General features: G+C 41.7%; 1 protein-coding gene across 1 annotated transcript; it reads right to left on the bottom strand.

Annotated features, from left to right (window-relative positions):
* Positions 1-10,876: 10,876 nt before the first annotated feature.
* On the bottom strand, positions 10,877-27,127 carry C9orf72 (C9orf72-SMCR8 complex subunit). The gene is made up of 11 exons (XM_084278681.1): positions 27,115-27,127; positions 25,321-25,806; positions 21,245-21,304; positions 20,272-20,367; positions 19,542-19,606; positions 17,464-17,536; positions 14,626-14,742; positions 13,674-13,909; positions 13,139-13,196; positions 12,528-12,637; positions 10,877-12,430 (listed from the first exon to the last, which is right to left on the bottom strand). The coding sequence occupies exons 2-11, from the start codon at positions 25,780-25,782 to the stop codon at positions 12,244-12,246; spliced, it is 1,464 nt and encodes a 487-aa protein (XP_084134807.1). The 5' UTR covers positions 25,783-25,806; positions 27,115-27,127; the 3' UTR covers positions 10,877-12,243.
* Positions 27,128-72,089: the final 44,962 nt, after the last annotated feature.

The raw sequence follows: 72,089 nt of genomic DNA on the forward strand, positions 1-72,089 counted from the left end.
CACTGTCTAGAAGGGCAGAGTCATTTTTCTTCTGTATGCACTGGGTTTCACTTCATTGCACGTACAGTAATAGCACCTGGGTCCTACAAGTTTTGCAAAGTAATTCCTACCACAGCAGATGAAGGAAGGGCGAGGCCCCAGTCCTGCCTCCAAAAGTACACAAGATACTCCCCTGTAAACCAAAGGAATTAGGTAAATACAGCTCCAAACACAACTAAACCATAAAGCTTACATTTTCCAAGGTGACTGTCTCCTTCAGACAACACCAAGGACTCACTTGATAATAGAAGCAGTATTTGTAGTCTCAAAATCTCATCTTAAAGCACATAACTTCCTTTCTTTAATTGTTGTTACCTTTAATAATAGTCCCATCTCTCAGAGCACTGACTTCATGACCAAAGGTAAAATATGATGTACTTATTCATTAAAGAACAAATAGCAGCACACCTCTTCATCTCTTTGAGATATGGAAATGTGGGCTAATCCATCACCAAGATAAGACACTGCATTCCAGCTGGTGAAAAGGAATAATGGAAGGGAAGGGGGAAATGCATTTCAAAATACAGAGCTAGTTTAAACATCCATGTGGATTATCTGCAGTAGTACAATTTGCCTAGGAAATATAATTTTCCAAGGAAAAGCAGAGGAGTCTGAATAAATTAAATAAAATGTGCCTAAGTGGGCTCTGCCTGCATGCAGAGATCTGCTTGGTGTAACTCCAGGGGGATTCCACAGACCTGAATGTGAAGCCCTGTTGAGGCACTTTAATTTGGTTTCAGGGTGACTAAATTAACAATGTTTATGTAAATGCATTCCCAGACTAGATAAAGTAATCACTGGTTATCCATAGCCAGGTGGCCAAACAACCTTTCACATCAGTCTACTGGGAAGGACTTCAAATCACACTGAACATAAAAGGGAAGTGAAAAACGGAATTCAAGCTGCAGTTCTTTGTGCCTTTTTGCACTGTAGCAGAGAAATCTTCATCCACATTACTCTATCCTTGCTCACTGTGCAGTACATGCAAGGGAAGGTAGAGAGTGTGCTAATGCTTTAATTCCTTCCATCCATAGGCACGTGACACCAAAAAAGATGTTCCTTTTTGAGACTGACAATGCTCAGTGGCCTCTGGGTCAGAGACTTTAGAAAAAAGATTTGAAACTGATGGGAAAAGCAATTAGTGTCAGCCCCAAAGTCTCCTGAATTCCATGTGCAGTTTTAATCACACATATTTGTATTGCCATATATTGCTAAACTGATGCAAGACATTCTGGTTCCTGACACATGGGTTACAGTCTCACAGTTTTAGTTTCTAAGAAGTCTGTATGGTTTTGCTCACCAGATTCTATCATGATTTATAGATTAATTCATAATTCCCAGAGTCTCGCATCTGCTCAGTCCAAAGACAGCTGTCTTTTAACTCCCATCAGACCATGAATTCAGTGAGGCTTTCATTGCCTAATGAAGATCTTGAGGTGGACTATCTCATGACAAAACTTTCTTTACAGGTTCCTCCAAAGTAAAGAGGCAGAAGAGGTATCTGAAACACCCTGAAAGTGGTGCCCATTCACAGTCAGGATCCAGACAGTGAAATCCTAACTCCACATACTACAGAGGAGGAACCAAAGGAGGATCCTGAAAATATTGGAATTCACTCTTGTATTACATCAGAGACAAAGTATTCTTGGTATATTTTTTATTCTGGGGTGTTTCTGATTTCATATTCACAAAATAACTCATTAATTACTTGAAGTGGGAGATGGTTCCATCAGGAATCAGGACTGCTCCAGTCCAACCATTTCTGTGATCACTGTATCTGAATTGGGTCCAGGGGTAGAATAAACTGCATCCAGAAACAGGTAAAGAATCAGACTGCCTGAGATTAAAGAACAGAGAAATTTTGGGTTTTTTTCAGTAAATGACACTGATACTTGTACAAGCCATAACATGCCTTGTAAAAAACAGATAACTGAAGCAGCATTCCCAAAGCGATGTTTTCTGGTTGTGCTGTTTTTGGCTGGGATAATATTCCTTATAGGAGCTGGTGTAGGGCCATAGTTTGGGTTTGTGCTGGAAGCTGTTTCGGTTACACAGTGATGTTTTCATTCTTGCTAAGCAGGGTTTACACAGAGCCAAGACCTTTGCTGCTTCTCACCCCACCCCACCAGCCAGTGGGCTGGGGGTGCACAAGAAGTTGGGTGGGGGCACAGCTGGGACAGCTGACCCCAACTGACCACAGGGATATCCCAGATCATATCATGTCATACTCAGCTTGTTGAGCTCGGGGAAGAAGAAGAAGGGAAGAGGGAACATTCACAGTGATGATGTGTCTTCCCAAGTCACCGTTAGGCACAATGGGGTCCTGCTTTCCTGGGGATGTCTGAACTCCTGCCATGGGACATGGGGAGTGAATTCCTGGGTTTGTTTGTCTTGTGTGTGTGGATTTTGCTTTACCTGCTGAACTGTCATAGACTCACAAATATTCTCTCTTTTACTATTCTGATCCTCTTCCCCATCCCACTGTTGGGGAGGAAGTGAGTGAGTGGCTGTTGGGTGCTTAGCTGTCAGTTGGGGTTAAACCATGACACTGGATTTGTTGAGTTGCACATGCAAGCACTCAAAAAATTGCAATTCTGTCTTTTGTCTTTTTTCTTTTTTTTTCTCTCTCTTTTTTTCACATGCTGTTGTTTGAGTTTGGTTTCTTTCAGGTTGGTTGTTTTTTTTTTTTTTTCTAGTAATGGTTTTACAAAGGCTGTTACAATGCTTTAGTTCTCATCTGACTGTTTGTAACTAAGTGCCCTAATGAAAACTAGTTATACGGCAGATTTCCAGGAAGGCAATTAGTAAGAGCCCTGTTTACTTTCTCCTTTACTTTCTGATTCAACTTCTGCTTCTGTTTTCCCTTCCTCCTGGATACCACCATGGCCAGTAAAGGGAGCAGAGAAGCTGGACATCAGAAATAACACGTCACCTCACATCAGAAAGATTCAAGACCAACTGTGTGAGCACTTCTGCTACGCAGACATCAGGGCTCTGTGCATACAGGAGGAGGTTGACTGCAGCTTAGCTGCAAGGGAGAAGGACAGGGAAGAACTTAGGCTGCCTTTTTGCCCTCACTGACTGAATAAAGAGTAGTGTTATGGAAACACCACAGAGTTTCACTGTTGGTTGTGTGTTTCCATATAAGCAATCCTTTCATTAGCTGATGGTTAATGACGTGTTTGTGTCATCAAAGCTATGAAAAATTGTCCGTAGATAAACCTTCTAGAGCAAAGCCTACTTTCTTACTGGCAAGCCGTGACTTGACTCTCACTGTCTTGGGGACATGTTGGTACTTGGGCAAAATTAAGCGGTGAACTAAAATTTTCTACCTTCAAAAGCATTTTCTGCCACGCTTCAGCCCAGAACACCATTAGGAACAGTTATCATACAATCCCAAGAACAGCAAATGAAATGTGTCTTATAGAAAAATTGCTTATTAAAGAAAACCAGTATTAAAACATATCAGATCTTGAAAAATTCATTTTCTGGACCAGCTTAAGATGGCTTCAAGTGGCTCACCACAATAACTTATCACTGATTAATAAGGTATAAACCTCATCCCCTTTTATCTCTGCAGCTGTCTGCTTGCAGAGTCATCTGTACTCTTTGGACACCAACCTAGACCTGTCTCCAGAGCTGTTTATTCAGATATACCCAACATACCAAGCTAAACCCTTGAGATGCTGCCACAATGTAAACAAAGTCCTTCCAGACTGCGGTGGATGGCATTTAACTCTCTTTTGCGTCGGAAAGCATGGAAACATGTAGCTCTTGCCCTTGGTTCTCTTCCCTCCTCTTCCCTGTCCCAGGCCAAGCAGAATCGCTAAAAATATCCTGGTTCTGAAGTCCAGTCGTAAGTCAGCAAAGCCTGTGCTGCTTAACCTTACAGACATGGTCTCACGCAGTATAAGAACCAGATGGGTCTTGCTTTAGTTGGGGGGGAAAAAAGCCAACAACCCAACAGTGCTGTTTTTAATAACAGCTTTATTTTTCTCCAGCCATTGGCAAGGCTTGACATGCAGAATAGTCCGCATTCCACAATTTCTGCCCACAAGCAAGTGTGAGATGACTCCAGGATGCCTTGCTTCTCTGTACTACAGTTTTCTAATGAGAAGCCAAACTTTTGAAGACTGGAGATGCTGCAGCACACAGAGCCCTTAGAGAGGGACCCTGTAAAACTAAGTGGTATGTGGAATTAAATCAGGCTGCATTGTGAACGCAGGGACCCATAGCAATGAACACAGTAATGAGTTCCTTTCCGTATACCACTGCAAACAAATTGTGAAAACTTAAACATGCGAAGTTTTTCCATGACCTCATCCTATGGCTGGGATCAGTAGAAGTTTTTCAGTCCACTTCAGTGGCCTCTGATCAAGCTGTATGTCTTTACAAGCATTTAGATACATTACAGTTGTTTTAAAAAATCTTCTCGCAATAAAGTGCACACAGAGGTATTTGCTGAGGCATGTTTCTGCCTGCTTTTCTGGTGCATGCTGCATCAATTTTCAGCTAGAAATAAAAATGTTTCCTGCATTCAGACTAGCTCGGAAGGAAGAGAATGGAGAAAGAAATCAGATAAACGCATTTCAACAGTCTTCTTCCACTTGAAAGAAAAGTATAGTAATCCAAACCAGATGTGAGGGAAAAAAAATACAGTCACATAAATGCAATCATTCTAATATCTGTCTGGTTTCTGCCACCCGGCCTTCTTTAATGCTGAAAATTCAGTTCTTCTAACTAGAGGCACAGATCTCAAAAGAGATTCATTGCTGCTCCATGCCACACTACCTTTGATCTTGAAGGCCTGCGGGTATTACTTTCTCCTCTTCCTTTGGAGCTTCCTGGATAACTTACTCTTTTCTTTTCCCCCTTTTCCCATTGTATCTTTCCTGTTATCCTTCTTCCCTTTTGATTTCATTCACACACTTGTACCCCTTCCCTGTGATCAGCTGTCTGGTGAGAGTGTACATCTGCAGCAGTGTTGCAGTTCACACCAGGAATGCTCTCCTAAAATAATTCCCCTGATCACGCATCCCTCCTCACCAGGGTTTGGCTCGCCAGTGGACTGCATAAAATGGACTGCATTCCATGAAATGGAATAGGAGAGGCGCACCAGCAGGTCACTGGGCACTATGAGAGGCACTGACCAGCAGTCAGGTATGGGGTGTAACTGAAGCTTGTCTAGGGGGACACTGCTGAAGCAGGTACAGTGTGGACTTCAGGTACTCAGCACCAGTGGTTTTGCTCTAAGAAACCGCCGTCATGACATTTCACCAAGTGCTGACACAATGCAACCAAGCAACAGGCTTTCATTTGAGCCACCACACTCATGCTAAGGCAGTTTTCTGTGTCCTGTGAATGCATCTGATGGTCTTCATCCCAGTGCCGTGATTGGTACACACAGCTTTGGTGTTCTTAGCCTCCCCTGGCACCTCAAGACCACCACCTTTCATTACTTCACACTCCCCAGCATCCTTTCTTCTTGGCCCTCTGCTTCCAAGAAGGCTTTGGTCCAGTTTCCCTGATATCCATGGATGGATTTGGGGTTTTTTTTTGCCTTCCCACTTCAGAAGAATTTCATGCAGAAAACCCTCCAACTCCTCCTCCTTCCACCCAAATTATTTGTTCGCAGTGTAGAAAATGCTGCCCTTTCAGCACATCCTTAACCACACAGCTTGCTTTTGCTGTGTCATTGTGCTGTTATTCCAGCTTCTTTCTCAAAATATTCTGTGAATTCTCTTTGAAAACAGAGACCATTTGAAATCCCACTGGCTGCTTCTCAGTTGTTTTGGTCACAGGCTCCACCGACTGCAGCAAAGCTGTTTCCAGCAGCTGCTTGCAGATAGACAGGAGGTCTCTGTGCTCTGAGCAGGGCAGAGCATGGCTTTGTGACCTCTGGCACCCAACTTATCTAAAAGCCTCCTTTTCACATCCCGAAGAACTGATCTTTCATTGCGCAGCATAATAACACTGGCTTGTGTTTCAGGAAAGAAATAGCCCTGTTTGTGTTTAAAGGCAAAAATATTTTCAGTCTCTGCACAATCAAACCCTTTGGAGTTCAGACAAATGGCCTCAAGTGAAAAATACTTAATTCTGCCCCATTAAAACCATTGCATGGCCATGGGGATACTTCCCTCCTCCAGAGGGAAACCTCTCCATTTCTCACTGAGCCGTGGAGCCAGAAGTCAGAATTTGAGTAACAGGAGCTCACGGGAGGCAGCCTGGGTTCCCATCCTGTTCCTCTTCCTTGAGTAAGCCTCCTTTGGGCTCAGAGCACCAAATGTGAGTTCTTTCTTCAGACTCCTGCAAAATAACTTAATCCCTCCTCCGTCGTGCTCCAGGCTCCATCATCTTTGTTGTTTTTTTTTTTAAAGGTCATTGTCTCATCTTGCCTGGAACCAAGAGCAGGTGCAGGAAGCTCTGCGAGCAGTTGAGCCCACCAGGAGCACCTGCCTCCTTCTGCACACAGGGACTGCCCTGCAGCTTCCAGAAACAGAGCTTTAGCCCTGTTTCAAAGCTCTTGCTGTCTGGTATCTCCCTGATTGCTATCTGTGGCCTCAGCATCCCTGTGGCAGCTCCTGGCTGCCCAAGGCTAGCCTCAAAATTGCTGCAACTTCCAGATATTATCCTTTGTAGTGCTGCCTAATCCAATGCACACACCTTTTGGCCCTACCTCCCAATATACGTGTGCCATTGCTAAGCATCAAAAACTAACAACGCACTGAGAGTAGGAAAGGAATCCTTTCAGCATCATTAAAAGGCACCTCTAGTATTCAGGTTGTGGCTTTTCACTCTCAGATGAACTTTACAGCAGAGAAACCATAACATAGCCACATAAAATGCTGAAACATTTAATGCAGCCTCCAACAGCACAACCATCCGCTCAAGCACTCTATGATTTTTTATTTGTACATACTACTGATTAATGAAACTCTATTGTTAAAAAACCAGATATACTCCTATGTACTCCTACAGATCAGGCTACTTTTTTCTGTAATAAGCACGTTTACAAGCTTGCAGGTCTCTGAAACCAATCAAAGACATCACGTTATGACCACATCCATGACCAGTCAATTTCTTTCCACATGTGGCAGAGTGGTAGGTTTATTCACAGATGGGCAAAGAAATCTATGGTAATGCAAAGATGGGAATGAAAACTGGGTGAATAGTTTGAAAAGAGACATTTTGAAAGTTAATGGTGTCTATCAGGCACAAATTTGTTTATGTTCCTTTTTTTTTTTAATACATTTTCACAAAGACGACTGGAATGCTTTGTTATGGTTTTGTCCCACCTTCATAATTTGCATTATATTTGTACACTTTTCATATCTATGTGAAAAGTTTGCCTGAAATACAGTTAGCTGTAAATCATAGAATCATAGAATCATAGGGGTGGGAAGGAACCTCGAGAGATCATCGGGTCCAACCCCCTGCCAAAGCAGCTCCCCAGCTCATATTGCACAGATAGGCGTCCAGACAGGTCTTGAATATCTCCAGAGAAGGAGGCTCCACCACCTCCCTGGGTAGCCTGTCCCAGGGCTCTGTCACCCTCACTGTGAAAAGGTTCTTCCACATGTTGGTGCGGAACTTCCTGTGCTCCAACTTGCAGCCATTGCCCCTTGTCCTGTCTCCACAGAACACTGAAAAGGGGCTGGACATTTCCCCCTGCATCCCATACTTAAGATATTTATAAACATTAATAAGGTCCCCCCCTTAGTCTTCTTTTCTCAAGGCTGAACAGTCCGAGCTCACTCAGCCTTTCCTCATAGGGGAGATGCTCCAGGCCCTTAATCATCTTTGTAGCCCTTCTCTGGACTCTCTCCAGGAGATCCCTGTCTTTTTTATACCAGGGATCCCAGAATTGGACACAATACTCCAGGTGGGGCCTGAGCAGGGCAGAGTAGAGGGGGAGGGTCACCTCCTTCAACCTGCTGGCCACACTTCTCCTGATACACCCCAGGATCCCACTGGCTCTCTTAGCCTGTCCAGGTCTCTCTGGATGGCAGTGCAGTGTTCCTGCGTGTCAGCCACTCCTCCCAGCTGTGTATCATCGGTGTACTTGCTGAGGGTGGATGCTATTCCCTCATCAAGGTCATCAATGAAGATATTAAACAGGACTGGACCCAAGACTGAGCCCTGGCAGCTCAGGCAGATGCTACTACAGTCTCATAGGCTGCAACTGCTCTGAAAAGCAGACAGAAATATAGATGCTTTTCTGTAGAGAACTTGAGGGGTGGTTCAAGGGCCTCAAGTACAGCTCACATTTTACAGAGCCACCGTGGCACCTACCAGCTGGCACCAAAGGGCAACTTTACTTGATGGAGTCACAGGAAAGAAACACACAAGTGCACACCATGATTCACAGCATCGTGGATCCCCAAACCACAGCCGCAAGCTTGTTCTGTGGGGTGCACTGCCACTATGCCATGCTCCTGTGACCTGTATGAAGCCTGCTAGTCCCTTCCCATCCTGAAGGTCCTCGCACAAAAAGGTGCCTCACAGCTTCATTCTGATAGCGTCCTCCATACTCTGAAGCTAACAACCCTCTTGGCCTTGGCATAGTGATGGTCTGGTGAGGCACACAGCCCTGTGGCAGCCCATGTCCTACCAGGGACCCACCACAGCCCACAGCAGAAGTGTCAAAATAGAATTACTCTGCTGTCTTGGCACACAAACAGTTGGTGCGTAGGGTAAGAACCTGCTTGTGCCCAGCAGGAGCCAGGCAGGGGAATGGGGGCTAACGTAACTATGTCTGGGAATTCAGTCCAGCTAGGCCGAAGTGAACAGCAGTAGGGGAACTCTGGGGTGCAAAGCCATTTGCACTGAGTGTTATTGTTGATAAAGCCATGTATGCCTGATATGGCCTCAGTATCAGTGTCAGAAGAGCCAGAGTTGTGTACTAGATATTGTACAACTAGGAACAGTGGGGCAAAACATCAGTGAAGGGTGCTGAGAGAAGCTTGGTGTGGAAGGATGGCAAAAATGTGAGCTTAAATGAAGAAACAGGGAGTAAGTTATGAAATCAGGCAGAGAAAAAAGAAGGATGGATCCTCCAGCAGCAGCAGAAAAGCCTGCAGAGAGCCACGATGCTGACTTGTGTGCTCCAGTCTATTGGGATGCTGGAGGGGCCTTCCTGGGACAACCTGCCATCAAGTCTGTGTCCATCAGATTTGGTGTGGAAGGAAACTGATTTGGACCTCCACAGCAACAGAATGGCAATTTCATTGTGATTACATGTTTATGTGTTTCACTGGACTTCAGGACTATAATTAACAGTTTCATAGTCAAGCCTAATACTCTGCATTGTTCTTTAATTACAAGCTGGTGTATCTGGTTGCCTGGATCACTGAGAATGTTGCTGTCCTACCCATTTCCTTCTAGTGTAATCACTAATCAACAGACATGTTAATCAGTTTGCATCAGCTAGCTCTCTGGTCTCCAACCTGAAGGGGAAGTGTCTGACCTTGGCAGAAACAAACCTAAACACGGACTGAACCCAAAACTTTCTCCCACCTGCCAGTGCCCAAGTCTCTGCCAAAACCTGATATGAAGTTAACTCCTCGTTGCGGATTGTCCAGGTCTTTTGTCTTTTGTGTGTTTCTCTGTGCAGCTGCCCTTGGCTACTAAAAACAACAAACCCAAATGCCTGAGGGACCTTCCTCTGGCTCCGAGGCTATCAGTAACGGTTTCCAAACACCGTTTTGCAGAGGCAAGGACAGGCAATGCCAGCGGCAGGAGCCAAGTGGCGCAGGATGAATAAGAGAAAGCCTGAGACGGACAGAAATCTCAGCAAGGACAAGCCACTTTGCATCACGATGCAGAAGGCTGGAACTGCAGTTTCATCACTCAGCTACACTATTGAACATTTTTGGCAGAAATATTGAATTACTGTATGTGTGGGCTGCAATATTAAATTTCAGTATTCCCAGATCTGTAATTTCTTACGTTGCTGCTTCTACTGAAAACCAAAAAGTCTGGCAACCATCAGTCATATTTAACCGAAGCTGGAAAAGACACTGTTGTACTATAATGAGACAATTTTCCAAATGAAGGAGCAGCTGGCATTGAACTTGAATTTCCATAAATTATCTTTTGGCTGTTGTACATTTTGAAACATTTTGGCTTATTGTTAGATACAGGTTAGGGATGAAGCTTCAGACATTTGCCTCTCAGATATCACAGCTTCAGAGCATCAAGCTTTTACTTTCACACTCCACCAAAACTATGTTAAGTGATGTTACCTAGTTACCCTTGCTTCTGTGTCTACTTGCATTTCTTAAGTCTTTGCTTCCTTGCTACAGATGGATGTTTCCACAAGGACTCCGGATTAGTCCTCATTTCAGGAAAAGAGTATGCTGCCATTAATTTTAATTTTAACTTCTGAGGAACTGACCCAAACCCTCATTCCCCCATTCCCTGCCCCTCCCTGTGCCACAATGGGGGGAGAGGTGGGGGCGGGGGAAGAACGGAGCAAATTCATCACTAAAGTGAAGTCTGCTGAAGGGAGGGGTGAGGAGAGGTGCTTTAAGATCTGGTTGTACTTCTCATCTGACTCTGCTGGCACCGGGTGTGAGATAGTTTTCTTTCCTGTATTCTGTGTTGAGTCTGTTTTGCCCGTGACACTGATTATGGAATGATCTCTCCCTGTGCTTATCTCGACTCCAAAGCCTCTCGATACATATTTTCTCCCCTGTCCAACTGAAAACAGGAGTGATAAGAGTGACTTCAGTGGGCATCTGGCCTCCAGCCAGGGTCAAACCACCACACTATCATATGCAGAACAGAAAATACATGGAAAAAAATATTTGGCAATTAAGGTCAAAAACTGTGCATTAAATTTATTGGAATACTTTGTCTCCTGAGCAAGATTTACAACAGAACATGCAGATGCATTTAATAATTTACTTCATAGACATTCTGCACGTGAGAGCTGTGCAACAAAAGAAGCAAGGGAGAAAGTTTCCAGCCTTACTAATTCCAGAAAGTGACAGCGTCTTCAGTAAACAGCTCCACTGTTGCTAGTGTCAATACGAAGTTCCAACGCTTACCAAGCCAACGTTACTAGTTTCAGCAACACATTTAAAACTCATTAGACTGCAACACAACTTCTGTGTTAAAGTGTCAGCAGTGTTCATTACATTTATTTTTCACAATCTTAACAGAAGTGTGAAAACTGAGCACAACTGTTTTCTAGTGGATCAGTTGATGAAAAACACAAAATAAAATAATGATGTTAGGAAGACAATCTAAGCACAAGTAAATTATGTGATGAATTCGGGATTACTAAATTTACTAATGGCATTGGCAAAAATTACTGTTTTGTCTCACAGATAGGCTATCACTTTCGTGTTCTTTGTGAAGCTCTAATACTTTAATCTGAACCTTATTCTAACTGACAATGGAAAAACCAGCCACAGTTTAGCAAAAGAAAGACAAACAACTGCTGCTGAATGACAGGAGTTTTCTGCTTTGTGTTTTGAAAAAGCTCGATTTTGCTGGATCACTGAATGCTTCACTGCAGGAGGGCCCAGCAATCTATGACTGAGTATCCTGGTTGGCAAACTGCTTAAATAATGACCCAGTTCCCACATGCAGAGCCATGCTATTTAAGCTGCTAACAGTCAACAGTTTGTACACAAGAGCAGCAATCTGTAGCAAAAATCCCAAACACCTTTAAGTGCTTTAAATGAAGGAGCCGGTATTGTTAAGAAGGGAGATGAGGGAAGAGGACGTATTTCAGAATTGTACTTCAGAATTGTACGACACAGATAAAACCAAACACTTCTAAACCCTCTTTGCAACTCTTGGAAGGCCCCTTCCAAAGAGGAAGTATGCGTTGTTTTCTGTGGAAACACTTAAAGTACACAGCAGAACAGGCAAAAATGGACACACACCTCAAGATGTCCCTGGGGATAGAAAATTAAACTGGTTCCCTGTATTTTACCCCTAAACATATTACAATTCGTTTATTAAGCCCATCTGGCAAAGGAAACTGGTAAAATTTATTTTTACTGTTAGAAAAGCCACATTTCTTCTAACAAGCCCCACTCCTGCTTCAGAGAGACTGTAGTGTTGCTGTGCTCTTAATGCTCCATCCTCGAGGCATCACGCCAATGATTGTCCCAGCTGTGGCGGTCGCACTGACAGAGTCCTGGACAGAGTCCTGTCCATGCAAGGCTGCAGTACGACAACGAGAGATCTTTAAAACGTCATGAGCATATCACGTTCTTGTACGCTGGTGTAGAACGGCTTCCCAAAAATAAAGGAGTGTAGACCTGGTTTGATCTTCTCAGCCAAAGCCATTATTATGTTAAGATCGCCCTCTGCTGTTAAGTCAAGATCTACCTTCAAGCTACGAAGAGACCGGAACGGCTTTTTTCCCCTTTGCCTGCAAGAAAACAAACAAACAAAACAAACAAAATGTTTGTAAAAGAGAACAGAGGAATTTTCTTTTAGAAACCGCTTTCTATTATCTGTTCACTTACGTGTCATCTTCTATGTATTTTATTAGAGTTAAGGCTTTTCTGTGAAGGACTAGCAGAAACTGTGCGAGGAAAGTACTCCTTAGAGCCAAGCCAGGCTTCAGATGGAATATCTGTTAAAAATTGTACCAGAAAATTAAGTGGATGTGGAAATTCAAGAAACACTTTAAGAACATTGCATACACATGTAACATATTCTTCATTGTTGCAAAGCAGGCACTTTAACAGCAGATTTGTAGATAGACTCAACATTATTCCTTAGTTCTCTGGCTGCTCTGGTGCAGTAAATTAAGCTGTTTCACAATTCGGCTTGGATAAAATGTTACTTTCCTTTTAAAAGTAATCTGAAAATAATCTCAGTCAGGCAGCTTTCTCAATTCTGCAACTGTAGACACTTGCACAGCAACAGAGAATGTGCATTTTTTTCATATGTAAGAAAGACTTTCACTATTATACTAGTACTACAAATAACACAAGTATTTATCTCTCTAGCTGTGCAGAGAAGAAACATAGCACTAGTATGTAAAAGAGCTCCCAAACCAACAAATTACTTATTTACGTTATATTATCTGTTACTAGCGCTCAAAGACTGAACTACAGCTCTCGTTCAATACCTGATCCAGGAAGGCTTTCACTAATGTGTCTCGATGCAGGATATCTTGAAAGACATTTCTGTAGAAAATAAAGCAAACACACATGTGAGGTAATGCCATGAAGGGACACAGCAACAGCCCTACTGTTTATAATCTGGCAGAAATTAAATGTGAATTAAAAATTTTAGTGAATTAAAATCCTACTATTTTTAAAGCTAATACAGAATTTTAGAAGTTAAAACTTTCAGGTGAAAACTCAGGAATGCCCTGTGAAATACACTTAGCTCTGTTATACCCCTAATTAAAACAGGAAGCAAAATTAACATAACATGGTCAGAAGTATCACTGAAAATGAATTTAAACAGTATTTAATGCAAGAAAACTGCTGACAAACTGATAAATTCCTCCAAAATGAATGCAACTGCCAGAGCTGAAGGAACTTTTTCAAAGCAAAACACCTTATGTACTTCATTAGAAATTTGTACTACTTTGTACTACTTTGCTATCTTGTCCCAAATCAACAAGCAGCTCAGAGATGTGAAAGAGAAGTACATACAAATCGGGCGTGAAACTCTCATCTGTGTGGATAATATGATCTTGAGACATTTCTTCGTCTGAATTAGCTCTCCAAAACGCTGTCAGCTCAGATCTCATATATCGCCGTTGGTTATAGATGTGTTCATGACAAGGGGGCATCTGCTTCACCGTATTGACATCTACATCTATATGTGTTGTAGGATATGGGGCATACATTACTTGACGGAAGGGCAACACAAAGCTTCCTGTTGCATCCTGTTTTAGTGGAAAAAAATTATTATTCAAGTTACTTCTTTTAAAGAAACAAAGGTATATTGGAAAAAAACAATGTTAAAGCATCTTGCCTGAATTTTAAACCTCATTTTTTTAAAACTTTTTTTTTTTTTTGAGACAACTGGTGGTTGTAGATCATTCTAGATAATGTCCATAAGACAACAGTGAAAAGAGGTACTGAGGTAACCTGTGTATTACAGTATTGCATCATCTCATTCATGTGCCCATTGGTATTACAGTACTGTACTTACTGGCTGAGCTTAGACTGCTCATTACAGCAGAAACATAATTATTCTATTCATCCTGACCCACTGCTACAGCCCTGTTAAAATTGTTGGAAACTGTAGGACTGTTGGATTGTTCTTTTTTTTTTTGGTTTGGTACAACTCAAAAACTGAATGGCTTTTGGGATCCTAGCCCCAGGTAGGCAAAAGAGTATTATTGTTGTAGCTCAAAGTATAGAAGCAACTCTGGACAATACTCAAGAAATAGATGTGTCAGAGGAAAGACTGGCTTGGAATTTTTTACATGCAAATAGTTACAAGGAAAGCTTTAATGCCAGAAAGGAATCTAGGGAGGACAACATACTCCTTTGAGAATGAATGTGTGTATGCATGTTCATATCACATGCATGCACATACACATACAGGGAAGGGTGTTCTTAAACTACAGAACAGAACTGACCTAAGCATACTTACTTTGAGTAAGCCTTGAACAAAAAGTCCTGACTCGTATTTGAAAGAAGACTCATTCCTGCAGAGCCTGGAACACTTACGTTCTGACGGCGTGAGGAACAGGCACAGTGTTCTCACAATCTGCATTAAAAGGAACAGTTTTGAAAAAATGTGAAAACGTAAGGGATGAACTGATCTTTAAATGCAGTATCTGACTAGAATGTACTAGGCATTTCAAATTATGAACAAGTAGTTAATTTTGCTAATTAGGAAAGACAAAACTGCCAAGGTCACAGAACTGCAGCATGCTATTATTATGCTTTAAGCCATTTTACTCCAACTTCTTGCCAAGTGAAGAAAAAATCCAACACTTTTTTGGCAAAGTTTGTTTTTTAGCCAACTATGCAGAACAAATCACTTCTGCCTTCAACTACATCTTTCTATTACATAAACATGAGTTACTGTGATTACTTTCCTATCCTTTTAAGCCTCTTATTTTATTCAATCCATAGTGAAACACCAGCTATTGTGTCCAATCAGGCACAGTCAATTTCCTAAATAAGCATCCATGCTTGTTTCCTCAGTAATTTCCACGAACTCTCCATTAAAAGCAACAAAGGTACTTCATTTTCCATTTTCAAACTCCTTTGCTGCAACAGCTAGAAGCAATTATCTCCAAATACAAACACCTACTCCATTCTGCTAATCTTCTAATCACAACCTGTGGTATCCTACCTGTGCCCATAAGGTGTCTGAGAAGGTTTTATCCTTGCACAATGTGTTTATGCAGTACATAAAACAGTGACAACTTACTTCCTGACTAGTGTTTTTTGCCACTTCAGCAAAATGCAATAGCTGGGTTTGGGGTTTTTTTTTCAACTTTAAGGAAAGCTAAATTATGCCATAAAGCAAGCAATTACTTCAGAACAGTTGCACTGTGACACAAAAAGCACATTGCTGGTAAGATTCTCTGTAGAATTTATAAAGTTTACTCTGAGCGTTAACCTGAGACCACATTCTTCTAGATTTTTTGCTATAGCATCTAGCTTACCAATACATTAGTGATACATACTTATAATCATTTAGACCCTAAAGCCTTTTAATTATTTTATGAACTAGAAACTTTAAGCTTTTTATAAGCACTTAAGCCTTTAATATTACCTCTATTACGCTAACTTAATCATATGCAAACCTTCCATCCCTGAAACAATACACATTTACTGTGGTTAGCTGATTTCAGCTAAGAACAGGGCATTTTCTCTTCTCTGGGACATGGGACTACTGTTAGCACATGGCTGAGAGCCCCCTCTATAGACTAAAAACTTGTACTGCTATGTAACTACACAGCACCTCACCCCCACAAACTGTGTTACTACTCATTAAGTGCAGTGGCACATAACACCCGAAGGCTCTAGGGTTGCACAGTTCTGTGAAACTCTTCATTCCCAATTGCAGCAATGTTCTGAATCAAAGAGGTTTACTAAAGGACTCAGACATGAATATTGAGAGGCAACTGATTAAGTCAAATACATTTTCTCACAAAGAAAACAACATTTTTCTCTGAATACCTTGACTGAAAATTAACGTCAATGTTTTTATTAGAAGGGATGCAGTACTGCTGCCCTAGTTAAACACAAGTCAAAGCGAAATGTATTTGAACAAAACACTGATACATTGCACTCTGCTAAAAAGAAATATGCTCTAAGAAGTATTTCAATGGATAGTAAACACAAGTGTATCTTTTCCAGAAATGGCTTTCCATTTAACTGAAACTAGCATTTTGGTATAATTAAAAAGCTGTATACAAAAATTGTACTTGTAGAATTCTGAAAAAGGAAAACACCTTCATTTGATTTTTCTTTCACATACTGGGCAATACTTAATAAGCACCAAGCAACTCTCCATTTAGACAAAAATATTAGAAGAAAAGCAGTGCAGGTCATAGTTTTATCTCAGTTCAAATGAAGTATTTCATAACAAGTTTACAAGAGTTAAAAGCAGTAACAGCATGAGGAAAAATTGTCTACTGCAAAAATGTAATTGTTTTCTTGTTCTGAAATGACAGCTGACAAGAGTGACCTCTCTTCCTCCCAATTAGATGGCAATGATGCATATACTTTTGCTTGTGTAGAGATACAGTTACTGTTTCCAGACATGAAAGCTCCTCAGTATCACCCCTACTAATGCACTCCAGCAAGTCTGATGCACTGAGTGTTTTGTTGTTACAGGACTCAGTTTTAGGGGTTTATATCTGTATGTTGCCTCCTTCTGGTTCTTCTGGAAGCCTGAGTGAAACCTAATTTAAGATCTAGCAGTTAAACTGTACACTTGTTTACCAATTTAAATTTTAAACAGACTGATGATGAAGTCAAGACAAAGACAGCTATGCAGTAAAAATGCTGCAATTGTTGGAATGGTTCAAGGTGTCAGTAAGCTTGTCTGTTTCAATGTGCCTGTGTGACTACAGACTCAATAGCTTTGAGGTCTGTGAAACACAAGCAGTTCATGATGCAGAAATGCATTTATTCCAGAGCATCTGAGAAATTACATAAAAACTTGTTTCTTAAGAATGCCCATTGACATAGCTGAACTGGGCAAGCCAGTTCGGACCTCATCTGCGCATTTTAACTGATATTAGAAGCTCAGACTCATTTTCTTACAGATGCCAGAATACAACAGATAAAGCAATTTTCAGACAGAATTATCAACTGCTAGACCAGTCAGCTTAAGTAACATAACCAGACAATAGAATTCCTTCCTTCTTCAACCTCAAGTATATTTATAGATAAACACTGTTCCATGTAACATGCTAACACTCCTAATAATCAGCATTTAAGTCTGTTGTATTAGAAAGTTCATTACCTTATTAACTTTTTCTGCACTGCTTCCTACAACTACAGAACAACCACAGGTCTGTAGGTGTGAACTAATTGCACTGCAAATAAAACCAAACACAGGTTAATACATTTAATCAGGCTTTTCAAGTAAAACAGTTCTCAACTTCACAAGAAGAATAAAGTGCTTCTACTATAAATACAGGTCTCACACAGCTATGTAGGTTACTGCTGAAATCCAGAAGCATGTACATTTTCATTTTGATGAACAAAAACTGTCACTGAGATCCTCCTAACACCAGTTACAAAGCAAACAAAACCTAATTGCTGCTACTACTGTCTAACCATATCGCAGTATTACACAGTAACGAAGGATTTGAAAGCACTTTGAAAGAAGATCTCTTAGGCAGTTGTTCTCCTTTTCTGAAGCTGTGGATCAGAATCCTGTTTTGGAAGACTTGCCAAGTAAACTGTTCTAATCTTGGTAACTACATGGGCAAGAGCACATCACAAGTTTGAGCCCATCACAATACATACAGGCATGCTGGAAGCTGAGTGTCCTTGTCACATGAGCTGCCACCAGCACAGACCTGAAGCGTGCAGTAAAAACACCTAGAGTACCCCTAGCGACTCTCAATTTGCCCTCATGAAACTCCTGTTGAGGTTTCTTATCCTTCCCTCCCTGTACTTTCTTAGACCAACACCTGTCCCACAGCTTCAAAAACTCTAGATACCCCAGAAAGTCTAGATTTTACTAATTTTTTCCTTCTGTATCTGTGCATATACAGAATTACATTTTTGCTATCCTACTGAAGGATGCATTGTATGTGATTAACCAGTTCTCATGAACACCTCTAATTGATGAGGACTATAAAAGTCACACGAAATCCTACAGGTGGACTCTATAGTGGACCTGTTACCAGTTATCCTGCCATGTATATTCTAAGAGATAAATTTAAGGCCATCTGAATACTTATGAATTCTTTCTTTGGGGAAGAAATAGATGTCCAATTTCATTTAGGTGTTACTAAGAAAGTATAACTGCTTGTTTTAAAGGTTGGTATTATTGATATGACTGTTTACTTAATGACATTTTTATTCAGTGACATGTATAAATCCATTAACCCTGTATTTAAGACTTGAAATCTGAACCCAGATGAGATCACAAACTTTGCAGATAAACTAAAAAGCAGACATTTGGACCCTTCCCACAAATGGCCAAGGTACTCTTTTCAGGACAAAATTTCCATGAAGAACTAGTAGCAAGCAGGTAACTGATGCCCTACAATCTACTACTACCTGGCAAATAAATCTCCACCTGGTATGAGAATAGCTCATCACTGTAGGACCAATGGCTCTAGCTGTTCACAGTAATTAAGCAAATAGCATGGAATGGATTATTTCCAAAATTGTCTACGGAAGTAAGTGCTACATTGTTGTGAAGAATTAGTTAATTTAGCAAATTAATTTCTGTAGTACTGAAAGCGTATGTGATGCAACATAAATAGATGGCACTAAGCACTACATAAATGAACACAGTTATACCAGCAATGTTCTAAAAGGTAATAAAACATCAATTAAAGTATATGAAATATGCTTTCCCACAGGAAGAGACCAAGTTGCTCTCCAGTGCAACTATATCCACATATACACTAAAAACTCGGGTAACAAGAGAAATACATCATTTAATAATGTACATTCTATATGCCAAACTGTTAATGACTCATATTCATAGTTAATGCAGTAAACACAACCAGGTTTTTAGTATTTCATAAAAGTCTGACTTTGACTTCTATCCTCATAAACTTAAATGTAAGTATCAAAGAAAAATTGTATTTGATAGGAATTCTATTATCAAGCAAATGACTCTGTGATGACACAGGCTACAGATACACAGCTATTAGCCCAGAGCCATTCTTCTACAAAGACAGCAACTTCTACAGCATTTTAATCGACAAGAATCTAAAAGCCAAATACATGTCATGCTCCCTCCTTCTGTAAATAAAACTAATCTAACACGTGTTCACATGCACATACAGATACATATAAATGGACATAAAGTTTAAACCACTTTACTACTGAATAAATCAAAACTGAAATTCATACTTGAGAAGAAAGCCTTCGTGGCAACTATCTCCAATGTCATCATCATTTAGCACTGTTTCACTTATCTGAAATGCAAGTAATATAAACAAAGGTTAGACAAGGATCCGCAATGCCTCACAATTAATTGATTAGTGTTTTTAATAAGTGGGAACTATTTGGGAGTTATTTAGGTTCAGTTGTAAGACTGCCCAAAAAAGCACAACCTTAAAAAGACCGTCTGATTTCAGCCAAAGCATTCTCAAAATGAGAAATTCACTCAATTATTAAACGTTTTTCATCAGTTGAAAGTCAGATTCCTCCTAGGGATTTTTTCCCTATAAACCTATTCAAAATACTTTAAACTAGTGCATGTGAGATCATTTCTGCTTCTTCCACAAGAACACTAAACCCCACCAAAAGAAGTATCAACATTTGGTAAAAGCCATTTACCTCCCCATTCGTTTTGTTTTGTATCAAATAGCTTTTCCATTCCGCTCTTAAAAAAGAGTATCCTCCTACACAGTCAATTTTGCTAAGTGCTGACCATAAAAACCACTGCTAGTACTGTTATATTTACTGAGATAAAACAGTTATGTTAAACCCTTCTCTACACCACTTAGAACTTAATGTGGAACAGCTGAAGTGTGTAAGAATTTTTGACAACTGTGAGGTTTTTGTCTGCCAACGGGAGTACCAAACTCAAGTGCCAAAGCCACTTTTTATTCATAATGCAAAGAACAAAAGGACTTACATCTATTTCTTCCGGAACACTGTGTGATTTCATAGATGAAAGGAGTTCCATTACAGGAATGACTTCTCCTGTCAGCATTGGAATGATGCTCTGGCCCTGCACAATAAATTAAACGCTTGAAGTTACTACTAACATGAACCTGCAATATTACATGTACAACATCTTTAACTTCCTACTGTTTGAAGTGTGGTATCAGCAGAAAATTGATGCACAGACTTCTTGAGCTTTGCTCATCAGTAATTATGAATGGGAAACGTGTATTTTGTTTCTCAGTATCATACCTATTTCCATGGTCTTGCACTAATTTTCACAGTCAGTTTGATTGACCAAGAGAATAAGTATTTGGAGTGAGATGATTTGATTGTATCATATTACATGCAATTACTGTTAAGCATGTTAGGTCCAGGGTTTTAACAATGACAGGAAAATAAAAACCAGGTATATTAGTCATTAACATATAAAAAGTCTTATCTGATTTATCTATCACAAGAAAGTGAAGCCACAATTTCATACTGACAGTTTGACAGTTTCAAAGAGCAAATTCTTTTCAGTCTTATCCATTAGGTCTCCAACCACATTCCAACATGACAGACTCCATACATGTCTGTAACTTGCAAAGGTAATGACCTAGAGAAAAAACATCCCTGATAGGAGGCGAGCATCAATCTATAGAAGATACTACCTTTACAGAGCTTCAAGTTCAAGTAAATGCCTTTCCTTTTCTGGAAGGTAATATTCTTCATAGATTTCCACTTTACCCATAAAGTGATGAAATACATTTTCCTTCATTTTGTTCACAGCTTCCATCATCCTGTCTTTAGTAACTTCGCCTTCTGTGCATGACAGGTCATCAACCAGTCCAAAGTATCTTCCTGGATCCCAAAAAGAAGCAGCCCCAACTTCCAGCGTCACCAGATGCAGTCAAGCAGTTTTGTGATGGGTGTGCCTTACGCATCAACCAGAGGGTCCTTACCTGATCCTCCATTCTCTCTGTGCCTTCCAAGACAATCTTCTGGAAATGTTCTTGCCTCTCCTGAGCAAGAGAAGCAGTTAGATATAAACGCTCTGGTATTGGTTTGCACATGTATGCACACAACAGTGAAATGGTACAGGTTCTTCCCTGTGGAGTCACGCTTCTTAGGTTCAAATTCTGATGTTTGAGTCTTTTTTTCTTTTACAGAGTTCACATTAGCAGGCAGTGATGACATTTTAAACAGATCAATGCTCCCTGCTCTGCCCCTCACCAAACCTCTCATATGCTTGGGACGAGTAGCAAGAAAGGGTGGGTGTGATGACAATGGCAAAACATCACTTTTCTTCATTGCAGATCAAGAAAATGCCAAATGACCACACCATGCTGCAGAATTCCACTTTATATGGGGTTTTATTTTCAAACAGCAACGGTACAAACTGATGGTTCCTGATGCAGCAATGGAAAAAATGATCTCTAGAATGAGGAAAATTATTTGTTTGGTGAGACCCATGCAGCCAAGAAGGCCAATGGCATCCTGGCTTGTGTCAAAAACAGTGTGGCCAGTAGGTCTAGGGAGGTAACTGTGCCCCTGCACTCGGCACTGGTGAGGCCACACCTTGAGTACTGTGTGCAGTTCTGGGCTCCCCACCATAATAAGGACATTGAGGTCCTTGAGCAAGTACAGAGAAGGGCAACCAGGCTGGTGAAGGGGCTGAAGGGCAAATCATATGAGGAGTGGCTGAGGGAGCTTGGGATGTTTAGCCTGAAGAAGAGGAGGCTGAGGGGAGACCTTATCACCACCTACAACTACCTGAAGGGAGGTTGTAGAGAGGTGGGTGATGGTCCTTTCAGCCAGGTGACAGGAGACAGGACAAGGGGAAAGGGCATGAAGCTGTGCCAGGGCAGGTTTAGATTGGATATTAGGAAAAAATTTTTTACTGAAAGAGGTGTTAGGGCCTGGAACAGGCTGCCCAGGGAGGTGGTTGAGTCACCATCCCTGGATGTGTTCAAAAAAAAAGGGTTGATGAGGTACTTAGGGATATGGTTTAGCATAGGATGGGAATGGTTGGACTCGATGATTTTCAAAGGTCTCTTCCAACCTTGTGATTGTGTGATTAGGAAAAAAAAAAGGCTTTTTTTTTTTCCTACACTTTGAGACATTGACAAGTCATCAAGATACAGTTTTACAACCATGTACATGAGACATGACACTTCAAAATACACAAAACATACATACAAGAGACTGGACAAAGTTCTCAACAGACTTATCAGAAACTGCGTAGCAAACTGCATTCAAAATGCAATATACAAAGGAATTAAGTTATTATTCACAAAGAGAATTCAGTATTAATCAATGGAACAATCAATACAATATGCAAGAAATGGAAGGTGTTGCGAGAACTACTGTCTTTTGCTAGATGCTGATGGTTTATTGCTTTTTATTTCATTACTTATTAGTTTTGTGTAACCAAAATACTCAATGTTGATAAACTTCAAGTGGGGAAGGAGTTTACATTAACTTTTTTTGAGCAGGTGAGTAGGGAACAAGCTACAGTGACTTGTCCTGCACAAGTAATAAAACCCGTCTAACCACTAGAAGAAGCATCTGAGAAAAACAATGCTGTAATGAGATCCCTTTGGGGCACATTCCATCCTTGAGTTTCAGTGTCAATGAGGTAAGACATCCTCGACAATGAAGATCCTTTGCTTTAAAAGAAGTTTTGGGAGCCACAGTACAAGAGGGACATGCAACTACTGGAGTGTCCAGAGGAGGGAAACAAGGAGGATGGTCTGGAGGGGAAGACTTACGAGGAGAGGCTGAAGTCCCTTGGTTTGTACAGCCTGGAGAAGAGGAGGCTGAGGGCAGACCTCATCGCGGTCTGTGGCTTCCTGACGAGGGGGAGCAAAGGGGCAGGTGCCGATCCTTTGGTGTCCAGTGACAGATCCTGAGGGAATGGCATGGAGCTGCGACGGGGAGGGGTTAGGTTGGAGATTAGGAAGAGGTTCTTTACTGAGAGGGTGTTTGGGCACTGGAATAGGCTCCCCAGGGAAGCGGTCACAGCACTGAGCTTGACTGAGTTCAATAAGCGTCTGCATGATGCACTCAGTGCCATGCTCTGACTTGGTTGGCCCTGTGTGGAGCCAGGAGTTGGATTTGAGGATCATTGTAGTTCTCTCCCAACTCAGGAGATTCTATAGGTTGGTCTTCATGAAGAGAATGGTGTAAGTCGCTTCTTTTTAGAAATGTAACTGCTCAAATTTGTTAGACAAACATCTGGAACATAAAATCGAAGCTGATAAAAGGGATTTCTAATCCCATATAGAAGACTTGTTTGGAGTTGCTTGTCTTTATTTGCCAGTGTGAATACTCTTTCTCCTAATCCTTGAGTTCAGGCTTCTTCTCTTCAAAAGCCTAGCTGGAACTGCTGCCCAGCTCTACACAGAACTCATGAGAGCTGTTAGCCACAACTGTTAGAAATTCCAGAAGAGATAGGTAGTTAATTTCAGATATTTGTTCTCTTGTCGCCATAGCTGCTGACCTGCCTCAAATAATAAACTTGAAAACGAGCCTGTTTCAATTAAATATGAAACTTATGTGTAAATTTTAGTCTACATTTTCAAAACCATTTTCTCTCTCCTAGGCAAGGCTGCAGAACTGCAGATATATGCAGAGATCTTTGATCTTCCTCTAAAAACCAAAACCCAACTATATATGTCTTATTTCAGAATGTGTCACTGTCACAGCTAACCCAGCTGGCCTATCCGCTTCAAGAACATTTGAAAAGGAACAAAGAACTTCGTGGCAAATTTCTGAGTAAACTAGTAAAAAACATATTTTTGTCATTTTCAATGCCACCTGAAGGCTACTCTGTGGAAACATACTGATACAGATCAAGGTCCAAAAAGAGGTAAGACATACTATAGCTATGAATGGTGAACAATTCTTATTTGACCCTTAACAGTCGGTACAGAGAACACTAAATGACAGAGAAGCAATGCAATCAAGCATATGAGATAGCATTCACTTACGGCAAAAGCACTAATGTGAAGTAGCTTTCAGAAGACTAGATTAGGAATGAAGTATTTTTGTTTCTAGTATATAGAAAATGAAGGTTCATGTCCTACCCTTCCTTTGAAAAAATAAAACCCAGAAGTATCAATAGCCAATGTGATGGAAAACACTGCCAATCATCATCACGCAATATAGCAAAAAAATTAATGGAGTTTGTTCATGTAACAACAAGGAAACACCACAAAAATTTTCTGTAATCTTCATTAGCTCAGATAAAAAGACTCGCAAAGGAATTTTCAAGTATGTTGACCTGAGGTCTCAAAACAGAACGGGAACAAAAACTTTATCAGACAAACATGCATCACTATATTACATCTGACATGCAATCTGCTCCTCCAAGACAATTTGTACTCCATGATGACGACAGATACATTGTTTTACTATTAGAATGTTATTTCAAATAAAAACATATAACAATTTTCACTTAGCAAGGAAATAACCATAATATACTGACAGGTAAGAGTACCATTTCTTCAAAACAATTTAGTAAGTTTTCCTTTCTGAATTTCAAAAGTTGAAATATTTGGACTGACGTAGATCTACTTGTGTGGTTCTCTCGTTAATTTTACACAATTTAACACCAGGCAACTGCTTGTTGATATACTTTTGAAAAAAAAAACCAAAACTGTGAGAACAATGACAACTTTAACTGGATCAGCTCTCTTTTCTGGACCTCAACAGTAAGCAATGGTTTGAAACAGTAAATTTACAATTCTATCTAGTTTGAATACAGTACAGAGTTAAAAGCAAAATTTTTTATCATATTCAGAGCTGAAAAATGTTTGTTACAGATTATGTAAATCACGTGGCTAAAAACTCCAGCCTTGAATTTGCTGACATATTGATATTTTTTACCTTCAAAACGGTACACCTGTAGAGAGGTCAGCCTCCTCTTATGTTTTTGTGTCTGGATTGCTACGTAACAGGTGACCATTGAATTTTAATCCTTATTTTTGCTCAAGACAACCCAGACAACTGTGTTAATAACAAACAACAAACCTACCTTGTGCATCCATATTCTTCCTTTCCTTATAATATGCGTCAGCCTATCCACACACACTCTGTGAAGCGGCAGGTAGAAGCCAAGTTCTCTTTGTGGAAGTATAATTGATAGTCCGTATGTGCTTCTGTCTCCATTCCAGTTTCCATCAAAAATTAATGACACAATGATTACTCTTTTTTCTGCCAAGACGAAGAACTTCACATCTATGGCACCGCTTTCTGCATTCCGAAGTATTTCTCCATTCAGGGTATGGTTAGCAAGAAAAGTTATTTCACCGTCACTCAGCAGTACCTGTTCTGTCTTTGGGGCCCAGATGTGCCGCACGCGGGGGCCAAGAATATTGTCCCAGTAAGCAAAAGTGGCAGCTAATAAAGGTGATTCGCCACTTAAAGAGATCTCTGTTTTGGCAACTGCAGGGGATGGTGGGGGACAAAGAGCTGACATCTCTGCTTCCTCTCTCATGTAAAACTGAAATGATCACGCTACCTAAAAAAGAAAAAAAAAAGTTTTCACAGAAAAGAAAACCGAAAAGAAACCCCCAACTTTGGAGCAGCATTATTATCTCATCTTCCGCTTTTTCCCAACAAGACTTTAAAAGACAACCTGACCTCTACACATGACATTTCATTGTAGGCTTCATCCGAGGAGGCAGCGCGCACACACGCCGTGCACATAACGAAGCGGCTTTATAAACGCTGGTCAGTCACACCACAAATGCCCTTTACTCACTACACGAGTATGAGATGAGCCTGCACAACATTCAGCTTGTGTAAGAAAACTGACAGACCATAAATACACCCTTCAAATCGTGAGGCTGCAATAGAAGACAGACGCTCAGCACTTCACAGAAGGTACTGACGGAAAGGTCTTCATGTGTTGCAGGCACAAATGCTTAACCATTTGTCCCAGCAGCTCCCAACAACCGCCCCACTTCCCCGTTCTGACAGGGCTTCAGAAGACAAGAAGTTTCACCTTCCCTAAAAGCCACGCTGGAGACACAGAACACGAACAAACTCAACTCAGGATGGGAACTTCCAAAAACGAAAGCGCCTGTGTCCTGATGACACCTCGCGTCGCCAGAATTCGGCTCTCCTCTCCTCTACTTTCCTCTCTTCTCCGCCCGCAGCCCCGCGCAGGACAGCGGCGGGGAAGCCCCAGCACAGCAGCATCACCGGCACCCACCCCTCCGACGCAGCCGTAACCCGCACGGCCTCTGGCACCGCCTCACCTATCTCAACCCAGCGGGTTTTTTCACCCTTGTGAGGGTTCCGAACACGACCGTCCGGGTACGCGTCCTCAGCCCTGGCGGGTAACGCACCGTCCTCTGCAGCTACTTATCGGGCTCGACCGAGCAATCCGAGGCCGTGCCTTGCCAGCCGGGTGACCGGCCCGCCGAGCGGCAGCAGGGAGGCGAGGCCGCCCGAGCCTCTAAATGTGACTTTCACGGGTTTCGGGGAAAAGGAAAGGCGGGCGGCAGCCACCCCTGCCGCCGCCTCCTGGCCTCCGCGGGCGGCCGACAGACTTCCCCCCGCCGCGGCCCCCCCAGCAAAGCCAACCGCCGCCGCCACGGCAGCCGGGACACACGCCGACAGCCCGCCGGCTGAACCACTGCGCTCCCAGCCCGGATCAGGCCCGCCTCGCACCCTACGGCTCTGATCTTCGGAAAGGACCCATCTCCCGGGGAGGCCGAGTTACAAGGAGGGACAGCCCCGTCCCTCCGCTACAAGCAGGGGACGACGCCAGCCCCCGGAGCAGAACGTACAACGCCACCCGTACCCCCCTCGCCCGCCTCACCTGCACACCCACCATCCGCCACGCCGCGCATGCGCTCGCCCCCTGCCCACACTTCGTCGGGCCTCAGCAGCGCTTCCACGCAGGCGCGGCACCGCCCTTCGGCGGGATCGGGCGGTGCCGGCGGGCGAGGAACCGAGTGGCCCTAGTGCCCGCCAGCGCCGTGCCGGCGGTGGCAGCGGCAGCAGCCCGGCTGTGTTACGTCACGGCGGCGGGAACATGGGGGCCAGCGGGAGGCTGGGTCTGAAACGCTTGGGCGTCTGCCTCCGCCTCGGCGGTGGGCAGGGCGGCGCTGCGGGGTGGGGTGTGTGTAAGGCGCGTCCCTGTGGAAGCTGCCGGATGGCGTCGGGGCAGCCCCCGCTGTCCTGCCGGGCAGTCGGCGTTTGGTGGGTGTTTGAAGAAGCCCCTCTTACACGAGGCTTTCACTGGCCATAAAGCAGGAAGTTAATGATGACAGAACAAGGTCAGTGGCCAAACACTCGACACGCAGAGCAGTGGGGTTTGGGCTTTGTTCAGTTTCAAGGGTATGTGGTGAAGTACCTTTACCTCCCGCTGCTCCCGTGGTCCAGTCTGGACAGGAATTGCCACAGCCGCTGACCTGAGGCGGCATTTAGCTACCCACAGCCTCAGGTGGGAAAAGGCCCCTCTGCTGTGACCTTAGGGGATGTCTCTCTCAGGTTCAGGAGCCTGTGCAGGGCACACCAGGCCCAAAGTATGATTTTTTAATTTTTTTTTTTTTTCCTTGGGTCACGCCCTCCCCATTTAACCACAAAAATCACCTTCTTCAAAATGCCCTTAATGTTGAGCAATTGAATAGGCCACATCAAAAAATGTGGTCTTCACCCAGATAAAGCTTAACTGTTGAGATTGCATTTATTAATGATTAAAAAAAACCCAAACAACAACCCAACAAACAAAACAACAAAAACCCCCACAAACATTGAACATAAAATAGCTTATTCCTGAGTGCTGGATTGCAGTTTTAGCTTCTGAGAAGCAGAGCTCCAATAAAAGTAAATGGCCGCACAGAATTTATGTAACAATTATACAAGAGCTTAGAAAAGCACTGCATTTAAACTCTAGTTTTAAAAGTTGCTGATATTCTAAGATTAAGCATCAAATTCAATGGAATTTCACTACTTACCTCTTGTCTAAACGTAAATCTGTGCAGTTCATAAAAAAAACCCCAGGTTTTGTTCATTTAGTTTACATTTGAACGGTGAAGATGAATGTAAACTGCTCACATAGCTGTAAATACTAAGATTTATGATAAAAAAAAGTCCACTGATGCTAGATAACTAATGGTGTAGAAAAAGCGGGCTTTAGGGATGTGGAAGTAGGGCTTATCATTATTGTGTCACTGAATTGGCATGTAGCCTTGCATAAGAAACTTAAGTGTTGCTGCATCAGTTTTCCCATTGGAAAATGCTTTGAGAATTCTATGTTTAAGAGCTAATCACCATGTTATATGTGAAGAAACAGTAGCAAGAATTGCAAATCCTTTCTTTTTTACTGAAGTAATGATGAGACTGTAATCGCGACAGTGGTATTACTGTCAGAGTGAATTTTCTGCCTGCTGTAGCAATACTGATTGTTGCCTTTATTTTTTGTTCCCTTCAGTTTTTCATACTTTCTTCAGGCAGAGAGCAGAGAATAGCAGTCCCGTTGCATGTGATTTGAGAAGACTGCCAGTATTTCTGCAGGTGCCTTTTGTGGACACATCAGAAGTGTTGACAGGCTGCAATGTAAGCAGATTTTTTTTTCCCCTGACAAAGAATATATCTGGCTATGAAGCTTCATGCTGCACATCTGCAAAGAAATTAATTAGAGTGTGGGACAGAGAATATTTAAATGAGCTCAGTCTCTGTGCTCAAGCAAAACCACATTTCTGTTTTATTAATTTATCATTTTTCTATGACATCCTGAATCATTGTGAGTAACGTCATGTTTTAAAATAAGGGAGTACATAGGCAATAAAAATAGGGTGGAATACAGCTGCGCACCCCAGTTGAGTAAGGACATGGAAATAAAAGGTGTTGCCTAGCTACTCTGCTGCACTGAAACCATGCATTCACTCGGGCCAATGCAAGCTTGCACCACTGCAAAAATACTGGTTTTGAAGAAAGCTGATATAATAGTAATTAATGTTTTCCAGCTAGATCAGATTGCAGCTAGATTAAATCACAAAGTAAACTGAGAGCAAATGGGAAAGGTTGGGTGAGGCTGCAGGAGCAGGAATCCTCGGCAGTGGTGCAGGGATCAGTGCTGAGATTATGCTTTATGCACATACAAGCAATATAAATCCAGATATAGCTCTAGAAAAAGCTAAAAAAGCAAAGGTTGCACCCCCCTGTCCCAAATGATTCACTCCTAAAACAGGGGAAATGTGGGACTTTCCTACAGTGTCTCGGGTTGATGGTTAAAGCTGTAGTTTCACTTCTGTCTTAAAAACAGTTAGTTATGCTTGTGCTGTCACTGTCCTGTTCATGGAACTACTTGTCACTGGCTCTAACACCTTAGAAATGCTGAGGTATTGTATCCTAAGAGGACTACCATAACTTGCTTTTTTTCCATAATCCTTTTATACATGGAAAAGATGATTTGATATCTTAAAGTATTCTCTCTTTTCAAGCCCATGTGACAATGTTAGCATTACAACAAAGTATCTGTGTAAATGGATGGAGGGAGGTAAAATTTACATGGCTAAAGAGCTTTCCAACAACTGTTGCTTTGGAGCTCAGGCAGCACTGGGGTTCCTCTGTCTGGACTGATGCCCCAGGACCCAGCAGAAGTTCAGCTTTGTACAGGCTGGATAGGCTGTGGATTTAGGCAATAAAGATTGCTTGGCTGCTGAAATTATACTGTCAGATCAGATCCTCTGAAGCTGACACAAATTTAAGAAATTGTCTTTAAATTGTCTTTAAATATGCCTAGCATTGCTTAGAAAGAATAAAAAATTCCAAAGTTGACACTGATTGATGTATCATGGAGTAGTAGTCATGCGAGGTCTGAGTTCTTTGTTGGTTCCAGAGTTGGGATCTGTTACAATGAGCACTAGAGTAGTTTTGGCTTGATACATTGCAGGAATGTGGAGTCCACACCCTATTGCTGCAGGGTCAATTAGAAATAACTAAGCTACAAAACCAGGAAAAGGAGAATCCACCACTGAGGTATATTCAGCTTTGTTGTTTTATTCTAGTGCCACTAAAGAAGGATACTGTTGCCATAAGACAACAGATGATAAGACCAACATACTGTAATCCATGTAGAGTTTGGTGTGGAGATAGATTTCTTGCCTTCAATAAGTAACAGTAACTGTGGATATCTTAGATGTGCTTCGTAAAACCAAATTCCTCCTAACAGTAAGACCTTAACTAAAGCTAGTTTCTATAAGCCAGATTACTATGCTAAATACATGTCTGATGTCTTTCTAAGACCCAAAGGCGTTGTTCAGGTGCAGTTAAGTCAAATCTAAATTCATGCAACTGTTGAAAACATCTGGAATGGTTCCCTTATCTCAGCCCCAGGTGAGTGTTCCCACTTTCCTTTTCATGTTTGTATTAACATTGGTGTGATGATACAACCTAGTTCTACAACAGATTTACCTGTCTGAAAAACCATTTGTTTTTTGTTTGGGCAGGTAAGCACAGAAGCCTAATTTTGGGGATAATGTTGTACAGAAACAGGCATCATCATGTTGTATTAAGCTTTATAACAATAAAACAAAACTGGTCACAACCCAAATCCATATTTTGAAACAGGACATTTATATGTTAGGAAATTTTCAAGTCTGAAAGATGCTGGAAAAACAACTTCAACAGCAAGCTTTCTTTAGTAAATGTTACAGATGAAAAGGCAGGAGAAAATATAGCATCACTTCTTGTTAGGACCATTACATAAACCACTTCTCCCTCAGTTTCACTTCTGCTGAATTATACTTCTCTTGTTGGGAAAGACTCTTGAGATGTATTGATGAAAATCCCTGGTAACAGGTTATTTTTAAAAGCTGTGGATAGTCCTTGCGATTTGCTATGGCCATCCTTGCTGCTGGCAATCAAGACATCTTAAAGGAGCATCAAGCAGAAGAAATCTTGTCCTTTCCCCCAAGTCTAATGAAAATAGCCCAGTACTACTCTATTAGCACAGGCAGGTTTGGGAAATGTTTTAAAATCTTCTGTATGAGATCATCAGCCTTTATCCACTTGCATGCAGCAGAGTGTAAAATCTTCTCATGGACCAGCTGCCAAGAGATGCACTCTTGAACTTTGGATACCACAATGGACCAAGTACTGTCCATCACTGAGCAGACTGTGCTAAGGAATTGTGTTGCCTTTGCAAGCAGGTATGGCTGAACAGGGTTGGTCAGGAAGTGTGATGTCTGATGGATGCTTCTGTACCCTACTGTTTGTTCATCTAGTACTTTCATTCCTTAGAGCAGGGTCATCAGGAAGGCCAGCAAAGACAATTAATAGTGTTGTTGTTTCTTTTTTCTTCTTTTAAGTACAAAGATACTTGTAGTAAGACTAAAAATGGAGACTGTAGTTTGTTCAAATTTTGAACATAAAACTTCACGTACTGCCTAGCTGTTTTCATGGATAAACAGCATTTTCATCATCCATGACATAAAAACTTCTGAGACATGGTATTTCCTAGAACGTATGTATTGTCCTAGAATGTCTTTCTTCTTCCACTTTTAACAGAATATTAAAGTACATACTTTGTAAAATACTGAAATTCTACTTCATTATTTCCAATGTAATTGCCTATTGAAAAAAGGTCACTGGTTTTAAAGGCATCTCATTACTGTTGTCAGAAGTGTTAACAGACCATGCTAGATCTAGGAGGTGATTATTGTTTCTGAAAGACTGTGGTGGGTTGACCCTGGCTGGAGGCCAGCTGACCTCTGAAGCTTCTCTATCATTGCCCTCTGCAGCTGGACAGAGGAGAGAAGATATAATGAAAGGTTCATGGGCCAACATAAGGACAGGGAGAGATCAACTCAACTTAGAAAAGCTAATTTATTACAGTAAAATCAGAACAAGGTATTGAGAAATAAAACAAAATCTGAAAACCTCTTCCCCACCCCTTCCTTCTCCCTTCTTCCCTTCTATCCTTCTGGTTCAGAGGGTTATTCTGATATCCCTGCTGTTTTGATCCAGCCTGAAAAAGTCTGCTTTGTGTCACCAAAGTACATTGCTCCACAAGCAGAAGGGGTTTCTGTGAGGCTTCATGCAAACTAAAGGGATGTGGCAGGAGGCAGATGTAAAACTAAAAGTTGTGAAAGTTAACTAACACAGATGGGTCTCATCCTTACTACAAAAATAATTTTGATGTTTCAGGTATTTCACAATGCTCTATTAAGCATAAGTTGTTGCAGTTGTTTTCTAATCATCTGCTGCTCTGGAAGTGTAGAAATGTTCAAATCCCTATTGTCAAATCAGGATCTAAGTGTTTCATCATATTTAGTGACATGAAATTAATTGGGAATCAATGAACTATGCATTCAGCATCTGTGTCAGCAATATAATAGATAAACTAATACTGAATGCTTGCAGAACATTAATAGCCACTCCCAGATTTTTATATGCCCATCTATAATCCCCCAAACTGATAAAGCCATACAAGTGTGCTGCCTCCCTCTAGTTAAATGATTAGGTACATGGTTCACAAGCTCATATCCCCTCTCCTGAGTGCTGCAGTGTGTGATGGGGTGTTCCAGCTACCCCTGCATCTGTGCCACCCCTGCAGCCCAGACCCAAGTGCTGCTGCAGAAGCCCCCAGCAAAGTCCCATAGGCACATGCCAACAGGCTTTCCTTCTCTCTGTCCTACACTGAGGTGGGATGCAGGAACCTGGCAGTGCCCTGCAGCAAGGCAGTTCTGTCCGCGCCAGCACCAGCAGCTGTCCTCAAATCCTGGGGCTGCCCTGGTTTTGCTGCACCCAACCATCTTCCCCACTTCCTCGCTGCTGCAAATGTTTCTGCTGCTCTTATATTGCTTTTCAGTCTGGCTTTTTAATTTTTTTTCTTTTTTTTTTTCCCCCAAAGTCTCTTAATTGCCTGATTACTATTTAATCCTTCTGATAGTCATCTTCATTTTTAGCATTATCAGTGTTGGACAGATACCCCCTGAGACAGTTTTGGTTGTCCCATTCACATTCCCTGTTACACTGATGTCCCTATCTGATCTGCTCTTGTTATCTGGCTTTTTGAACAAGAAGAGGGGCCTTGCAGGCATCCCAACAATCACTCTCATACTTTAGCTATCAGAAATCTGAGCAGGGAATTAACTATAGGAAGATGGTTGTGGCTGAGAGGAAAGGATGAGGAGTGAGAAGATCCAAATTCTGTCATGTCTGCTTGCACATGTGTAATTTGCCATACATTTAACTCCAAGCACACAAGGCAGCCTAAGAGTAGACACCTGAGCTTGGAACCCTAGAACCAGGGCAGGCGTACACTTCGGATAAAACACACTGTCACTTTGACTTGCAGGTGGAAAAGACTGCCACACATACTTCCAGTGCTGATCAGTCCTCCCATCTAGGTGTATGACACAGCATTCTGTATTTAACATCCCTCAACTGAATGGGGTTAGTTTTACCATTACCTGTACTGAGTGACCAAGTCAGTTTGTCTGTCACAGATCTAATGTGACAGCTCCTAATTCAGGAGGTAAGCAAACTGTAGACAGAAATTCCTGTTCAAAAGGGTAAGGAGGCAATTCTCACAAACCAGATAATCTCATTTTAGTGCCCTGATAGGGTTTCAAACACGTAGGCCTTTGGTTAAAATACTTGAAAATAAATCTAAGTGGCACTGGTGCCTGAAATGGCACCAGCTGAAGGGTGATAATGGGTTTATGGAGCTATGAATGTTGAGCTAGTCTACCAAGCTGTTTAATTGGCCTAATTGTTTCATTACCAACTCATTTTAATCTCCACATTAGAATTTTTTTGCCATTATTAAGGCGTTTACAGGTGCTGAAGAATCTGGGTTTTTTTTTCCTTCTGACAAAATGAAAAGTTTGTGTTTCCCCAAGTTCATGTGTAGTTAGAGCAAGCCAAGCATGTTACCATATGATGATGTGGGTGCTGGCTGCATACGTTTTAGGACAGTTGAAGGTGGCCAGGCTTCCACACAGATGGCTTGCAGTCATGTCAGATGTATTTAGCAAGCCCTCTGAGCTACATGTAAATAATTATGATCAGTATGTGATTTAGGTTTAGAAATAGACATAGGATTTCATGATGCTTAATGTGTATAACAGATACACATTATGAACACAGTTAAGCCAAATGCTGAGTATCAGTGAGATCAGCACGAATAAGTCTGTGCTGAAGATGTTCTTGTTTTGCTGTGTCGTTTTGCTTTCTCTGCAGTTGTTTTTTACTTCCACTGGGATCAGTGGCAAAAGTTTCCTTTAGATTTCTGGGAGAGGAGAACCTAGCCTCAAGGCAGTGCAGGATGTTATTTACTGGAGCCATCAATGACAGCTTTATCTTAGAACAGCAGTGTGGTACAATTCAACACTGCTTCATAATGTGTTTATTATTTTCACTGGAGAAAAGACTTGGTAGCTTTCTGCACCTCCTTCATTGAATCCTGCTCTGAAGTGCTGCATACAAAGCTTGGTTACTGACACAGGTTTCACGTCTGTGGCATCCTTTCTTGACTTCAATATTATATTCTCTGTCCTTATCTTTGAGGCTTGATTATCTTGTTTGGTATGTTCAAATATTAGGGAGTCTTTCAGAGTGATACTGAAAAAATGTGATATGTCAAATATTTGTTTTAGTGGTTGCTTGACTGGCTAAACTTGCAGAGATTTATGTTAGGTTTACATCTTACAGAAGCTTCTGTCTACATAGCCTAGTAATGAATTTTTATTAGATACTTTATTTCTACTTGATTTTCACGTCTTACTGACATGAGCATGACAGAGAAAACATAGTGTGTTTGGATACGGGGATTTTAAGAACTGGTGATGTTGGCACTGTTCTCCTTCATAACTTTACACACTCTCCCACTCATTGCCATTTACTCAGTCTTGACTTCTTCCTCACTAGGGAGATAGCAGTTGGTCCTGGAGAGCGGGAGAGGAAATGTTGATTTTGTGCTTTTCTGATACTTGCAGTTACTGATCTTGGGTGACACTGGCCAAGTTCCCAAGCATCCCCAGGAGTTTAAGATACATTTCTGAGGAAATACCCCATTCCCAGAGACTTGTCCAATGTTAAAAACCTGCTTTTCTCCATCTAAATATTATGTACATAGAAACACATGTGATCTGCTTAATTGAGGCTTTTGTCTCATGTTATGGCACATGTCTCTTTATTCGCTGAAAGATTTGGTGTGTGTCACTTCTGTTCAGTGCAGGTGTTACTACATTCTACAACAAGCCCATACAGGTTGTCACTACCAAATAGCAGACCTGTGCTTGGGAATTCAGATGCACAGTTGTGGACATTCACCCCTTCACCCCTTTGGTTAACTCCTGCCTCTCGATGTTCATGATCTAAGGTATTTTTTGTTCATCCCATTTACTTATATCGACATTTAAAATGCCTAAAGGACACAAACTATTCCATGGTCTGCTTTCAGTTTCTCTTGTCTTGTCACTGAAGAATCTTATCCTTGCTTTCTTATCCATTTTTGTAATGTGTTATTAATTTTCCACATGGGATTAGAATCCTATCAGTCGTTTTAAAGCTACTGTGCTGTGTGGCTTGATTCAGGGTGGGGATAGGCTAATGTGGCCTCATGAGTCACTGCCTCATTGCAAAAGGCAGTTGTACTTTTAGATGTTGCTGAAAATAATCAGCAGCTTCAGGCAAAGTTCTGAGTTTCTGGGGACTGTTTATAGCAGTGAGGTACCACATTCAGTATAACAAATGCTTATAGTTAGGAAATAGCAGAAAATATTCAGACAGATATATAAAGAACATATAATATTCTGTATCTTCTTCATAAGCGCAGATAAACTTGACTCAAAACCAGGGTCCCTCTTTGTTCTTTCTGCTTTGGCAGAACAGTGGTACTTCAAGAGGGAGCTTTGCCTGACTAAGTAATGTGGATTAATATCTAAAAAATAGTGATGTAGCTAGGGAGTAATAAAATTGGTGGCTTAGAAATATGGATGTAAGAGCAGTCTTCTTTGCCACTTTGTGACGAGAATTTATCATTTCTGCAACACTGAACTTCACAGGAAGTTGTCCAGTATGTCTCTGAAATTTTCAAGCAAAGTGTAAGCCCTGTACACCGTCACTGATGAGGTTAATAATTGCTTTCATTCCAAAATGCAGGAAAAAGCAGCTGGTATCCTGGACAGAAATGAGTAATAGAAATATGAAATAATAAAGTTCAGGTGCTGATAAATAATCTTATTCCAGAGAAGTCCTGAGTGAATATGGAGTCATTTTTATTGTCATAATAGCACCTAAGAATACCAAAAGAAGCATTCAATTTGATGAAGAAAAGGCAACACATTTTTTTTTCCCTACTACTGGCTCATTTTTTTCAGGATTTAATAATGGTAGAGGCAGTAAGCTGATGTTCAAAGCAAGGATTAAAAAGCTGTCATTCCGTTTGTTACTTAAAATCAGTCAGCATGTAAGATCAGAAATTCTGCTTAAAAAAAAAAAAGGAATAAAAAAAGAGACCCTGAAAGTTGTTCTCCTGTTCACAGGCAAATGTAAGTAATCTATCAGTCATCGTGGCTACTGAAGCAAGACAGGAGAATTGCCCTGTGGTTTTTACCCTGCTCTAATAATGCACTTTATAAGAAACTTAATACACTGCAAGGCTAGATCTGGAGTCTTCATGCTAGCCAAATACTTGTGAAAGACACCTTTTCATATGTTTACTGTGTTCTATCAGAAAATGTAACAAAAGTGGCAAGGAACAAGCTCATCTCTTATTAAAACAAATATTTGAGATCAGAATCTGTAGCAGGAGTTAACAGTTTTTGCAAATAACATGCCTCTCACTAATGAGTTCAAAGCAGAGCTGCTGCGAAGAGATACCTAAGGGAGATGGGTAAGTGACAGCTCTTTGTGTGAGTTAGTACCTGACACTCAAGGGCGTGTTTCAAGGCTTAGGGAATTTGAGTGCACTCTCTCTTGTGTGGAGTGCAGCTAAAGAAGCAGGAAATGGTATGTTTTGACCTGTTGGTTGCAGCATGCTTTTCACCTAGGAAAGAACAGAAAACCATTCTTTTGGATTATTTTTTTTGCTAACAAGCCCCAGAGCACTTCCAGGACTCCTCACATCTTCCCTGCTCAAATTCCCTGACAGCAGTAAGCAGACACTTTTTAATTGTAGTGCCATTTTTGAATTTACAGAAGTCAAGATACTTATCTGGTCAAAGGTATGTTCAGTAACACTGCCACTATCTGTTGTTTGAATCTGTGTCTGTAATTACTGTTCAGATGCCATGGGAGCTTATATGTGGCAGAACAAAACTCAGCAGAGAACTAGCATCTCTGCCACAGAAGTATGTGAGCCAAGCATTTGGCACACGCTGGTGTCATTATTTAAAGTGCACTTGCACTTTAGCAGCTCTTTTGTGCTTGAAATGTCTATGGCAAGAAGGTCATTTAGAAGAAAGTGGAGGAGGCTGATGCCAGGCTGAACAAGGGTCACAGTAATTTGATGTGAAGATTGCTATTCTCTGTTGGAGGAGGTGGGGTCCTAGTGACCTTCAGGGCTCAGCCAAAAGGGCAGGAGTGTTCCATTTGCTCTCCTTTACTCCCCTGGTGCTGTCTGTGGTGCTGGTTTTTGTGGGCTAGCATGGTTTCCTGATGGGTAGGTGTCATACACCAGCCACTGCGGGAAACAGCGCTAACAACCTAAAGATGCATAACTGTGACCAAATGTTGTGCTTTCAGTCTGAGATGACATTTGAAACAATGTTGAGACATGTGTATTGTTAAACCTCTTCTGAAGATAACGGTTCAGTTTCCAGAGCACCTTTCAGAATGCGTATTCAAAATAAACCAAAAATACCCCCACGGCATTACCTGACTCCCACATATCTGATGGGGAATAGACAGTTATTTTAGTTAATTCAAAAATCCAGGAATTTCTGCAAAGTAGTAACATTTAGAATGTTACTGAATTAAGTGAGGTAGGTCCCTCTTGGCCAGTATTCCAGCGTGTTACAGCTACAGTCTGTTAACAGTGTCTTCAGGGATGGTACAAATTCACCTGTTCTTTGATTGTCATTTACAACTTCAGATGTAATTGAGTTTTGTGTGCTATAGCTCTGAAGATTTCTGTATGTGATATTCCTGGCGAGGGTAGTATATCTGACAATTAGTATCCTTGACCATCCTGACTCTCGTTATCCTTGCTCTGTAAGTTCTACAGCCATATTAATAGGAGGTTATCCAGGTATTTTAATGTAAGGCATTAATGCAATCTTGGTATTTGTATCTGAGTAGATTATCTTGTATGAAGACATGTAAAAGCCAATCAAGTTATTTTGTTGATAGAAGATACAACTTGAAATTGTAAACAATGCTAAAGGTGCAGAACACAAGTGAGTAAGACGGGAAGCCGCACCATGTTGTTATCTATCTTTTGTAATTGTTATGGACTCTCAAAGATTGTGGAGGAGGTCAGCCAAATGGAGCTTAATGTCATCCTGCAGTGATTAATTACGGTCATGTCTAATCTCAGTCAAGAGCCGGTAATGAGCCACTTGCATTTTCCCATTCAAATATTTCTGTTGAGCATTTTGTCAGAGTGTGAATGATGTTAAATATTGTGCTCAACAGATGAAGACACTTCACTCTGCAAAAGCAGCTTCTTTAGTCACCCAGGTGAGAGGAAGAAGTTTTACATGACATCAAGGTGTCAAAAAGTTGCATAATCAGAGAGGAGGTCTTGCAGTCCAATGACAGAACATTTCCATGCCCAAGGAAGTTAATAGAGCTGGGTACCAGAAGAAAGCTTTTCCATCAGGGTGGTTTCTGTCATACATGCAGCCTGAAATAAGAGGAACTAAAGTATGATCATGGTGCATACACATGCAGAATCCACTCTACCAACCACCAACCCCAACTCTACTTGCTTACTTTATTAAGAGCATCTGTAATAAAGCTGTGTTAGAAGTTATGATACTACTTTTCCTTTCACTTCAGGCTGGCTTGCTTTAAGGGTGATTTTAAATGAGCTATATAACAAGTGAAGCATTTTGTCCTGGAGGGTGTGGTGTGGGAAAGCTATAAACTGAAAAAAATGAGACATCTGAGCCATTTGTTAAGGCTCCAGAAAATGTAGTAGGTAACTGAGAAAGCTGGTCTGAGACCTGCTGTCCTTGGCATCATGGAAGGAAGTACCTTGCAGGAACTCAGTTGGCTACCCTGGCATAAGATGAGATATGGAAAGGCATACGTGAATCCTCAGGGATTTAAATGAATTACTGTTGTTGCCTGGGCTTTCTTGCACAGGCTTGTAGAAGAGAGTAGAGAAAGCTTTAATAAGCCAGTGGGGAGGAATCCTAACTCCCACCGGTACTGAGGACCAGAAAAAATGTCATGTGTCTCACAAGGTCATAAGCTTCAGGACCACAAACACCTACCAAGTCTCACAGAAATTATAATTAATGCATAGTCAGAGAAGTTAAGTGTGTTCCTAATGGCATTACATATACTGATATGTATTTTAGGAATTGGAAATTGTCTACACTGTCAGCGGAAGCTGAAGTGGGACTACCAAGGCATTTCAGTCAGAGCAAGGGAGCAGTGTAATTAGCTTATAAACTTGAATGAACTCTCTTTTGCCTGGTATTGCATAGCTGGTTCTATTCACTGCTTCACAGAAACATAATTCTGAGATCTTTTACAATTTTGTTCTCTCTCAGCCTGCAAAGTCACAGGGATTCTTTTAATCAAGATTTGAGTGCATTATTAAATATTTTAAGATATTACAAACTTGCTAATGCCTAGTGGAGTATAATTTTAATATTTTTAAAATTAAAATTACAAAAAAAATCAATTGTAAGCAAGTGTAGAGGCATACTTGAGCAGTGTTTCAGATAAACACAAGAAATTCTAAACCCTGCATCCAGTCAGAGAAGACTTTCAGTTACAGCATCAGCTGTAGAAACATAACGGTGATGGCACGTGATGCAGGCTAGCAAGGTTTTATCTTTCTGATATCAAATTGAAGAAGAGGTGGTATCTAACTAAAGAATATGCAAATCAAATGCTTTGGGCAGGTGAGCAGCACTGCTGATTAAACACAATGCTGCTGTAATCAGTCACTACTATTTCTATTTGAAGTTTCTGAACAGAAGTTGAAAGAAAAAGGTTTTCAGACAAATCAGAGTGGAATGGCTTTTTAAACTGAAGGACAACAACACACATCACCTGTGAAACCATTGGGTTACTATAGAGCATGCTTTTGCAAATACAGAGATGATTAAAATTACGTAGAGCATGTGTTGGTAGCAGTAGTATATTGCACACTAGATACATAAGTGGTGACACCTTAAAAATGATACAGACAAACAGAAGGTTGGTTGTTGAAGTCTTCAGCAAGTACATTTTGCTAGCAAATACTTTGAGGGGTGATAAATTGCAAAGCATTAACATTAGCTTTTACAGGTGGGACCAGTATCTTATTTGGGTCTGGTGGACTGCTGCTTTGGAGAATGTCCAACTTAGACCAGAGAAAGACATGTCCTTCAAAAAACATTTCAGCAGTCAGATTACACTGAAAAGTTATTTGTTTACTTATCTGCAGTAGTTATAGCACAAGCTTCAGCCAGCTTGGCACTTTCTGATCATTAAGGGGGTCACCCTGCTGGATGAATTGCCTCTGTTTAATGCTTTTCACTGAGAAAGAGACAGTTCCTGGTAGGGTTCAGATACAGTACCCTCACAGCAAGGATGAGTTAAACTTTATAATCAAGGACCCTGGCACCCATAAAAGATAATTGTTCACGTTTTTACTCTGTGATCATTAAAGCTAGAAAGAGGGTAATCTTGCAACTAAACATATGTTTACATATAGGGAATTAGAGATCATTATCATTGGAGCTTTTAGCAGGCTGATAAAGCAGGCCAATTTTAAACTCAAAAGGCTTTATTAAATTCATTCATTAACAACTAATTTTGTGCTGTTAGTACTTACACAATATTAATCATCTTCACTATATATGTAAAATTGTTTGTTCTTAACACTGATATTCTGAATAACCTCTGTGTATGTGGTACCATGGAGCTGATGCCATGACATCAGGGCTGATGACTGGGCCCTTGGTGGCCTTGATCATGGAGGTGGAGACACTTAGGAGTTCTTTGACAAGGGAAATCTGATGAGATATGGGCCCGTCCTCTTCCTTCTCCTCATCCCTGCCTGTTGTTTATGTTCTCTTTGCCCTCGTCCTGAAAGAAGGATCTCATCTGCTCCCGTTACTGCTTACCTCCATTCTGGCTTTGTCAGTGATCCTTCACTTACATCCTGCAGGATGCCTTGCCTGTGGCAAAAGAGTGCTGGGCTTGTCTCATCCAAGTTCGGATCAGCAAGCCCCCAAACAGCTTTGAGAATAAAAGGGAAAAATAAAGGAAATGTGATTTATTTTATTTATTTATTTTTAAAGCTATTAGGATTTACTGCAGCTCAGTCATCCTTAGATGTTGTTCTGAAATCCTATTTTGGGTGGGTAGAAGGCTAGCTGAGATCACACTGTAATGCAGTTGCATCACTTGTGTGTTTAATTTTGGCAAGATCTCGATGCTTACGTATTTTTATATTTAGACCAAAGACACCAATACTGGTACCATTTAATACCATCCCTATAGTGCAGGCTATTTTTGGTTCAGACTTGTTTATATTTGTGAAATGCACATCCCTTCCTTTCAGAAAGCTCCAAAGAAGAACTCAGTATTTGTACATCTGGAAACCTGCAGTCACAGAGACTGCGATTCACACTTCTAATGACTTGCAGTGACTTAGACTTTAATTTTAGCTGGTTCTAAAAAATGAGTGTTACTTTTCTGATGCCAGTTGAACGAACTTTAAATGATAAGCCCTCCTGAGTATCTAATTGGGCATAAACACTCTGGATTAGGAACATCTGAGACTAAACATCACCTTAAATGAAATATATAACTTTAATTTTCTTACGTCTTAATATAATTGAGAAGAAACACATGGGCACTTTCCAGAGTGATGTGACTGAAGGCAGTATCACAGCATGATGCAGCGAAATAACCAGTTCCTCAGGATGGCAGTAAAAAAAAATAATTTTGTTTTCTCAAAGACTAAACAAAGGTATTCTTAATAGATCTGACTAGAGGTATAGAAGGAATACAGGAGCTGCTAGTATTATCCATCTCGCAGGTATTGTAAGAGAAAGATATGAGGGTTGTATATATTCTGTGGAAACTCCCTAGAGAAAACAATAATGAAGGGAAACAAAATCCTCTCTGCTATGTCAGCAACCAAAATTAAAACAGATGCCAAAGCATGTCATTAAGGGAGACATTTTCCAAGACAACAGTAGTTCAGTGCCCAAGTTGCTCTGAAAGTCTCCCTTTTAAAGGCTCTTGCAGCTGTTGCAATAACTCTTGTCATCCCCTCACTCAAAGGGGAGAAAAATGTCTGTAGGACAAGTCCCTTAGTAGTCGCACAGATAAACACATGGGTATGAGTCAGAACAATTCTAAGCCATAGCATTAAAAAAATTAGGGTTTGGGTCATAAAATAATACCTGATTTATTCAGGAAAAAATAAAAATCATAACACCCATTTAAGGGAAAGCTACAGGGATGCTAACATCAAAAAATCACAGTGTTGTCTGACCTGTAGAGCATGCACCATCAGGAAGACCTCGTGGTACTGTCAGTGAGAGGTTTCTGGATGGAGCAGGCAACTGCTACCCATGTGCAAAGCAGAGAGTTTGGTGGAGTGAGGGTGGTGCCTGGAGAGCCATGTCACTGCTGACCCAGGGACTGCCCCGCTCTACCTACAGACACCCACGTCAGCCAGCCAGTCTGTCTCTACACGATCAGCACTGCAGTGCTGCTTCTCTCATTCCTGTCTAGCTGCAGTTCGGGTGAATTCAAAGCTTGTTCTTCCTTATTTATAATCCTTATTCCTTAACTGCTTGCACATATAGGTTGTGAGTTAAGAGCTTCTTCAGTTATTTGCTCACTGACCCATTTGACTTTTCCCTTGAATTTGGTAAGCATATGCCTAGCTGTAAGCAGCAGCACCCAGTCACAAAATACAAAGGAAAAACAACTTCCCAAGATTCATTTCTGTGCTTTTCATGCTGTCAGGTGCACAGTATCCACTCTGCTTTCACACATAATCCATACATGTCAGGGTTTTTTACTTTTTTTTCCTGCAGGCCTGTTAAAGATCTGACTTCTTTCTGTTTAAGACTGTTATTTACATTGATTAAAAGTTAAGCAACATCTATGCCAAATCACTCTATGTAAGAGAGGCCAGTGACAGGTGAATTCCAAATAGGCTCGTCAGGATCCTACCAGAGCAGTGCACATAGTACTGTATGGACATCAGGAACACACAATGTTATGATTGCAGTGGGGAGGTGCCAAGATGCAGGCATTCATACACACACAGTGGAACACATAGTTTTCAGAGGACACACATTTGCCTTCACTTAATTTGTTTTTTTCCTGTGTGGTTATAGGATAAGTACGGGTAAGGTCATATAACTTGGGAAGAAAACTGATTCCTGCAATGAAAAAATCTGAAGGGTAGAACGGTGGTGTCACTGAAAGGAGCAGTTTTGTCTGGGTAAGGGCTGTAGGATTAAACCAATATTCACAATTATACTGAGGGTATCAAGTTAGGAAAAAACCCACTCTGATGTGAAATGGATACGCAAGGCCATTGTACATTCTTGAAATCCCAGTTAGCTGGAAACAAGCATTCTAGAATAAGTAGAAGGAATCATGTTGCAACTAAAACATTTTTAGGTTTCTTTAAGAAAAAAGTCTAACTCAGTATCTACTGTATTCATAATTGTGCATTTTCTTTTTAGTTACTTCATTCACATATGACCTTCCTGTTCTTTCAACATCCATCAAATTCTGCAAGATGCAGTAAGTGGCTGTAATGAAACCACAATCACTGAAAAAGAAGCTTAAAAATATAAAAGCTGGTGGTCTTTATTTCACAATCAAGGAGATCAGAGAACTGAGAAAAATTACCATGGCAAAAAAAAAGGTGATTTCTACAGAGCATCTGTCCCTCAACCCTCTCACAATAGATCCATGGTCAATCATCTTAAAAAATCAGATTATGTATGTCAAAATGAACACAGGAGTGAAGGGGTAGCAGTGAACGGGCTGTATTCATTTTGAAAGAAGGCTATTCTGAGGGAAGATTTTAATGAAACTAGTAATTTGGTCTTGCACACATCTTTTTGACAAAACTTAAGGGTTCAATGCTGTGCTGAAAGGGCAGGATGTAATTTTTTTTTTATTATACCTTCCACTTTACAGAGTAGGAAGGAAAAATTATGCAGTGTAGCCAATTCTGCCCTCTTGTGCAATGTGTCTTCTGCATAAGATACTTGCCCTTTTTTTTCTCAGCAGTATTTGCAAACCATAACAAAAAATGGGAGCAATGTTTTTTATAATGAAAGCCATTTAATACCTCTCCTCTCTGCTCTGGTGCTTCTTGATTATCGGCGGCAAGCAAGGCGCTTGCTTTCAGAAGGCTGGGTAGGCTGTGGTCATGGGCAAAACAAGCCAGGAAAGGAGGTTATTGCTGTTTGAGAAATGTGAGTGAGAGCTGCTCCACCTGCATGTGTCTTCAGGGCTGGGAAGGGATGGGGCTACGCTGCCGTTACTCCTGCTGCCCCAAAAAGTGCTCTGACTCCAGGCACCCCATTACTACTGAGTGAGCGCTGAGTACAGCTGCTCTGGGAGCTTGGAGAGTTCTCTACAGAGTCATTTCACGATACTGATGTGGCTTTTCATGTCCTCTTTCTCCTTACTTGATTTAGTCCACTGGTTTCAAATTATGCCTTTGTAAGTGAACTGCTCCAAGTGAGAATCAACAAAAGGGCTTCAAGTTTACAGAGTAAGTCAATGCTGTGGGGTTTAAGCATGCTTTAAACCTATTTTATTACACATGGTAAAGGACCCTTTTAAAAGGTATTTTCATAGAACACGTACTAAAAGTTAATGCAGATTATTCCTGAAATTTTAGGTTAGGTCTTATTTTTACCACAGTAATGAGCACTTAGGTTGGCAATATGTCTTTTCTCATCTGATTTTATTTTAACCCAATGTCCTATACCTCATCTAGTTGTGAAGGAGATGTCATTTCATCAAAAAAGTGAATAATGGATGGAGTGTTGAACTGTGGGTGCTCAGTCATTGCTATTGGGCTGTGCAGATAGGTAAATGTCTCCAATCTGAGGTTTTGTTTTTTCTGAAGGTTATGAGTACCCTTCCTTCACCTCAAAGCCATCTCAGCCTAGACCTAAAGTTACACAGTGAAAATGCCTATAAGTCCATTGACATGCTTCACCTATACTAAAACTGAGCATAGTCCATGCTCTTAATGTCACAAAGTATCTGCCAGCAAGTGGTGTGGATGTCTGTGCTTGAGGACAGCGGGGCTGGCCCTTGTCAGGAGGAGATTGCTTCCATGTGCCCTGGCTGGGTCCTCAGGCTCCTCTTTTAGAGAGAGCTACTGCCAGCAGCACCCTGGCAATCTTATCAATATGTGAAACGCATTTACAGACACTAAATTCATGCTCTGCTTACAAGATTCTTCAGAAAGGGAATCATTCTTTTCTCAGAAAGGACAGAAAAAAGATTGGTGAAGACACATTTCAGCTGACTATGAAGTTTCAATAATATGTGGAGCATAAAGAAAATTAGTAAGGTTAAGAACACTGTGTACGCCTGTCTCATTTGCAGAAATTGCTCCCTTTATTATTCTTGTTAAACTGAAAACAAGCAGTCAGAGATGATAAAAGATCTTTAATATTTTGTAATAATGAAGCTTAATGCATGGTGGAAAATATGAAGACAGTAAATTAATGCAGAAAAGTTTAATAATTTCCTGAGGAGACTAAGGCAAAAGGGATGATTTTATTCATTTACATCACTGCATGTTATTTTTCTATCTCTAGTTCTTGTTTATAATGCAGAGAATGCACTACTGAAGATGTGGTGGTAGCTGGGTGTCCAACCATATGTGTGTCTTTGTAAAAAACAAGCATTTGTTGTGATTACTGGATTGTACTAGGAGGCTGGCTGTAGCAGGTTTATGAAGCTCTCCTCAGTGACTCAGTGATCCTCTGGGGATAAAGGAGAAGTGTCCTAAAACAGAAGCTGGTGTGGGGAGAGAAAGTTGAGAGAGACACAGAGTGGGGGGAAGGGCTATTTTCATGGTGCCAGATCTGAAAGCACTTTGGGCTGACAATGTCTGAGATGGGGGATGGGAGGAGAGGAAATTTTTGTAAAATGTGCTGGAGCTAATCCAATGAGGGACAAGAACAAACTGAACAATTTTTGATAAACAGAGGAAGCCTAATAATTTTTAAACTTTAAAGTAAATAGAATCAGTTGAACAATGGCTGTTAGTACCTGAAATAATGCTTTGTACTTGAACTGCTATGAAAACAACAGTTTTCCGAAGTCTAGTTATGATATTGATGGAACAGAACTGAACTCCAACACCTTTAGTTCTAATATTTAATATAACATGGGCTTAATAGAACCTATATATCTGTGTGGTGTTCCGGTGCCTCTCCTTGTCAAGGGGTAAATAAGCTTCAAGGTAATGTTTAATCTATGTGAAAATTAGGCATTCATATATCATCTGTAGCATGAATCGGCAAACAAGGATGGGGGACATTTGCGAAGAGACAACACAAAAAGACGACAAGTTCTCATCCAGCAGTTAGTTAGAGACTGATGGAGATGGCAGTTCTGATTTGTTTAAAGGACTGTCCCAAAAAGTTTATTAGCAACGAAGTGGTTTATTGTTTCAGCACTTACTGTAGCTCACCACATCATCAGTTAGCTTGCATAGTCCATATCCTTCCACAGTGTTCACTTTACTGTGTTGGGAGGGAGCTGCGTCCTTGCTTGAAGCCCCTTTTTTGCTGGTCACAAAAAGCTGAGCTTCAGTCTAGCCAATCTAGCCAATCTGGTGGCTAGAGACTACTCAGGAGACTGACTGTATAAGGGTTTTAAGGAAGAAACACACAGTTATGCAATGGAACCGACAATATTATTAAGGGAAGATAAAGAAATTAGTAACTCTCACATAACTTTGGGGAAAAAAAAACCCTCCCACAAACCCATTAAATATCTCTAGAGGGTATTTATGTGGGAATGTAGGGAACATGGCAGTTTGCACACCTGGGCCTTAAGCACTGGATCAGTAGATGACCCTTGTCAGGGATTATCAGTTCAGAATGTGATAAACTTTGAAAAGATTTCCATTCTGCCCAAACACCAGCTGATGCACAATTCCCACTGCATCTGAGCACACACTTAAAACCTGATTCAGCGAAGCACTTCAATGACTTATTTCTTGGTCAGTGATTTCCCTCAACCTGAGTTAGTCTGCCCATATAAACTTAAGGATACAATAAGCTATGACAAGTCAATCTCCCTTTTTTTTTTTCTGCAAAGCTTCCTAAGTATCTTCTTAACCTTAGATACCTTGATTAAACAGACTCATTTGTAAAATTGCTGGTTGCTATTGACTGGTCAGTCAGCGAGAAGGATTCTTGGCAGGTTCAGTGTGTTCCTCTGTGGACTGACACAGGAAAAAACAATCAGAGCAAAATCTCAAAAAAGGGAGAAAAGATCTTAACTTATAGTGTCTTAAAACCGAGTCTCCTTTGAAGGGGTTCTTTCAAGTGGCAACACCTCTGAACCCGTTCACAGGATAACAGCTTCAGTGCTTACATTGCATGGCAAAGAGGGACAGACTGCTGTTAAAACACATCTTTGCCATGTCACCAGTGTTGCACCTCTGATTTGCCTGAGTGTTCATGGAACTGGCGATGGAAGTTTTGGGTCTGTACATTTAAGAAACATTTTTTAATGTTTACAGCTGCAAAATGCTGTAGGCATCTGAGTGCCTGTGCCACACTGCAGAATCAGAAACTGAAGTGTAACAGTGAAAAAACAGTATCAATACTGTATTTAATGCTGTTTAACCTACTTGTATTTATCTATTTATTTATTTTAGGGAAAAAAATATTCGTTGTCAGAATGAGAGGACCTGAAGACAAGTATTTGGAAAGCTAACTCTGGAGACAGTTTCATGACTGGATTCACCCCTGTCTTGGGTTTGTGTGGCAAGGTTTTGGCAGCAGGGAGAAATATAGGTGGCTTCTGTGAGAACCTGCTGGAAGCTTTCACTTCAGCATGACAGAGCCAACACCAGCCACTTCCAAGGCAGACCCACCGATGGCCAAGGCTTCAATTACTGATGGCAGTAGCACCTCTGGGATAATGTATTTAAGAAGGGGGAAAAAGCCCCACAAAATATGAGCAATTTTTTCAGCCAGAGAAAAGTGTGAGAAGATGTGAGAGGAACAACTCAACAGACACCAAGATCAGTGAAGAAGGAGGGGAGGAGGTGTTCCAGGTGCTGGAGCAGACATTCCCCTGCAGCCCCTGGAGAAGGCCCTGATGAGGTATGATGCCCGCCTGCAGCACGTGGATGTCCATGGTGGAGCAGATAACCACCTGCAGCCCCAGTGGGGTGGATGGAGGGACCTCAAGGAGGCTGTGATCCTGTAGGAAAACACTTGCAGAAGCATGCTCCTGGCAGGACCTGCAGCCCTTGGAGAGAGAAGCCCATACTGGAGGAGATTTGCTGTCAGGAGTTGTGATCCCATGGGGGACCAGGCTGGAGCAGTCTATTACTGAAGGTTTGCACCCCATGGGAGGTACCCACGCTGGGGCAGTTCATGAAGAACTGAAGCCTGTGGGAAGGACTCATGTTGGAGAAGCTGGTGGAGGACTGTATCCTGTGGGAGGGACCCCACACTGCAGCAGGGGAAAAGTGTGAGAAGTTCTCTGGCTGAGGGGAAAGGAGCAGCAGAGACAAAGTGTGATGAACTGATCCCAACCCCCACTTCCTGTCCCCCTGTGCTGCTTGAGGTGGTAGGAGGGAGAGAAATGGCGAGTAAAGTTGAGTCCAGAAAGAAGAGTAGGAGAAGGGGTTTTAAGACTTGGGTTTATTTCTCATTATCCTACTCTGATTTTTCTAAGTGGAGTCTGTTTTGCCCATGATGGTAATTGCTGAATGGTCTCTCCCTGTCCTTATCTAGACCCAGAAGCCTTTCATTTTATTCTCTCTCACCTGCCCTGCTGAGGAGGGGAGTGGTGGTGGTCACCTGGCCTCCAGTCAGGGGCCACCCACTACAGCCCCTTTCTGCATTTAGCCTGAGAGAATACCATAGTACAAATTCTCTGGCAGGTGTTGTTTTCTAAATACTTTTCATTAAAAGCTTTTATGCTCCACAGTCTAATGGAATGACTTTGAGAAACAGAACAAGAAAATCTTCACATAGTTAGCAACAAAACCCAGGAAAAATTCCTACAATTCCAAATCATATTCAGACATTAATGTTTTATTGCTTCAGACTTATTTAAACTGTTTTTTTGCCTTTTTTTAAAAAAATAAAGCATTCTACTGTTCTTTTGAAGAAAAACTCAGAAAAAAAGAATGAGATGCTAAACCTAGATGTCAGTGGATTTTGAAAGCAAGCAAGCCTACATTAAACCAGACCTCTTGGAGCTCTGGAGATACTGTAAGCATCATCAATAATGCTCCTTTGAGTATTGGCATCCTTTTCAAACCTCAGCATACTTCACCGTTTGGAAAAGTTGTGGCAGCAGAGCATGGCCTAATGATATTCAAATGAATACACATCAGGAGGATTTCCCAGAATTTGAAACATGTACCATTCCACATGGCTTTTGACGTGAAATAAACTTCAGAGGATGGCAAAGAGCCCAAGAGAGTATATCATGCATGAGTAAGCCCCGTAATAGTCTTTCACAGTAGCTGGATGTTTTTAACAGGATCCTCAGGAGATGCTGCTCTTACTCTTTTCCAGCAGAGGAATTAGGTTCTTAAACAGTCTGGGGAAAAGCTAATCCTGCAGTAGCTAAGAAACAGGGAACAAGTCATTCCCATATTCACCTCCTCTTTTTCAGAGTGAATGTAATCAATGAACAACCATCCCAATGCAGGTGAAATGTCAAGAAAAGAGGCAAGTTGTTTTCCTACTAACTTCAGAGCAATTGCTCTGAAAGAGGAGCAGAGCAGTCACTTTACAACATGATGGATGCACTCGACCCCTTAACCAAACATGCTGTAGTTTGGTACAGGCTCCAAAGGCTATAAGAACCTCAATAAAACCTATGGCTGCTTCTTTCTTTCAAGAGAGGTGGATTCCAGATGTTTGCAAAAATTGGTGTAGTCAGCAGGACCCTAGATCCCCCACTTGCACCACATAGTTTGTCTGGTGAGACTGGGCGAGGGGTGCTAAGAGCTCTTCCTTTATCATCTGCCCCATCTCATCCCATCACTTGTCTCAAGGATCATCATTTCAGACTATTCTGCACCAATCATAGCTTTCCCCACTCTCCTGTCCGATCTTATGCTCAGCAATGCAGCACCTTCTGTTAAGGTTTTAATCAATGCTCCCTATTAGCATCTTCCCTGCTAGCCTCAGTTGAAAGATCCATCTGTCTGGGATGTGCCCACTGCTCATGTTTCCCTGACTGTCCTAGCCTCCCACAAAGCTGTGACACCTTTCAGGTCCTGCTGAAAACACTTGGCTGTGCCTGTAGCCTTTGCTTGTAGATGTCCCAGAAAAGTAACATCCTAGACCTCAGAGACAGGCTTGGACACTGACAGTGAGAAAAGAAGCATGTGTGTGTAGGTGTGTGTGTGTCTATGTGTCTGTGTATGTCTGTGTGTGTGTGTGTAAAAAGCAAGCAGAGACAGAAATATGAAAGAAGCGGGTCCTCCCAGGATCATGCTCCAACACGGGCTTCCCACCAGGTCACAGCATTCTTTATGTGTCTGCACCTGCTCCAGCATGGGGTTCTCCATGGGGTGGGATCTCTAGTCCCCATCACCTTCCATGGGCTGCAGGGGGACAGCCTGCTTCACCATGGTCTTCTTCACAGGCTGCAGGGGAATCTTTCTGTCTGGAGCCTGGAATGCCTCCTCCCCTCCCTCTTCACTGACCTTGGTGTTGGCACAGTTTTTTACATCTTCTCACTCCCTTCTCTGGTGGCAAAAAGCTGCCACTTGTGGTTGTTTTCTCCATAATGTCTTATCACAGAGGCAGTGTGATCATCACTGATGGGCTTGGCCTTGGTCAACAACAACTCTGGCCTTGAACCCAGCAGGTATTACTGTGAAACCACTCTCTGCATCCATGAAGGGCAGGATGACAGGGTGTCGTGGTTTCACCCGGCTGAGGGCCAAGATCCACGTAGCTGCCTGCTCCTTAAAGGAAAAGAGCAGGTTAAAGGGAAGGGGAGGGGGGTGAGAAGTAAGGGAAGGGAAAAGGAAGAGAAAGGGGCAAATAACCCCAAGATCAAGAAATTAAGAGGCCCGTGGGTTGGCATAAGGATAGTTTACTAAGATAACAGAAAGATACAATGTAACAATACTAACAGGACTTCAAAGCAAAATATATGAAGCTGTTGATATACAATGCAGTTTCTCACCAAACCACACAACTCAGGCCGTGCCACCCAGAGCCGTCCCAGAACCCGACCGTCCCCCAAGAACCGCGCGTCCCGGAGCTGCCCCAGGCCTTCCTCCCGTCAGCCCCCGATATCCTGGGCAGGACGTAACTGGCGTGGAATACTCTCTTTGGTCAGTTGGGTCACCTGTCCTGGCTTTGCCCCTCCTTTCTCATGAAGAGCTGAGAAAGTCCTTGACTGTCTGACAGCAACTAGAAACATCAGGGTGTTATCAGCACTACTCCCATTTTACTCTCAAACACTGCATTCATCTGCTGTTACAAATGAAATTAACTCCATCCTGACCAAAACCAGGACACAGGGTGGCAGTGTTAAAGAGCAGCAAGGGACAGTCTACTTAGACATCAGGAATAGCTTCTGATGTTATGCAAACCCTGGTAGAAACCACCCTGGGAGGATGTGGACTCTGCCCCACAGGTCTGCAGGAGCAAGGTGGATGTGCACCTGGCTGGAGTGACTGTGGAGGTGCTGCTTCAGCTTCATAGCAAAGGAACAACTATATTGATTGCAGCTCCTGATAGGCTTTATGGTTTTACAAAGGTAATTCAGTGTGAGGAAGAAAATGAGACTCTGCAGTATCACAGACTATAAAGTGTTCCCACTGGAACTACATCCAATTAAACTGGCCTCTCCACCTCACCTTCAAAAAACCCCTCAAACTATCAAAAAGTGGAGCCAAATGCTGGAGCAGCACTGAGGAACCAAAGCTGTACTGATGAGGAAACATTGTCCTTTTCAGAGAAATGTGCCAGAATACCCCATGCCACTCCAGAAGAAACAATAACATTTTTTTCTAGAAAGGCATAAATTTTATAGGCTTATCATCTGGAATGAAATGGTGGCATGCCTAGAAGACAAGCTAGCAGTCTGCAAAAATGAAGACAACAGGAACAAGGAATCTACTCAGGATTTTAATATCTGGCTATGTCATATATTATGTTTATTTGGAACTCCATTGCAGTACTGGGATTATAAACCCTCTATTTGAAAAGTGCAGGCTCCTGCCTGATAAATTAATGAAGACTATCTAAGAGCAGGAGTAGAGAATGAAAGCCCTACAACACAGATCATTATAATCAAATGGTCTTGAAAGGAGCCATTAAACTGTTAAATGGCATTAGGGCTCATAATTCAGAGAGAAAGAAGCAGAAGCGAGGATGGGAACACAGATTCGCAAGAATGGAAATTTCAGTATTTCACCTTCAGAAAGAAAATAACGAGTTGTTTGGCAGGTGTTATTGCCCAAGACCCCTACTTATAGTCTTTTCTATATTTAGCACAGGCCTGAGCATCGATTCATATTCTCTAAGTAATGCAGCTCTGCTAAGAGGCATTGATCTCGGTTAAATGACATTTAGTGTTTAAATAATCAAGAGTACTCAGAGATGTCTTAATAAAGCAAGGTCAGGAAGGAAGCTAGGCCTTTATAGCTGACTCCTTTTTTCCACTTATGCTCCTCAGATCACCACTAAAATGTAATAATTTTTATAAGCAAAGTATTTCATATTAGAAATGACAGTTTCAGTACGGTGTGTGCAGTATGGACAATCTCCCTGTGCACACCAGGAGGGGTCACTGTTGAAAGCTAAATAATCTCCACTAAATCCACATCAAAAAAATAAAACTCCCTGAGCCTGTACCTGCAATGTAATAAAAATCCACATAGCTGCTTTTCTCCATCTTCCTAATGCATAATGCCCTGTCATGAAATAGATGTAAAATGTCCAGTCTTAACTACAACTTATGCTACTGATCTTAAGGGAAATAAGTGCTTGTTTAAAGACCCTAGATGGAAAAAACCCCACAAAACCCACAAAAAAAACCCCAGCCCTGCCCAGATCTGGAATGATTATTGAATAGTTAGAAAATATTAGTGCAGAGTTTAGAAATGACAAAGCTTTAGAAATGCTAACTACTAAGAGATCAAGTACATGCAACACTGTTGTAACCTTTTGTACATGCATACGTACATGATTCATGGCTGCAAAGTAGCCAGAGAATTTTGGGAGATCATGCACCTACCCCAGAACAGACAAACATGAAACTTGCACTCTAGGAAATACCTTTTGAATCTCCACAACATGTATTTCTGCAAGAGTTTGAAAGGGAGTTTGAAGGCAAAGGTTTGTTAAAGTGATGTACCTTGTTAAATGTTCTGTACTTTGCATATTTTAGTTTCCTTTAAATTGCCATAGCTACTTGGTGTCATTGACTTTGGCAACAACTTGCTGAGGATGACCAGCTCTTCAAAAATCAGTGGTCAACAGAAATCCTATTAAAACATTGAATAATTTCTCAAGAGATTATACAGTCAGACCGCTGCATTACCTTTTCACTGAACATAGCGTATCACAAGGGGAAAAACCCTTTAAGACATGATTAAAATTTCAGTGATTGAAAGCCCACCACAGTCCAATGGGTTATTCCTACAGGAACACTTAAGAAAACGGGGACAGTTGTATGACAGTTTTGTCTTGTGGAGTGAGCAACAAGCAGCCTGAGGCCAACACAGGCCCAGGGTCATATGACGTGTTTGCTCTGGGCTTGTGCCACCTGCATGGGAACAAGACATTTCACCTAATTTGCCTGTTTTGATTGCATTATTATTATTACCAGTTTTCCTAATTCTACCTGTCAATGTGTGGTGGCTTAACCTTGGCTGGAGGCCAGTTCCTTCCCCTCCAAAATCACTCTATCACTCCCCTTTTCAGCTGGACAGGGGAGAAAATATATACTGAGAGGCTTAGGAGTCGAGATAAGCACAGGGAGAGATCATTCCACAATCAGCGTCACGGGCAAAACAGACTCAACACAGAATACAGGAACGAAAACTATCTCATTTATTACACTGCACCACACACCCAGTGACACCAGAGTCAGGCAATGACAAGAGTGACCAGATCTTAAAGCACCTCCCCCCACCCCTCCCTTCAGCAGACTTCATTTTAATCATAATTTCACTCCCTTCTTCTCCCCCATTGTGGCACAGGGAGGGGCAGGGACTGGGGGAATGAGGGTTTTGGTCAGCTCCTCACAAGTTGTTTTTGTCCTTAGCTGGGGAAGGTGGGGGACATTCCTCACACCCTTCCCCTGCTGCAGCTGGGGTCCCAGCCACGGGAGAGAGTCCTTCATGAACTTCTCCAAAGTGAGTCCTTTCTATCAGGGCATCAGCTCTTTACCAGCTGCCCCATTGTGGGTCACTGCTATGGCGGGCAGTAATAAATCACAGAAAGTCTTTCAGTCTCTCAGGCCCAGACTGCTCCAGCCTGGTCCCCACAGGGTCACAAGTTCCCTCCCCTGCCCCCAGAAAACCTGCACTGGCATAGGCCTCTCTCTTGCTCCTCTCTGTGTCTGTTGTCTCTCCACAGGCTGCAAGTGCTGGCAGGGGCTTGCTCCAACGTAGGTCACAGCATCTCCTGTATGTGTCCACCTGCTCCAGTGTGGGGACTCTTCATGGGCTGCATGTGGGGTCTCGGCCTTTTCCGTGGGTTGTGGGGGAACACCGCTCCACCATGGGTTTCTTCACAGGCTGCAGGGGAGTGTCTCTCCCTGGCACCTGAAGCGCCTCATCTCCCCTGCCCCTCCTTCTTCACTGGCCTTGGTGCCTGCATGGTTTCTTACATCTTCTCACTCCCTTCTCTGGTGAAAAAAGTGGCTGCTTACATTTTTTTTCCTCCTAAATGTGATTCCCAGAGGTGCTGTGACCATCGCTGATTGGCTCGGCCTCAGTCAGCGACTCCAGCCTTGAGCCGACTGGTGTGGGCCTGCGGAGAGCTTCCAGCTGCTTCTTGCAGAAGCCACCCCTGAGCACCGCCCTCTCCCACTCCTCCACCCCCCCACCTCCCCCACCCCACCCCACTCCAGCAGAACCCAGCCATGCACAGCTACAACAGACTGCAATTGCCTTGTTCTGCTTAAGTGTAGTGTGTGGTCCTTGTATAAAGGCTGCCGTTAGCAATTACTTCTGTCATTGCCATTCACTGTAATTGAGTTACAACCAGAAAACCGTTTTTATTTTTGTGGAGGTTTTTTTTTTATTTTGCAGTTAAAAGAGTTCATGTTTTTAAGTTTCCAGTTAGTATTGTTCGTTAATCTTCTCCGTGGCTGATTTTGTGCTTGTGTGTTGATCCCGGTTTCTTCATCTTGGCACATTTTAAATTTCTACAGCACCATGTGCTGCTTGCCTCATTACACAGGAGTGATCTATGACAAGTAGACGTGTTTATACACGCAACCATTTCTAGGACCTTGGAACTGGCAGCAAAAAATAGCATCTTGTGCACAGTCTGTTTCTCCAATTCTCACGTGCTAGCTTGATCAATCCAGTTGTTTTCCTTGGACTTTTCAGATACAGAATTAGATCATTACAATATGTTCAGCTGATGCTAAGATATGCCAGGTTCCCTACTTAAAAGATCAGGGTTCATTTCACAATTCATATCATACTCATGATAGTGCTCAGCAAATAATTACGTATCATTTGACATTTTGAAAGCAAGATTGTCTCTCCCAGAGAGATTCTGCAGCACAAACAAAGGTTATGAATCTGGTACAGAAATTGTTTGGTAAAGAACTGTGATCTGAGTTAGGCAGAAGAGCATACATGAGCCTTTACTTGCCTTAAAATTTAATTCAAAATTATCTCCAAAAAGCTCTCAAAGTATAGAAAAGGAGAGGCTGATTGAATATTAGAGGGAAACTAAAAGCAAGCTATACCTCCATTTGTAGATCACTAAAAGGTCTGTGATTCCCTGGTAAGCCTCTAAGATACTGTAGTTGTGGAGTGCAAACTGCTTTCCTTCTTCTTCAGCCCCCCATGACCTGAGCCTGAGATGATGCTTCTACACTGAACATAAAGAGACACAAGTAAATGTGCTCAAATGTGTTCAGGAAACAAGCATCTAAGTTAATAGTCTACATGCCTTGGTAAAGGAAAACCCCCCCACTTGTGTCAAAATATACAACATAGCTACAGTATAGCTGCTGCCTAATTACTGTGTATAAGATTTTTTAATTGTTATTGTATTTGTAATACTGACTTTTGCAAAGCTGGGCAGTTTTGTAAACTGAGCCTGTCATTGCATTTCTGTCCTCCCTCAGATTATGTATTTGCAGCTGACACAAAATAATGTTAAATACAACTAAATATCTGGATTACAAAAGAGAGACTTCCAGATGCATTCTGAACTCTTTGTCAGTCTTCACCTATCATTTAGTGTATAGCTTTTTGCACATACCACACTTATGCAGATATATGTGAGCCTAAGCTTATATGCCAATAGATAATATTTATATAAAACAAATGTCTGATTATCTGAATAATAACAGATTTCTTTGCAGATTCCATAATTTCTCTTTAAATTTTTGCTGATGATTTTGCAATAATTGAGAAAACCCGATGAAATCCTGGGTGTTAAGGGTGCAAGAAACATTCTTGCATGTCAGTGCCCACGGGAGTATGTTCAGCTGTTCTGACTTGAGGTCAGCTTGGCAAGCAGCACGCTGCTCCTCTCTTGAGATGACATTGTGGGAGTTGGCATCAAACAGGCACCCGCAAGAATGGGCCATCTCCCCTATTCTGGCGTACAGGAATCAAGTGTACGCTGCAACAGTGGCACATTATGTGCTTGGTTGATGTCAAGGGGAGATGGATAACCGTGGAAGGCAAAACTCTCACAGGGGTAAGCACTCCTTCCCTTTGCAGGAGTGCTCTAATCTGGAGGGATATTTCACTTAGCTGCCAAGCCACTAACATGATTATGATGTAGAAAAAGTTTCTTTCCATGCTCTCATTCTGCATCAATATCACAAGTGTTAACAGAGCTATAGGGTGAGAGTCCCACATGTCTTCCTACTCCAACTCTGATAAAGATGCAGCTCTTTCCAGGTGCAGATGTAAGGCACTCAGTATTTCTGCCTCCTTGGGCAGGCCTCCAGTGGGAAAAGCTGTTAGCAGGTCTGTGCTGGGAAGGACTCCTGCTGTTCCTCCAGGTCCAACCAACTGTGCTCAGTGAAAGCAGATTTACCAGTTTAACTGCTTATACCTCAGAGATTTGCAGAAAGATGTTTTGCCTTTAGTCAATGTAAGGACATTATACTCCCTGGTTTATAGGACAGACTTGTCCATTCAAACATGGGCACTCCAAAGCATAATTTTGGGTTATGCTATTCAGATGAGTGTTGAATATGATTAAACCCATACAGATTGCATCAGGCTATGAATACATCTGCATAACATCATAGGCGTGTGTGGGTAAGTTAATCACTGATCTGGCACACCAACCTGGCAGCTTTAAAGAAAGTGGTTTTTTTATTAGATCCAAAGTTGGTTTAGGGTTCTTTCAAAGAAAGCCTTCTGCCCCACACTGGTTTTCTGTCATTTGAGTAGTCTAATAAGCAAAACATTTGATGATGTCTAAATTGTAATTGCATTTACACCTACTTCACTGGGAGTGTTGTACGTGGTCACCTCATTTCATAGCTAGGAGTTAATAGACAGAGATATTAAATGAGCTGCTGTAGGTCTGTCAGAAAAAAATGTAGAGCGAGGTATGGAGGTAAGAGGTCTCCACAGCCACACTAGGAGCTCTATCCTTTTTTAATATGGGCAATGTTACAAGGGACACTTAGATGCACATATCATAGAATCATGGAATCTCCTGAGTTTGAAGGGACCCATAAGTTTCATCGAGTCCAACTCCTGGCTCCACACAGGGCTAGAAAGTCAGAGCATGGGACTGAGTGCATTGCCCAGGCGCTTCTTGAACTCAGTCAAGCTCGGTGCTGTGACCCCTTCCCTGGGAAGCCTGTTCCAGTGCCTGAACACCCTCTCAGTAAAGAACCTCTTCCTAAGATCCAACCAAAACCTCCCCTGTTGCAGCATCATTTCATTCCCTTGGGTTCTATGTAGAGCCTTATGTTCTTGTATGAAATTGAAATATGTTAGGAATACTGTACATTAGCATCCTCTGTATCTTCTCTCTCAGAGAAACTTTCACCTATGTTTAAGATGAATCTTTGCTGCAGAAAAAAAATTCACCCCGTCAGAAAGTACCCAACACCAGAGAAAGAAGCATCTGCTGATTGGGTAATTTCCTGTCTGGGGGCAGAAAAAGGTTTACTCTTCATTTTCACAGGAGACGTTATGTCAGTAAAGGCAAGCAATAACTTTTTTCTACACCACCAAAACCAATACCTTTAGAGGAAACATACAGGCTTGCTCTATGAAAATAAGTCACTTATAGCATATTTAGTTCATATTCTGTGCATATTTCTGAGTAAGAGAATACCACAAGTCACCACTTTCAATGCAACGTGATGTAATTGCACCCTTCACTGCAAACATAATGCTCTTTTTGAGATGACAGCTGCAGAGAGGAACTCTTTCAAGATGGGTAAAAACTTGAGTACTAAAAATGCCTTTTCTCCCAATTAGCTGAGTTCTTCTAGGTAAATCTTCAAGCTTATTACAAAGGTGGCAATGGAAGAATTTTTCAAGAGGAAAAAAAACAACGGAACTTTTTTGCTCATAGTCCTGCCATTTCTCTAGATTGTGCTATGTTACATATCTGAAATTCAGACAGGATCAAGCTAATTTAAGAGGTAATTAGAGAGTTGAGTGTCAACCAGCCCTATACTTAAAACTGTCAAGATCTCCGTGTCAAAGAATAGCCAAACATCTGCTCACCTAAGGTACACAGAGAACTCATTTCTGTTCTGGGTAATTCCTAGTTGAGAAATTCAGTGGTAAAGAATTAGTACATGCTCTGCCAGAGCACCTTGTAATTATCTATGTAAGCCATCAGATCTACATGGGTAGTTTTAGGCAATGCCTAATATCTGTGGTCTTTTGGTTACATCAAGGCTGTAATTTTTGCTTTTTTTCCTCTTCCACTGTGCCCTATTATTTCAACAAAGAAGCACTTTAATAAAGCATGGCAGACTTTTATAAATGAACCTCAACCATGCAAAACTCTTCTTAATGCATGCCATATAAAACTGAAGATGAAAAATTCCAGGCAGGTTTATGAAGCACTTCGGTGACCATCCACACTCAAGACCTGTGCATACAAAGGGGATGGAGCTTGCAGTGGATGAGAGATTTCACAGTGCAAAGAGCTACCAAACCTAGTTTATTCCTCCCAGCAAGCCCACATGCTTGGCAGAGAGCAAGGAAGTATAAATAACCCTGGTTTTCCATGTTCTCCACCACTGTGAAATGGAGCGCAGCCGATAAAACCTGTGATGTGTTATGTTCAGCAACAACTCAGCTGACATCCGTATGCTGCACAGTGGTCTTGAAAGAGTGGGCAGAGAGAACAGAGGAAAAGCAGTGGGAGCACATAAGAATAGAAATAAATTCTCTGTGTTCTCCTTACACAAGAGGTAAAACAAAGGGTTGGGGAAGATGGCTGAAGGTACCAGCCTCTCATTCTGCAGCAATGGTTCCACATGCCTCACCTGTCAGTTGATAACAGGCTGGAAAGTAGAGGTGTTAGGGCATGCCACGTGAAATTGAGGATGCAGTTCCTTCCTTTGTAGCTACCATCTGCCTCTGAACAGGCCTTTCTAAAAAGGATAAAAGAATATGATATGTTTGGGAGTGGAAAGTTTCCAAGGAGAGGCCAGTGGAAGATAGGCAATAAGATGTTATATTTTGTGGTAAAAAAAAGTGTAAATTTACTAATTTAATAATAGTTAAATTAAATTTACATCTTTTTTCCTTATCTTCCCTTTTATTTTTTTCATGACTAAGATAAACACATGGAAGATAACAAAGAGAACTGACCTTGTCTAGCTCATTGTTAGAGTTAATTTAATAAATTTAATTAAACTTTTACAAAAATATTTACGTGGCATGAGTTCAGCGCTCATGCCAGTTCTAGAAGGTGTTTAGGGAGTTATCATGCTCTGAATGAGTATCCCAACACCTTAGGCAAAGCTTCAGATGGTATAACTGCGATGCAGGAAGAACTAGAAAGGAACAGATGACAGAAAAAGAACCAAAATTCTGCTTTTAAATTAAAGTTGGACAAATATCCATCATGGCATAAAGTCCAAGCACTCATCATTATCAACATTAAGTAGTTATGACTTTGAGTCGCAGCTGGGTGCTGGCCCATTTTGTGCAAACAGCTCTGTCTCACACTGCGATGGGGAAACTGCATCCTGTCACAAGGGCGGCTCTATCTCTCCACACACTCATAGCACCCCATTGGGCTGGACCCAGAAACCACATTGCTCTGTGTTCAACTCCAGTAGATTTGACCTGATGGAAAACAAATCCACTCCAAATAACTGTATTTTATATTTAGAACATAAAACATTTTTCAGTGGTTCCTCTCACTGAAACAGCTCGATTTGCAGCTGTGTGGAGGCACAGTGCGAGGGGGAAGATACGTAGCAGAGGAGTTGGACCACATCAAAGTTTGTCAACCACTTAAAGTTATCCTTAATTATGTTAAAAGTAAAAATGAAGGTAGGCCGGTGCTGGACCACCACAGCTGGTTGGACACAGGGAGCCACCAGTATTTGCCTGAGATTTTTTTTTTCCTGCACAAACCCTCCTGTTGCTTAATTTTGCACTACCATTTCCTGGACTCCTCCTGTTCCTAGGAAAGAGGTGTTTCACGTTTTCATGTTCTTCACAGCATCATTGTTATCAGGTATGTATTTTTTTTATTAGCCAGTATCATGATTTCTGCAATTGCTACTAAATAAAAACATATGTTCACATGTGCCTATGGACATTATTTTCTTATCTACCTCATTAGTTACAGCAGTAAGAGCAAATTAAGCATATCTGAGAATGCAGTGTTACAATCATCTACTGTAATTGGTTTCAGGAGTTCCCAGTGTTGTATTTCATCTATCTCACAGTCACAGCACTGCTTCAGAAATGAAAAAAGAATGATGACTGTTTCTTTATTTAGTAAATTATCTATGCTTATTGTGATGTAAATAGCTCCACACAACTTCATATCTGGGATGCAATTTTTTTATTTTCCCCAAGAGACCCTAAAAGCAATGAATAAACACATTTTTTGACTTGTTCAAAAGTGTTTTTATGCTTTAGACACATGTACTGCTCACTTAGAGGCCCTTTTCTCTGACTACTCATACTGTAATATGTCAGATACTTAGTCCGGGAGGGACTTGCAGAGATCTCTGTTGTCCAACCTCTCACTCAAAGCAAGGCTAGTGTCAGCATTAGATCGGGTTGCTCAGGGATATTGTTGCAATGGTTTAGGGTAGTGTGCACCCAAAATGACAGGGACAGCAAGTTGCATTTGAAGTGAAGCAGTGCCCTGGTGTAGCGATTCGATGGGGATGTCCTGGAATTGGCCTCATGTCCAGATCTGGGATATGCCAGGGGAGAGTCCTCAGTTATCATTAAGGAAACTGAATGTCTGACATATGAAAAAAAGAAAAATTCTAGATACAATTTAAAAAACATTGAAGGCTATAAATATATGTTATGACAAAGTGGAGTGGGAATTTAATGTAAGATATATGAAATGGGGTGAACTTTATCAAAGAAAAAAATTAGGCAAAAGTTTATCCAGAAGCAACAACTACTGAGGTCAGGGAAATTTTAGGGCCATGCTCCAAAAGAGAAGAATGGTGTCTTGAAAATGGCAATATGAGAAGCGAACCCAGTGTCCTGGTTTCAGCTAGGATAGAGTTAATTTCTTGCAAACAGCTGCTGTGTTGCTGAGTTTGGGAGTCAGGATGAAAGTGTTGATAACACAGGGATGTTTTAGTTGTTGCCAAGCAGTCAGGGGCTTCTCAGCTGTTCACATTTCCCTGCTAACCCAGAGAGCTGGGAGGAGACACAGCAGGGACAGGTGACCCAAACTGGACAAAGAGGGTATTCCATGCCAATTATGTCATGCTCAGTACAAAAGGGGGGGCTGGTGGGGGGAGGAGCACATGGCTCCAGGGCATGCAGCTTTTGGGCACAGTCCAGGTCTGGTATGGCTCTGAGCTGTATGGCCTCAGTTGTGGCATTTGATGAGAAACTGCATTGTCCATCACCAGTTTTATATATTTTTTTCTATAAAAGTCCTATTATTGTTATTTCTCTGTCTGCAGTCCTAGTAAACTGACCTAGTAAACTAACCACAAGGTTTGCCTTAGGTTTCTTTTCCCTTTTCAACTTCCCCCCTCCCCCCCCGCCCCCCGATAGGGAGTGTCTGTGTGGTGCTCAGCTCCTGACTAGGGGCAGAACCACGACACCCAGCTATGGGGAGAGACTGTCAGTATCTTGGATACTGTTCTTGCCATGCAGATGTTGACAGCAGAAGCGTGAAGGGAAAACAATAGGTTGTTAAAGTGCTTAATGTTTTTTTTAATATATACACCAGGCAAGCATCAGATGATGTAAGACATATGGGGACAAGGTCACTTTGCTAAGTTCCATGGAAGATAGGAATAATAAAGAGGATGTAAAACAATAACTCAAGTTATTTCCAGCAGGGTGAGACCTTTACATATCTGCGGTCAGGACCACAGGATTGCTTCTTTACCAGAGTATAATGGAGCTGCTGCCTGCACCTCGAGGGTGGTTGATTTTTGTTTCTAATTTAAAGTGGAGTAATTGTATCTGTATAGGTAAATACAATCTTGCTATTACATGGTTGCATGTGTCAAATTGCATTTGACTTTTCAGATGGTCTGAGACCTGTTGACATGTAGAAACATTGGAAAGCAGGAGATGGGGTAGAAATATCCCATAAAATATTTTTCTCAGCTTGCAGTCTATTTCAGCTTTCATTCTACCCTAAAACAATCATAAAAGCTTTCCAGCATGCACAGGCACATTTATTTAACCACTAAAATACAACAATTACACAATATTTGTTTACCTAATGCCTTGCACCCAGAGATTCAGTTCAAAGTGATTTTCTACCAGTTGAAGGGAGAACAAGCCTCAGACGATCACCTTCAGAAGTCAGAAATGAAATAAGGCTAATAACATGTCAGAAAGGAGAATAATAATTAAGGTGATGAGACATGCATTTATGCAGGTGGTGTCTTATCGAAGCAGGTGTGGAAGCTGGAGTTACAGAAGATATTGAAGCTGATGCTGGAAGACAGTGGAGACAACTCATTTATAATAGGCAAAAAATCTGTGGAATCACAGCGCCCCTTGAAGACTTTAAAAAAATACAGCAACAAATGCCTGCAAAGCACGTTACTGCACTGCTTGACCTCAGGCTGTTGTTCCTACAGATCCGTCCCAGAAGTCCTTCATGGTCAAACAAGAAAATCTGAAAAAAAACCTCCAAAATTAATGGGTTATTTTTTGGACCATGCCAAGGATTAGGAATCTCCTCCCACTTCTCATTGACATCGACATTCTCCTATGTGTATATCTGAAGTTAGCTATGCTAAACCTAAGAGACAACACGAAACAGGCCGGAAAGTAGCACTGCCACTTAAACATCTGATTCCTGAGCAGGAAGTTTAGGAAGTGTTTGCAGAAGTGCTGCTTGTAAGCCTGACTGATGCAGGCTGTTAGAGAAGTAACTCAGTGCCAATTCACTGAAATCCTAAAATATTGTTCAAACAGTCCCCAGCCAAACCCCATTGGTATCAAATGGGTAAAAAGTTACTACATTATCTCAGAAGGTACCATTCTTCTTATTACAAAAGTAATTGGAAACAAATGGCAGAGATTTGGGCAAATAAAGACTTTGCATGTGTTACAATAACTGTGAAAAAAAATGCGTGTCCAATTTACTGGGGAGATGAAGAGGCAAATAAAAACCCTAAAGGATTATTGAGTGTAGCAATATCATGACCCTATTAGGGAGCTACAGTTTCAAAAGAGCACCTCTGATTTTTCTTGCCCTGTTCATATCAGTTTGCATAAATATGCATTTTCACAACACAGCCCAAAACTTTTCTCCAAGCAGCACTCCCTGTTGACTCTCAGTCACACAGCATCCATCCACCAATCCCCAAACGTCCCTTTATATTTGCTCTCACCACAATGAAACAATACACTGATGGATTAGCAAAGCTTACTCCCCTGCAGCATCTCAGCTCTGAAGTGACGTTCCTGCAGTGGAAACATGTGGGAGGATTTTAGATAAGAAAAATGCAAAGCCAGAGACTATGGTGCTGTGGTTTGCATTCCCCTTCACACACTGCAAGGACATGGGCTCCTGCCATGGGTATTTCTGCCTAACACCCGGCTTGGGGATGCCCCAGCCCCAAAACTCTGTTCTCTGTTCTACCCAGGGCAAGTCCTGGGACAGCAGGGTAAGCAGAGCTGGGTATCGTGATACTTTTCCAGTACAAGAGGTAGTTAGGAGATCGCTTGAGAATTTACTGATCATTCACTTTCTGGCCTAATAAACTCTGTAATTTCTCTTTTGGCTATGCCCAGAAAGAAAAAAACAAACCAAACCAAACCCATCCATAAAAGTGGAAAAAACAAACCAAACCAAACCCATCCATAAAAGTGGCAGCAAGGCAGGAGCAGTGAGCTAGCCCACCTTGCAAGCACCTGAAACCCATGGATCTGAAGCACTGTCCTTGCAAAGAGAAATGGAAATCTGTTTGATTTCCTGGCTTTATCTCCTTTGTGATTCTGCTGAAACGGCAGTCAAGAAAAGGGATACCCTGGATGTTCACAACGACAGATAAATGGTCTGTTCTGACCTCTTGGGACAGCTGTGCACTTCTAAAATTTATTTGCTTTGAATGCCTGACTTGTAAAACTCTGCAGGACTACAGAGTCCTAAGCATAGTCTGGAGAAGAAAGCGGCAGATGTGGAAGCTGCCTGAGTGCAGCGTGTCCCGTGTCCGTACACACAGGCTAGCCACCCATACATGATGCCTGCATATACTGACTGTACTAGGAGGCTGCAAAAGACAGGAGAGCTTTCTGCTGCCTATGAAATGCCTGGCTGTCATCCTGCGCCTACAAGCACTCCGCTTTGTTCCCTTGAAGTACTTTCATGCTTACCACTTCAGCATTTGCCCAGAGTTTAAACATTACAGGACAATATTGCTGATAGATATTTTGATAAAGGCGTACTTAACAGAAGAGCTCTTTGATTTGAATAATCATATCAAAGACTCTTCTTCTGATTAGGAGGCAGGGTATTGTCTTACACAGACCTTTCCATCTGAGGCTTTCTGTTTTGGTTACTTTCACAAATTCACCTTCTTGTTGTACAACATCTCATCTTCAGGTCCCATTCCTTTTATTCTACACTTGCTGACAGAGTCTGGACTCATCATTTCACCATAGCTCTTCAGAAATGCAATTGACTTTAAGTACTACTCTGTTCTTTAGGTCATTTAATTGCAGCAAATTGAGCTCTTCTGAAGGTGACAGCTCTGCAAATCCAAAGAGTTCCGATCAGTTCAGAAAAATTGCTTTCAAACGTAACTTCCCCTGACATTACAAAACCTTCTGTTAAAACTTTTTCCATTTCCCAGACTATCATTTTGTTTCTGAACATAGATTTCTTTCCTTTGTGTTCCAGAGATAACTTTCAGCTTCCCATTTTTTTTCCCCACCAAGCCTCATCTTGCAAACTGCTCCACTAAATTTCAGACCATTATAAGCACACTTTGCTGCCTTCCTCCCCAGTCCAAACCTGCACAGTGGTATGGTCTTTTGTAATTCCTCTTCCACAGCTGCTGGCATTGCCTGGGGAGATGCAATGCCCCCTTCCCTCCAGAGCCTGGCTCTTTTCTAACTGGAAAAGTAAATGGAAGACTAGAACGAAATGCTCTCACTCCTTCATCCTGCTGGGCTTGGCACAGTGGGAAGCCCTCCCTTTCACCCAAAACTATGGCAAAAATCAGAAAACACAAGGATTCCAACCCCTCATGGTGCAAGGCCTGGTCAGAGTGTAGTAGAAGCTTAGAACCTGAAGGGAATTCGGCTCGGAGCTGCTGTTGAGTGGTGGCTTGGTCAGCCTTGGCTGCTGGCTGGTCACTGTCCCTCAAGAAGGACAGAGGTCCCTCACCACAGCTGTTAGCATGCCATTTGGAGTTTTGCCCTGCTTGGTGTCTGCCTGGCTCCACCTGGCCTCCAAGACTGCTGCCAAAAGGGGCTGTGTGACCCTGCTGCTCACTCCTGTTTGGCCTCTGCCTGCAAAGGGGTGAGACTGGCAGGCCCACAATGTATTCAAGAGGGAGAAGAGACGTAGCAGTGGCTGCTAATGCTATGGAGGGAAAGAACTGAAAAACAGGACTTTTTTTTTTAATGAAGAATTATGTGACTTTTTGCTTTTTCTGTCGTTGCTCTTCCATTACTGACATTCATGGTTACCGATTTCCCACTCCCCTGCGCCCTTCTTGCTGGCTCCAAAAACACAGGGTAGGATACAAGTGAGGACTCACAGCTGTGGCAGCAGTTGGAAGGTTGTGGATCACAGAAGAGCAGCAACTGCTGTCTGGGAAGGCATGTACATATGCAGTAATGTAGTAACAGCAACAGCGGGGTAGGAAGATGAACAATTTCTATTGTTCCATCGTAACTTCCCTGTCCCTTTTTACACTCTTTCAGATCTAGATTTTCAGGTCAGCTTTCATATTTTTGTCTTTCCAATATTTCCTGGCACAGTTATAGGTGTGATTTTTTTCCCCCCAGTGGTGTTTGCATTTGGATGGGTAGCAGCGAGAAGAACACACTCATAGAAATGTCATGACTGGCAAACCGGTCTGCACCCAGCCTGACTTATCTCTTTCTGGGCAAGTCCTCAGGCATACATCAGGAGGGTCCCAGGGACTTGTGACCCAGACAATGTTTTCAAATCCAGCTGCTGCTGTAGTAGGAAGCTTTCCAGTACAGCTGGGGAGCGAAATTGCAAATTCTTTCTTAAAGAAAGGTCACCTCCAATTCTGTTTTCCCAAGTCATACTCCAGACTGCTTTTTAACCTTCTCTGCCAGCCCCTGCCCTCTTGTGTAGCTCTGCCCCTTCAACTTTGACTTTACAGCTTACTACCTCAGGTGATACCTCACTTTCCTTCAGTACACAGTAAAAAAATTTTATATTTTGCTTTATACTACAAAACAAAGGCTGCAAACTTCTTTCTCTTGAAACCAAGAATATTATCAATAATAGAAGCAGTGCATCTGAAAGCATTACTGAAGCTAGTGTATTTCAAAAGTCCTGAAAAAATAATAAATAAATCAAAGCACAGCACTGTTGAGCAATTAGCAAAGGTGCTAAGTCAACTTGCTAAGCAATCTTCACTATCAGACACAACTGACATGAGAAGAAACAGAAAGAACACTAATTAGTAATTAAGCAGGGCTTCTGGGATCCAAAATCAGGGGGGACCCTCTGTAGCAGAGCATGGGAGAGCTAATCTTTTCATTACAGAACCTAGTGTTTACTCAGGAAATGGAATCCAAGCTACATAGGAACAATATGAAAGAACCAAAGAGCAACAAAGGCTGCTCTCTGCTGCATTACTGTGTATTTTTAAATTTGAAATGAATAATAGATGATACCATTCTATAAAAAATATGTACTGAGCAACAGTGAGTACCAGAACACTGACCAGCTCAGTAACTGTAGCTCCAGCTTCTTGGGCTGATTATCAGAGATGCTGAGCACAGCCAGCTCCTGCTGATCCCTCATGAATTTCCATGTGCTTGACATAATCTAAAAGAGGGAAAAAAATCAGTGTAGTTCATATCGTCTCGTTTAATCATGGCGCCTAAAACAATGATCGCTGCAAACACACGATTTTGTAAAGTAAAATAAAAGACAGATGAACATTAAACCAGCAATTTTTGTGTCGCTTTTTCTACAGTCTCTGAGCTAGAGCAGTCAAGAGATTTAGCAGATGTACGAGAGAAAATGTGGAAAGGTACAGCAGAGTTTCAGAGGAGGGGGTGGGAATCAGGCAGGCTATCCCCTGCTTGCTCATTTGCAATCAGATTTGCAGACGTGGTAGATGTACGTGCTGAATGCAGTGTGTAACAGGGCACACAGCTCTCCTGGAATGGAATCTGCATGGCAACAATAGAGATAATCACACCACTGTGGCTTCCAGCTTTTTTAAGTATCTTGAGCACGACGTGATTCATTGCAGCGGAGACGTGCCCAGCGTAGGTTGTGGTAGCCAAACATGGGGAGCAACCTGACCACTTCAGTAATAATCTGCACGGTATGAATCGAGGCGACTCTCTTTTGTTATGTTCTGCACAGTACACCCAACCTGGCGTGTGAAGTGCCAGGTTATCATCTAAAACAAGATATGAGGGAAAACTGTGTACACACACTTGCTTAGATGGATAATATTTACCATGAAAGCACCCACTCCCTGAGATGCATGCATTCATGAAATGAAAGATGACTCACAGAAGGGGTCACTGTAAAGCAGTATTATTTGTGGTTTTTATTAGAACCCGGTGCTCTAATGCTAGACAACAGCATCATTCACAAGGGAATAAGAGCTTGTGGGCATATGAATAGGGAGTGTTGTACAATTACAGAAACACCTGTGCTAAATAACCTTGCGCTCATCCCCTAGGAAATTCTGCATGCTCAACAGCCCTGAAATTTCTCATGTGTATATTAAGCTGCAGTATAAAAGCATGGTGTGATAAGACAGGCTAAAAGAAAAAAAAAATCTTCAAGGGCATATATATAAAGCCTGTGTTTTTACTTCAGTTTGCTTTTTTTTTTTTCCCCTCCTAAACACTGCCTGCAGCGTTAAGGCACATTTTACTTCTCAGAACATAAAGAGACCTCCCTCTACATAAAGAAACACTATTTTTCATCATAACAAGCACAGCATCGTGCCCTGGTGGAAAGAAGGTGATCCTTACTGATTTTCAGCAGCTGAAGGTCTAGGCTTCTTCTGGGCATATTTGCTGAAAGCTGGTCCAAAGCATGCTAGAACAATGGTGATCCTGACACTGCTGCTTTTGATAAAAGAGGTTTTTCTTCATCTCCTAATTTTTCAGAGCCTCCTGCATTTGTGAGCTTCTGGAAAACTACCTGCCAGAAAGAGTAATACTGCAGAGAGGTTACTGGCAGCCCCCAAGGCAAAAGTCATTTGATTAGGGATCTGACATCTTTCAGACACTCATGTATCATCATGCAGACACAGATATTTCAGTCTCAAGTGATGCTTAGCACTGGCAATTAGCTCAGTGTGTGCTCACACACATTCAAGCGTACACACAAAGACTGGGTTGCAGGTTTCTCTGTAGCAGCGCAGACACTGCTTGGTTGGATGCCAAATTAAAGCAAGACAGAGCATCCTTCACGGGTCACTGTTTGGCCTAGAGTATGTTATAAATCTCCCACTGGCTACAAGTTGTTCTATTTAAGCACAGGAGATTGCTATAGGGATGATCATTTATAAAGGCAGGGCTTCCGTTCCTAAAAACTAGTGACCTGTGTCTATCCTGTTTCAACCACAGAATGACCCTCCCCAAAATGTACAGAAAGTGAAGAAAGAAGAAGTTTCACTCTAATGACTGTGCTACAAATCAGTTTAATAGACCACAGTCATCTGCATTCCTGCCTGTTTTCCCTGTTCTCTTGGTGTCTCTTGAACATTGTTCTTCTGTCTAATACACAGAAGGGAATTTAAGGAGTCTTGGGTTTTGGATTTAATGAAAAGACATGATGTCAGAGAGTGTTAACCATATAGTACTTAGCACAGGATCAGGCGAGTTAGAGAGCAAAAAGATCAGATCAGTAAATCCATCAAGCTGACAGGGCAGAATATAATCTCCTGAAAAAGAATGCAGAGGTTTCCCAGCAGGTACGATACAAAACTTTATGCAGGGAGAAAGGCAGGAAATTGGGATTTTGCTGCTGATCTTTCAACAGGTCTAAATTTATAGTGTCATGGTGTGGGCACCAGATCTGGCGCAAGAAACAGTTTTGGGGGATCATGGGCAAATCTAGTGACAGCTCCAATGCCTATTGACAAAGGAGAATGTCTTCTGAGTTCTGGAGTGTAAAAGAAAGGCCAAGGATCCTGCAGTTATGAAGCTGTTCCTGTTAAACCGCTGAGTTCCCCCTATTTGTGACTTGCAGCAAGACACTAGCAATTGAGGCCACATGCCCCAATTCTCAACTGTAAATGTAACTGTGGTCTCTGCTGGGAGATTTTATGAAGAGGTGTTCCCATTATCAAGGGCTGCATTGATACTACTTTCCCATAGCCACCCTGTTGATCATGGGTAATGACCACGCTATCAGGCTACCTGAAAATTTCTCATTGGGCTCTTGGGGTGACCACTGGAACCACAATTCCACTAACATTAGAAAAAAACCCTGTAACACAGACAGCCTGAATTGTCCCTGCACCTCTTTAAGAAGCCTTAACATGATGACCTTAACTATTTTTCAGGACTAAAATGCAGTAGCAGTTAAAGGGTGAACAAAGTTTAAACAGCTACATGTATTAATATTAGATGTTGTTAGAAATTATTCTGAAAATAATTAGCATCCCCCAGGCAAAAACTCAAGCTGGAAACGGAGCAGGTCGTGCCACCAAGTCTATTTGAACAGCAAGTCAAATCTTTATTTAATATGAACTTTATGAACTCTCCTGCTGTCCGAAGCCGAATCTTCCAGATGGATATCACCTTCCACAGGGAATCAGGAGAGAACTGCAATTTAGATTTTCACTTTGCAACGGGCAGAGACTGAGGGAACACTTGACTAACTCATCTACTATCACAGCAGTTTGGCCTGCCCATACAGAAAATATACCCTGTAAAAGCACTTTTTTCTTCCCCTTCTCTCCCACAGTGTAAGTCAAATACACAGCTTTTACAAGGAATAGAAAGGCAACATATTGCTGACATAACAGGAAAACTATAATGGCTTTGCACTTATAGCAAACTAAGGGGAGGACAACACAGCTTATGTGGCATTTTTTCTACCTTCACTTCCATTTAAAAAAAAAGATTGTAGGAGGAGAAATTTGAAGTGTAGGCACAAATAACCAATCCATATTCTGTTTGGAAAGTAAGGGCATGTAGGGTTTGTTTTTTTTTTCTCTGTGTGTGTAAGATTTAAAAGAGAAAAGCTGCCTCTCATATTGTTCTATCAAGCAACCTCTTTACTTTTGTGCATTAGATAGCAGAGTCAGAAGGATGCTTGCAGAAAAAGCAAAGACAAGACAATCTGTGATCACACCCCGTCCCCAGTTAGATGCTTAATCTTGCTTCAACTTCCATCTCAAAGGCAGTGCCATAAATTAGTTTTA

This window comes from Gallinula chloropus, assembly GCF_964237585.1.
Source record: "Gallinula chloropus genome assembly, chromosome: Z".
Lineage (NCBI taxonomy): Eukaryota > Metazoa > Chordata > Aves > Gruiformes > Rallidae > Gallinula > Gallinula chloropus.

Coding starts and splice junctions, on each gene's coding strand:
- C9orf72 (XM_084278681.1), bottom strand. CDS start 25,782: ATGAGAGAGGAAGCAGAGATGTCAGCTCTTTGTCCCCCACCATCCCCT. Junction 13,197..13,673: donor GAGAGTTTCACGCCCGATTT/GTATGTACTTCT, acceptor TATTTTCTACAG/AAATGTCTTTCAAGATATCC. Junction 12,431..12,527: donor AAATACATAGAAGATGACAC/GTAAGTGAACAG, acceptor GTTTTCTTGCAG/GCAAAGGGGAAAAAAGCCGT.